A 72,089-nucleotide genomic window follows, 5' to 3' on the forward strand; every position below is an offset into this window, starting at 1 on the left:
AAGGCTCTTTTGTAGGGTATCACATCTTTTATGTGGTCGAGTTGATTCACCATGAATTTCAGCCATGTGTCACACATATAATGATCCATTAGGAAGATGGATAGTGCTTCAATGCCACGTGAATGGAGAGACATTTGAATTTGGTGTGGTGTACATGCATCATAGACTTGTTCAATGAGAACTCAATTGTGGAAAAAATTGAGAGCTTACCCTTGGCTTTCACTCAAATGCGTTTTTGTGTGGAGACTTCAACAACTCTCTTGAATATGATGATAATAGTAACCACAAATCGCATATGCTTATTTCTGAAATACCTCAATGGTATGCTACACTTCAATATATAGGAGCATGTGATTTGTAGAAACATTTGATGCCTCTACCACACAAGGGTATACTTTCCATCACAATGTTATTACTAACTATTGGGCTCATCTAGACAAATGGTACATGCTGAATACAAATAAATATGATACTTTCACATGCAAAATATTGATAGACTACTCGATGTGTCATTACCCATTGTGGATGATGTTGTATTTTGGCATGTAAATAATGGATGTTCCACACCCACAAAAGAGGCTATTGCTGATCTAAAACATAAACTTTTTGTTAAGTTGATGGGTCATGCAATGCAGGCCTTGAAGATGCATGTGTTTGTTGAAATTGACATGGCTTGGCACATATTTTCCACTCGCATGTGCAGGCTATTATTTTTTATTATAGTAAATGGTTCTTGGGAGAAGAAAGAGGTACAGTGAAGGATGCAAAACTCATGGCTCAACAACCCACTAAATGTATCGAAGAAGTCTTGATGATTCAGAGCAAGAGGCATTGATGTAAGCAAGCATTTGTCTTAACAGAAATGATGAAAGAAAGCTACAAAGAGGCAGATCAGGTCGAGACAAAAACCTCTAAAAGACACATGTTGCTTGTTTAAAGGATTTTTAAAAGGCTTGCATGCTTCTAGGACTTTGTAATGCATTCATAGAGTTAAGAATCAAGATGGTTGTTAGATTGATATTAGGCAGCCCCCAATGAAGTTTATGGCTACTTCAATGACCTTTTTGCAGCCCCCCCAATGAACCTACTCAACAAATTATTGATGCACTTCACCTGCTGCTTCACAATGTAAATAGAATTATGTCCCATTAGAGCAAGCATTTGATTTGGAGGTTGAATTCACCATGGAAGAACTACAACATGCACTACACAATTTTGGCAAATGGAAATCCCCAAGCTAGGACGGCTTGATGGTATAATTTTTTTGGCATTCTAGAATATGCTAAAATTTGAGGTGCTTTTTATGATTAATTGTTGTTGGCATTTGGGGGTACTCCCTTCTTGCTGGAAATAGGAATTGGTTTGCTTGTTTCCCAAAAACATCTTTGTGAAAAACTATTGGATTGGAGATCAATAACTCTTATGCCCATGGTTTACAAACTCGTTGCAAAAATGCTGGTTGAAGAACATCTTATATGAGGGTCTACACCATGCACAATATGGTTTTGTGCCCAGAAGGCAAATAATGGATAACATTGCCAATGCTTACATTGGCATTGAATATGTGAAATACACTCAATAGGATATGCTCATAGTGCAGATAGACATAGAAAAATCATTTGATACTGTGCAGTGGCAGTTTATTGCTAGTGTCATGGAAAATACGGGGTTTGAGCCTAAGATGAGAAATATTATTTACTGTCTCTATGAAGGAGGCACTTCTCGATGTATATTACATAAGGGTCTTTCAAATATTTGGTCTCTAGGCAAATTAGTGCGACAAGATTACCCCCTCAATGCATTACTCTATGCAATAGCCACTCATCCCATGCTCTTAGTGGAAATTGTTTGTTGCAAAGAACAAACTACATTGCATACACATTTCAAATGTAAACCACTTTGATAGCCAAGTGTATGCAGATGACTCATTTTCATACTCATCCCATGCTCTTAGTGGAAATTGTTTGCAAAGAACAAGCTACATTGCATACACATTTCAAATGTAAACCACTTTGATAGCCAAGTGGATGCAGATGACTCATTTTTTTGTTCTGGATCTGTATGATCTTGTGGGGCAAGCTTGAAAATTAATTTTGCTAAGTCCAAGCTTTTGCCGCTTAAGCATTGTGATTGGCACTCTATTCTTTGGCCAAGGTAGATAATCTCACCATAAGAGATGGTTAGACATCTTGGGTATCCTTTAGGTTGGAATGTCTCACTGAAGCAAGAAGGATAGTGGGTGTGTGGACAAGCTGAATTTCAAACTTCAATATTGGAAATTATCTACCTCGCCATTGCATGTTAGATTGAGAATAGTGCAATCCATTTTAATGGCTTATATTCAGTTTAACTTGCCTTTTGTTCCCTGGTCTTCGACAGATTTGGATAGTTTCATGTCTGCAGCATTACAATGTTTGTGGCGTACTAAGATGGATAGAAAACCAATTAGGCTACTCAAAAAGCATTTGGTCTGTACTCCAAGAATGCGTTTGGATAGTTCATGTCTATAGCATTAGCATGTTTGTGGTGTACTAAGGTGGCCGATCAGGCTACTCAAAAAGCATTTAGTTTGTACTCCAAGAATGCATGGTGGTCTCAATATACTAAATTTACACTTTCATGTTATTGCCATGAAATCTTCTCTTCTTTTGAGTTTCTTGGAGCAAAATGAGCCTTGGACATTAATGCTATCAAGTCTTGCCCCAGTAATGAAAACTCCAACCTTTGGGCATTGGATGATTACTCATGCTCAGGTTATATTTGGATGCTTAGAAGGGCACATTCCTGGATGCCCGTTTTTTCACGAAATTGATTCAAGACTGGCAGACTCTGATGGCTCAAATGAAATGGTATGGTTGACCTCTTGATCAAGGAAACTCCCTTCAAAGAGAGAGCATTCATTGGAGCCGTGCATTTCAACAGCTTCTTGCTCTTTTACAGTCGAGAAAGGCTTATTTCCTTTCTACCAAAGCAGTCAGATATGTTGAGGATGTGGTGAATGATAGAGGCTCTGCACTTTCTTTTCCACAAGCTATGACACTTTACAATCTAGGTCTACATCATAGATCGATATGACAAACTATAGCTTCTTTACTAAATGATTTTAAGCCTGTACCTCCTCTAGAATTGAGCCATAGCTTGAAAGATTGGATATTGGTGGGTCAAAATGCAAGCTACCATGTAGTCCACCTTGGATAGAGGCTCATGGAAATTCACTATGGTGCATTAACAACCTTCTGGCTGGTGGAGGGTATCTTTCTCGAAGATCCGGAAGAGTAAATTACCCTTTAAAACAGAAAGTCCTCTTTTGGAGATGCCTCATTGGTGCTTTACCAGTTGGCAGTTTTTGGTTGAAAGATGTATTGCTCCTGCATCTTGTAGATGGTGTTCACATCCACGCGAGACAGTTTGTCATCTTCTATGGTCTTGCCCCTATTCCCGTGCTCTTTTAGACAGATTGTCAGGACACCTTTGTATGAGATTTGTGGGTAGATCTTTTGGCAATTTTTTTTGGCTATTTGGTAGCATTTCCTCCACTTTGCTAGAATTTGATATTTACATTGCATAGACTAGATTTTGGGCCCTATGGTCCATTTATCATCCAAGGAATCACCTAATCTTTGCCAATAGAAGATATTCTTAGCTTTGCTTTCTTTAGGAGATCCCTTCTTTTATCTCTCCAGGATTCTTTTGACCTTGGAGATCTTCCCTTCTTGCACTAGCTACAAGTGTTCTTTAATTGCTTTTGAATGTTAGCTATCCCAAAGGTGGATAGCTGGGCTTGCAACTCACCACATGTTTTCTGTATTTTGATTGTGGGTTTTCTCCTCCACTTGGAGGTTTCCCACTAGTTATATAACGTATTACAAAAGAAAAAAGTGTGTGTGGAGAGAGTGTATGCGTATATGTGTGTGAGTTTCTATGCGTGGGAGAGTGTGTATACGAGACAGGTGTGAGAAGAGAGAGAGTGCATGTGTACGTGTATGTGTGTAAGAGAGGGTTGTGTTTGTGCACATGAGAGAGAGAGAGAGAGAGAATGCATGTGAGAAAGACACACATAGATATACATCTATGTGAGAAAGTCACACAGACACATGCACACGCAAACAAGACGCTTTTTGATTTATTTATTTTCCCCTTTCAAATTTTAGATATTCAAAAATTAGGTCTTTCTTGCCCTCGCCCACGTCGTAACTGTCGTTCTAGGCTATGTCGACAAAACCCCATCACTTAACTAGGGCTGTTTTCTACTCTGTAATCTCTGTCTGCAAGCCCTAGCACTCATCTGCCTCGCTAGCCATGGTGGACCTCAAGCTACCCGAGATCAAGGACCTCACCCGTATTGAGCGTATCGGTGCTCACTCGCACATCAGAGGCTTGGGCCTTGATGATGCCCTGGAAGCTCGCGATATCTCGCAGGGAATGGTGGGGCAGAAACCAGCAAGAAAGGCAGCAGGAATCATCCTGCAGATGATTAAAGATGGGAAGATAGCAGGCCGGGCGGTGCTTTTGGCAGGGCAGCCAGGTACAGGCAAAACCGCCATAGCCATGGGCATGGCCAAAGCCCTAGGTGAAGAAACCCCTTTCGCCATGATGGCAGGCAGCGAGATTTTCTCTCTGGAGATGAGCAAAACCGAAGCTCTCACGCAAGCCTTCCGATCGGCCATCGGTGTCAGAATTAAAGAAGAGACAGAGATTTTAGAAGGGGAGGTTGTGGAGATTCAGATTGACAGGCCGGCTACTGCAGGAGCTGCTTCCAAGACAGGGAAGCTAACCCTAAAAACCACAGACATGGAGACTGTATACGACCTGGGGACCAAGATGATCGAAGCCCTGGGGAAGGAGAAGGTGCAGAGTGGGGATATTATTGCCATTGATAAAGCCTCTGGTAAGATTACTAAGCTCGGGCGCTCCTTTGCTCGGTCCAGAGATTACGATGCCATGGGGCCGCAAACCCGGTTTGTTCAATGCCCTGATGGAGAGCTGCAGAAGCGAAAGGAGATTGTTCATGTCGTCACTCTGCATGAGATAGATGTCATCAACAGCAGGTCAGTTTTAAGCTTTGAAGAACATTATATGCTGTACTAATTCTTTCTATTTGCTACTTCCCCTAGTGCTAGGCTTCATTATGGCTGAGTTTGCCCTGCATCTCCGGAGGTTTGACAGAAAGTCAGTACAAAGGGCTTTGTGTGAATATATGCTCTTATATGTGTGTGTGTGTGTGTGTGGAGTGCGTGTGTGAGAGTATATCTTGATATAGAGTTCTGTACCCACTATTGGGCACTAATGACATTAGTGGGGATGTCGTCGTATCTAGTCCATACTATGCATAATGGAGTTGATAGTTATATAGTCTTGTGGGTTGACTACCATGAGTACATAACATGCACGTTCCTAAAAGGTGAATTTGGACATGTTCTTGGATTCATCTACGAATATAATTCAGCTGTATTAGCGGACATGCAGATTTCACATTGTGAAGTTTTCATCCGAGTTGCGGCCAATTGATATTGTGCTTATTCTTTCTATCTTTAGCGGTGTATTTGCCCTATCAACTACTTATTTGTTGTACTAATTCTTTCTATTTGCTACTTCCCTTAGTGCTAGGCTTCATTATGGCTGAGTCTACCCTGCATCTCCGGAGGTTTGACAGAAACTCAGACGAAGGGCTTTGTGTGAATATATGCTCTTATGTGTGTGTGTGTGTGTGTGTGTGGAGTGCGTGTGTGAGATCATATCTTGATACTACAGAGTTCTACACCCACTATTGGGCACTGATGACATTAGTGGGGATGTCGTAGTATCTAGTCCATACTATGCATAATGGAGTTGATAGTTATATAGTCGTGTGGGTTGACTACCACGAGTATATAACATGCACGTTCCTAAAAGGTGAATTTGGGCATGTTCCTGGATTCATCTAGGTATATATATATATTAAGATGCTTTTGAAAAAAACGTAGGTAAAATGGAATACCACAATTCTCTTCCTGAGCTTTCTTTTTTTGAAAATGTAATGCGTTTAAGCAATAGGCACCAGGGCTTCACAGTGGTTGCTGCCACACAGGGTTTGAACTTGGGCACCTGCCTATGATTCAAACCCCTTACCAGCTGGGCTAGACAGCCAAGGACAAGTCTGCCTCTAAAATTGTGAGATATGCTTATGAAATAGAGATAATATGGAGATCTCTTAGCTTCATATACTGCATATTTTGAAGGTTTCTTGCACACCTCTATGTGGGAATAATGTCTGCATAAGGCTCCCATTGTTCACACGACCGTTTCATCTGAGAAAGATGTCTGCTTAAAGTTCATAATATCAAAAGGCCATCATTGTAGAGAACATGGGAGAAGATCAACTGTGGCGCTTTTTAGACCTGCTCAGGCTGCCATAGAGGTAGCCTGGTGTCAAAATTGGCTAGACCTTGTTGAATAGGGTCCTGTCTTGTGTCTGGCATTACAGTGCTTAGTTTGTCTAGCTGTTGTCCTACAACTGGCAGGGGTACCTGAATGATGCTCTAATAAGCCTAAGACAATGGTTTTGTTTTTAAGCTTTTAGTTTTTAGCAATGTGTAAGCATGTATTCATGATCTTTGTCAAGCTAATCTATTTTTTAAGCTCCCATATACTTCCTTTTAGTGAGTGTGCATCAAACCACCAAACGAAGTTCTGAACCTCAGACAAATACAGCAAGCAACATTTTTAAGCACTGCATCAGGCTGAGACGCCTCGAATTCTTAACTATCTGAAATGAGACATCTGTATCCTAGTCTCTAGAAGAGTGCATGAGTGCTGACCTTTTTTTGGGGGTTTTACAATGCTGCAGAACTCAGGGATTTTTAGCTTTGTTCACTGGTGATACTGGTGAAATTCGCTCTGAAGTGAGGGAGCAGATTGATAGCAAGGTTGCAGAATGGAGGGAGGAGGGCAAAGCTGAGATCATACCTGGAGTACTCTTCATAGATGAGGTGCACATGCTAGACATCGAATGCTTCTCTTTTCTGAATCGTGCACTTGAGAATGAAATGGCCCCTATTTTGGTGGTTGCTACAAATAGGGGCATTACAAGGATTCGTGGCACAAACTACAAGTCCCCTCATGGTCTGCCTATTGATCTCCTTGATCGATTGTTAATTATTTCCACACAACCTTATACTGAGGATGAAATTAAGCAAATTTTGGAAATAAGATGTGAAGAAGAGGATGTTGAAATGTCGGAAGATGCAAAATTACTACTTACGAAGATAGGGCTTGAGACTTCATTGCGCTATGCCATTCACCTGATCACAGCCTCTGCATTAGCATGTCAGAAGCGGAAAGGCAAGGAGGTAGATATTCAAGATGTAGGCAGGGTCTATGAGCTTTTTATGGACGTGAAGCGGTCAACACAGTTTATGATGGATTACCAGGACCAATTTATGTTCAATGAAGTTCCAGATCTCAATGATGGCACTAACATTGCAGACTGAAGCTTGCTTTATGTTGAAAGCAAAGAGGAACAAGGCATGGATTGTATGTCTGTCTATGCAGATGTCGTTTAAGGTTTTGATGAAGGTGCAGTTGTACTAATCTACGGACTACTAAGATCACTTTATGGCCTACAGTAAAGTCATCTTCAAGTTTGCTTTGTGCAGGCAAAGGGGTCTATTGCCTACTTTTGCTGATGCTGTATATTTTTTTTTAATGAAGATGAAGTTTCTCTTGCTGAGGTCCTTTACTCAGTGGGCTAAGAAAAGATGTTGAGATTGTTTTTATTGGGACAATCTGATCTTTGTAAGTTCAGTGTGTTGCATGTTCTGTGCGCATTAGACAGTGGTGGTCCTTGATACTGGTATTTGTTGTGGTTGTAATGCTTGCATGAGATTTCAATTTTTTGGGTCTGAGTAGGACACAGAATCTGTGGCATAAATGTAGGTGCAGAATTCAATTGTTTTTGAGCTGTTTTTACAGTGTCATGTTTTAGATACATTGTGAATGGATCTTGGATAGATAAGAGCCCCATGTGACATGCCTTCACTGCCTTTCAGTTGGAAAATTGCCTGTCACTAGTTTTGTCGGACTGGCTTTGTGATATGGCACTTCCATCTACAATGAGTTCGATTGGAGTGAGATGGCTTTATAATTTTGTACCAGACTTGCAGTCCAGAGCTACGAGCACTCATGAATTGTGTGCACTCACAAGTAGTCCGGTGTATGAATCAGCGAACTAGCTATGCACACAAGCTTGAAAGTGGGATCTAGATGTAAGGATGCTGAAACCTTTGAAGCTGGTTTGCATGATGTGCAATGGGAGGGCTGCCGACTTTAATGACAGAGGTTAAGTACTCCACTGTTTGTGCTCTAGCCCAGTAATATTCCCTTCAATGTGTAATGGGAGGGCTGCCGACTTTAATGACAGAGGTTAAGTACTCCACTGTTTGTGCTCTAGCCCAGTAATGTTCCCTTCAATGCTTTCTGCTCCTCTTAAGATCACCAGCTCAGCACTTTGCAAAATGCCATGCAAATGTTGGAAGGACAATTTGGGTATCATGGTTTGGGATGGAGGTGTTAGAGTAACCAAGCAAATCTATGCTCAATTTGGGTATATGGTGGACTCATAAATTTAATCCCCCTTTGGTCCTACTTGATATCTCTATTGCAAAGATTCAACAATAAAGGCGTTAGGCATCTAGTTGATTGTTGGGATGGATCAGTTATCTTTGGAATATCAGTTAGCTAGGAAGGAAAGAGATCTGATGGCTTAGGTTTTGGAGTTGCTTCAAAGGGAGTTATGCTCTACTGCTATTGATACCTTACTTTGGATTAAGGGTTGGGCTTGGTTGAATGGTGTCAAACTAAAGAATGGCAAAACCAAAGATATATATTCATTAATGAGAAATGGGGATGTCAATGTGTTGTATTGCAATAAAATTTGGAATGTAAATTGGAGCCCTTCCAGTTGGAAAAAGAGATGGAATTTGCTTTGGGATTGCCAGATCCTTGAGAAGTTTTAAGTTTTTTTGTGGAAGGTTTGCATGTGGGCATTATCTATTGGCTCTAAACTCCAAAAGAAAAATATTTCTAGTGGCATCTGTCCTAGGTGTAGGTCTTCACTTGAAGATGGTAAACATGTGTTTCAGGAATGCCTAGCAATCAGGGGTACTTGGTCCAAAATGTCTAAATGGATAGAGAAGAGCTTGGGTATACAAACATATTGGGGAGACTGGATCTTGGGTAAATGGTTAGTTAGTAATGAATATATTGGTTTGATTTTTAATATCATCAGAGCTTGCATCTTGTTGGAAATCTGGACTAGCAGGAATGCAATTGTATTTATGAAGGTGGTATGTACAGGCGTGCAAGACTCAAACTTAATGCATAAGTGTGTTTACGTGTGTTGGTCTGTGTGTAATGTAAATAAAATAAGATGCTCTGAGATGGATTTGTTGATTCAGAGTTTGCTAAGGAACATGATCTGAATTCTGTCCCAGTGCTTGGTGAGCTTCAAACATACTAGGAATAAATCCCTAACTCTGGTTTGTATGGTGCAGGTGAGATGTTGGGAAGGGAAGAAAAGGCCTCCCAAGTTTGGACCAAAACTCTAAGGTGGTACCGCAAAGAAAAACAAGTTGATTATACTTTTGTTGCCTTTATAGAAAACCCGATTGGAACCAGACCCACTGTTGAAGTTTGGTTCAAGAAAGGGGGAATGCTAGAAAATCAGTCTTCTCGTGGATGCACTACAAAAGCTATGATGGAGGCTAGCATACTTTTGGGGTATCAAATATCTTAGGAACAGTCTAGTTTTCTGTTGGAAGAAGAGAGACGGGAATTTTTGTGTAAAATTCTGAATAAAGTTGAGGAGTAGTAAATATGGATATTGTAGCCCTGACTTGGTTGTATTGCAGCTTTTGAACAGTTTAAGTTAATATATATAATTATTATTGATCCAAAAAAAAGGAACTTCATTGTTTGTGGCAGATAAGTATAATTTCTGCCAACTAGAATTTGGGTCATCTTTAGAGGCTTAAATTGGTGTGGCGAAAGAAAAAGTTTGTCGACGATGATGTGGTTTTCTACATCTATTCTACAATTCTACAAGGGCACCATGATCTTCCCATAGCCGTAAGAGTGAGGTCTAGTCAGCATCCACCTCATGTCTATGATAGCCTCTTTTATAGTTTGGTCTAAACGGGTGTTCAACTGTTTTCACTCTTGAACTTGTTGTTTGGCACAAAGCTTTGTTGTGCTAGGAGCCACTTATACATCTGCCTATTGCACATTTTTTTAACTTGTTCCATCCATGTAGTTAAAAGTCGGGCTTTGCATCCACTAACTTCTACTCTATGTAGCTTGTATCCCCCAAGGCTTGCAGCTACTAGTAGAACATGTGCTCAGAACCTCAGTTAGTACATCTCCTTGTTGGCACATGCTCTGGACAATTTTGTATAATTCATAGAGGGGAAAGTCTGTTTCAGATATTATTAGTTTGTGTTAATAGCCAGCATCTACCCTTTTCGTGTATAATTTTTTTAAAGCACAATAGTGGCTTGCTTGAAGCTGATGACAAAAGCGTTTCTTTGTTTCTAAGTGCACACTTGTATTCATTGGCAGCCACCTAGAGAGCATGGAGAGAAAGGATGATGCCAGAAAAGGACAACGATGAGGGATTTTGGAAACATGCCATTAAAAGCAACATACATTAATGTAATTGCATCTAATTTCACATCCATTCCCAAGTTTTCTTTAATCTTTCATACTTTCCCAATTTGATTTGGAAAGTGTCACTTCGAAACCTCTCCATTTCATCCATAGAGACAATGGACGAGAAGTATCCTCATGGTGTTTCTAGTGGCGAATGGGTAACACGAAGAACCTTACTAGGGCTTTATGAAACATTTATTGTGACTGTGTGTGTAATTTCAAGGATGGTTCTATTAGCACGTACACTATTATAGCCCACAAGATGAATTGACAATATTGTGCTCAGGATTTTAACCCTTTAGAAGGAATTGAACATGTGGCACCGCACTTGGGATTTCAACCCCTTAGAAGAAATCAAGCCCATGATGTCACTTGGAATTTCAACTTTAACCAATTGGGTTCACTATAACAAGGACAACAACTTAGGTCTCTAAAGGGTACATGGTCTTGAGATGAATTTTAATGTAGACCAACCTATGCTAATTTTAATGTGCCATAGGTTTTAGTTAATGGAACAGATGAACAGAACCCATGATAATAGATTAGTGAAGGTAAGCTCACCTACTCTGCTAATCCTCAACCATCAATCACTTCGAGCGCTCCGTCGGGGCCGGGGTAGTCTGCATGGCCGCCGCGTCAGGCTTTCCTTGGCCTAACGCGTGGCATTTGCATGCGCTTTCTACGCCCTCGTTACTTCAGTTCAATGCGCCGACTCGTTCGGTCGACCTCATCGGTGCTACTCCTTCTCCTTCGTGCTTCCCGTCTCCTCCTCAGGCAGTTCTCGAAGCCTTCCATGGCCTGCCCAAGGAAGCTGCTCTCATGGCACATGGTGCTGTCTCTGGCCCAGCCCTGAATCTCCCTCCTTCGCTGGCGGATGCCCACGGTCCTTCGTCCTCTGATCGTCTCTGTAGCGGTGGCCTTGGTGCTGCTGGAGCAGGCACACAGGGGACGCACATGTTGGAGGTAAGCGCTCAGTCACTCTTCCTTCTTCTCAAATCCGAAGAATACAGCATGATCTGGAGAATAGGGCTCTTATCGGATTGCTGGCGGGTCCTAGACCCCCAGCAGAGTCTATCAGAAGCTGGATTCGACTCCAGTGGGGTGCGATTGGGGCTGAAGTGGAGACCATCCAGGCCCTCCCTAAAAACCACTATCTGTTTGTTTTCAAGCTCCCGCAAATGGCGTTTGATGTCCTCAACAGAGGCCAGTGGCTCATCCGTAATCCCCCCCTCAGCCTTTTTCGCTGGAACAAAGACTTCAATCCCGAAGACGCTGCCTTGGTTAACTACCATGTCTGGGTAGAGTTTCCTAATCTGCCCCTCCACTACCATAATCACCTAGGAGTCATTGGTTCTAAGCTGGGGAAAGTTCTGGGAGGAAAACCCCGCTCGGATTATGTGCCTTCATGGCACCCTCAAGTTCTCATAGAAATGGACATATCTTTGGATCTCCCCTCAGCTATTGATATCTTCACCAACGATGGTGAACACTTTGAGCAAGCCATAGTGTACAAATACCTCCCATCCGCCTGTTTTCACTATGGTGCCAATGGGCACTTCGTCAGAAACTGTCCTCGACTTACCTCGGTCAACGCCCCTTCCCCAGCTTCTCCAGATGCCACCCCTCTTCAGCAAGCCCCTAAAGCAGCTAGAGTCACCCTCCCTAAGAGAGCGACCAAAGATACCTGGCAGGATGCTTCTAAGACCAGGGGTAAATCCGTTAACAAGTTTGCCCTCCTAGCTTCATTGCCAGAGTGGGTTGACTCTGAGGTTGAAGAGTTTCTACTCTCGGGCTCTGATGAAGAAGCAGAGGTGGGTAAATCGTTGGAAGACCAGGTTAACGAAAATGATCAATCTGTAATGCGAGAACTGAATGTTAATGTTCTGGCGGGAGACACCTCTGCTTATAAAGGCAAGGAAGTACAGGTGGAGGGGGATGGGCTTTCCACTCCTATGGAGATCCACAAAGACCACAAAAGACCTATGCAAGCTGCTACACAAGCATCGCCCATCAAAGCTCAGACCAAGAAATCCAATAAGAAGTCCCATAAATGAGGATTGTTTCTTGGAACATCAAGGGGCGGTCAGACCCCATCAAGGCCAGGAAGCTGAAACATTGGTTCTGCATTAACAAATCGGAGATAATAGCTCTTCAGGAGGTCAAAACAACTGGAAACGATCTTTTTAGCCGTCTTAAGGAGGTCTCTGAGGATCATAGATGGTTCTCTTCGTCTCATTCTAGGGGCTCTGGAGGAGCTGTTCTTGGAGTTCCTGTTAAATGGGATGTCTCCCCTAACTCGGTTGTTGTTGGGGGCTTCGACTGGATTTCAACCAAGGTAGATAAGCCAGTCAAGATGCAGAATTGCTCCGTCTATGCAGGGGGTGCTGTTGCTGACAGAGCCAATCTGTGGAGTGAGCTCAAGGCGTTGGATGGCCCAGTAGTCATTGTAGGAGATTTCAACATGGTGGGGCGGATAGATACAAAGGCCTGGGCCAAGTAATCAAAGGCTTAGAGAAAGAGAGTTGGGTCCAAGTCAAAGAGCTCTTTTCTTTGTGGGATGTAGGAGAGGAAGCTGAGTTCACTTTGGCAGAACTACTCCTCTGGCGATAACGCCAGGAAGGCTAGATTAGACAGATGTTACATTTCTTCGGAATTAGCCAATATCTACTCCAGGGTCAAGTCAAAACCTAAATACTCCTCCTGCTTTGTCGGATCATTATCCTCTGGTAGTCACCTTGGATGACAAAGCCACCAAGGTTAGAAACTCTTGGTTTCACACTGACGCTTCCCTCTTTCAGCTTAAGGTGGTGCAAAAAGAACTCAAGAAGATCTGGTTGAATGCTTTCAGTAAAGCGCACTCCCCTGCCCCGCGGCCTGGTCTCAAGCTCTGAGGGAGTCCCAAAAAGCTCTCACTGGTTTTAGGAAAGAGGTTACTATCATAAGAAGGAAAAGGAGAGAAGCTACCTATCTCCAGCTTATGGAACTTGAAGCCAAGAACAATGCTGTAGCTGAGGACCAAGAAGAGATCACCAAGCTAAGGGCCCATATTAGATATGAGGAGGAGCTGGCCTTCAAGCATGCCACGGTTTTCTTCAGAGAGTGGTGGGCTGGCAGGATCGATCGCCCGTCTAAAGAAATGTTCAAGATCCTTAGGAAGAAACAAGTGAGGAATCTTGTCTGACCACCAGTGATGGCACGGCCAGGACTGAGGAGGAAAACTGTGTGCTGGTCCGCAATCACTTTCAAAAGCTGTTCAATACACCGGAGCAGTCCAGTGAGTTGAAGGCTAAGGCCCGCGATTCGGTCTGTGGGAGGCTAGATATAATGTCATCTCAGCAGAGCTGGCAAGTCAGCTGCATGTACCTATTTCAATCTCAGAAATTAAGATGGCCATTGAGAGCTTGAAACCAAACAAAATTCCCGGCTTGGATGGAATGCCGGGTGAGTTTTTCCTTGCCTTTAAAGATTGGATTGCCCCTTTCATCCAGCGGGTTTGGGAAGAATCGGTGAAGTACTCTGCTTTGCCCACCTTTATCAATACGGGAGTGATAAAACTTATCCACAAACGAGGGCCTAAGGATCTCCTAGAGAACTGGAGGCCTCTGACTATGCTGAATTCTGTATACAAAGTGCTCGCCAAAGTAATAGCCTGCAGTATCACTCCCAGCTTAATGAGACACATTTCAGCAGAGCAGAAAGGATTCATCCGTGGAAGAAGACTCATTGAAGCTGTTATTTCAATTTGGGAAGGAGTAGAGTATGCTCAGGAGAAAGGGATTGACTTTATCTTTGCCAAAGTTGATTTTGACAAAGCCTATGAGACAGGCTGGAGTGGAGCTTTGTATTACTCAGTTTGGAGAAGATGGGGTTTGGCCCGAGCTTGATCCAGTTTGTTAAAACCCTCTTCGGCAATGCTTCAGCTAGAGTGGCGCTAAATAACTCAATGTCAGATGCTTTCCCCCTGGCCAGGTCGGTCAGACAGGGTTGTCCTCTTGCTCCACTGTTGTTTATGTTATCTGTGGATAGTTTGAATTGTATGGTGCAAAGATCCCAGAGTTTGGGGCTAATTAAAGGTATTCCCTTGCCTAGCTCAAATGGTGTTCAGATTCTTTCTCAGTTTGCAGATGACACCAACGCTTTGCTCATCAATGACCAGAATTCTCTCCTGACCTTCTGGAAGGTGCTGGACACCTTTTGTTTAGCATCTGGCTCTAGAGTCAATCACACAAAAACGGGAGTATTCTCTGCTGAAGGAAATCTCCCCATCTGGCTGGTTCAGCAGGGATGTCAGAGTATTCGGGCTGGTGAAATATTTCGGCTGCTAGGCATTCCTATGGGTTTCGGAGTTACCCTGAAGCAAAGGTGGGACTGGGTAGTTGATAAGTTCAAGGGCAAGCTGAATAGATGGATGGGTATGCAGCTTTCGTTAGCGGGCAGAGTGCTGGTAATCAATCACTTTTTAGCTGCTTACGTCCTCTTCTTCCTCACCTATTGGAGACCCCTAGACACTCATCTAAAGGAAATTGAAAAATTATGTAGGAACTTCCTATGGTCAGGAGACCCTTTCAGGAGAGGAGCTGCCAAAGTTAGATGGGAATTCTGCTGCCTTCCCAGGGACAAAGGGGGATTGGGGGTAGTAGATATTCTCGCTTGGGCGGACCGTCTTGCTGTTAAAACCATTATTAGAGCTGTCTCTCACCCTGAGGAATGCTCTTCCCTTCTGCTATTCAGAAACTTTGACCAATTCTCCTTTGAAAACTTCTCAGGTTGGAAGGATCTGCCTTGGACTACTATTTTGATAGGACATGAAACTGTCAAGCCTAAAGGGTCTGAGCTTCTTCGTTCTTTATGGAAAGCTTGGAACAAATATCGTGACAAGGTAGGGGTTGTGTGGGAAAGCAGACACAGCTACTCTATCAGAGCTTCTGACTCTCTGTGGTTTCCTCTTAGTCCAGTTCCTCTGGTGCCCGGCATTTCAATGCGTACTACTCTACGTATTCACAAGAAGGGCATCAGAGTATGGGCAGATGTGTGGCAATCTCCCTCCCATAGGTGGATGACCAATGATGAACTGATGTTAAAATTCTCGCTCCTTCCTTGGGAAGTGAAGTTGGTGTGGGATCGTATCAACATCTTTCCTGAGAGTGAGGCATGGAAGATATCAGTCTCCGAGCCCTTTTCCCTCAAAGCCCTATGCTGGAGAGGAGGTACACCTTTCGTTCGCCCCCCTCGTGTGCAAGCAGTACCGTCTTCCCCTGTACATGTGGTTCTCAACAAGAGATGGTCAGTCCTATATGACAGACGCCAATGGAACTTCAAATTCCGCTCAATTTGGTCTAAAGAGATTCAGCCTAAGAAATCTGTTTTATTGTGGTTGATTATGCATAAAGCCATATGGACAGGTGACAAGTGCAGGAAATGTGGGCTCTCAGATGGGGTATGTGCTAGATGCAAACTTAGCATTGAAGATATTGGGCATTTGTTCAGAAACTGTCAGAGATCTGTCGACATATTGTCACCGGTTTGGTTTGCTCTGGGGTGCCTGCCCTCTGCTAAACAACTACTTCTAGGGGATACTGTTGGGGTGCTCTCTCGGTGTTCGGCCAGAGTCAAAGCTGAATTCCTTTGGTTGATTTGGAAAGATAGATGTGCGACTGCGTTTGAGGTTGCTTACCAGATTCCAAATCTGAGAAGTCTTTTTGTTGATTTTCATGTGCAGATTTATGACTACCACTTGGTGCAGACGAGACTATATACCACTCAAGCTGCAGTACTTCGAGAACCTCCAATTCAACCAAGCAATCCGGTCCAGATACAGTAGCATGCGCTCCAAATGAAGACGGAGGAGGCCAACCGTTTTGTGACTTTACTGCAATCCAGAATTAAAGCTATACGAAAAGGAATTTTGAGATTTGTAATTGTTATGATTGTGGTGCTGTATCCCAGCCAGATTTTGTAATGTTTGTCTCTCTTAATTAATTCTTACGCTTGTTGGTAAAAAAAAAATGTGCCATAAAACTCTCTTAACATATGTTTAAGTGGGTGAAAAGAAGGCTTTATTGTTTCATACACATGCAATACGCACATGACATGGCACATATGTGCATTTTACAAAATAAGCTATAAATTTGAGTAGCTCTACTTCGAGTTTCAACATCATCTTTGTTTGTAACAAGCACATAACATGGCACAAATGAGACTTCAACAAAATATGCTATTAGATTTAAGTAGCTCTACTTCAAGTTTCAACATTGTCTTTGCAATATTACTTATACATATGGGACATGTGTGAACATGGTAAATATGCAAACATCCTTGATAAAATTTCTAAGTTTCCTATCATGTCATGGGATGTCCACATTGTGAATAAAACTAGCATGTTATGTTTTAGAAATTGAGTAGGATTCTTGTTATTCTAATTTTGTGAGTACCATGAAACTCCCCATTCCACTTTCAAAAAGCAAAGAGACCCTATGATGATAGTGAGATTAGTGTTAGCCTTATGCTATATACTTACTCTCCTCCTCATTCTTATAAGCTAATTGTTTGAATTTTCCAAAAAAAAAACTCATATTAACATAACTATCAAGCCTCTCTCAAGCATACCCTAACCTAGTACTCTAGCCCTCATACAAAAATGTGATTGAGGAAGAAGATGAGATCCCAAGATAGTAAAACAAAACCTGGCATGGCATACTATGATCAACCATTATATTATATCAAGTCCTTTCAATGTGTACTTATTGGCCGCATCCTGAGAGAGAGAGAGAGAGAGAGAGAGAGAGAGAGAGAGAGAGAGAGAGAGAGAGAGATATGTGTTCCTTATTCAAGGCTTTTAATTTAAAAGAAGTGTTTACTTTTTTAGTTTATTTTTTATTAGCATAATTTTTTTACTTAGTAAAAGCATAAGGTTTAAGAATACTCTTTTTGCTAGATTGAACCAAGAACATGATGGTGCCACACATAATTATGATACTTAGGTTCATTGAAACAAAATTTGGGACCAATTTTCTTTATAAGAGGACCCGAAGAAGGTACTTAGCTGAAAATTATGCTAGGAGGATTGACCAACTCTCTAAGAAGTAGAACCTAGTAGAATTTCTAATGTATTTGTCTTGTGGAAATAGGGTATGCATCAAAAGTTGTTACCACCTTCTTGAAAAGTTGAAGAAAAATGTGGCCACACCAACACTTTATTGAGAAACATAAAGATTTCAAGGCTACTCAAGTGTAGCAAGTATACTATGGGGGCTCTCAAATCAAAGCAACATTTTTTTAGTAAAGAAATAGTTTCAAAGTTGTAGGGATGAAGACTTGTGTCATTACATCGAATAGATTCATATTCATTATAAGGTGAAAGCAAGTAACATCTAGATTAACCTAGATTTAGCCTAATTAGCCTTGAATCAACCTAGATTAAGATGATTAGCCTAGGTTTAGAGAGAGAAGAGAGAGTAAGAGACTTGTGTATTCATGATTATCAAAACGTCAAAAGATACAATACTCCTAGTGCACATGCCTTTTATAGTCCCAAGGCCCATGTGCCCTAATCCCACATGTAAATGACTCTAAGCCCATGTGCCTAGGCCCATCCCATGTGCATGTGCATCCTAAGAACACTTTGTTACAAACCATCCCCTCCTAGCATGATTTCGCCCTCTCGAAATCGAAGGGTGGTGATGCTCAAAGAAAAGACATATACAAGTGGCTATGTACAAAAGCCAAAAATCACATCCATGTCCATGTAGCAAAAGACCCATACATGAATCATATGATCCCAGGGTCAAATGGAAAGGATTCAGGGGTCTCGTTGATGATAAGGGTATCTATGCAACCTCCTAGATCGAAAAGAAATCTTAGGCATGCAACATCCAAGGCAGTGGTCCCACGATAATCTAGTGCATGTGGAGAGGATAAGGAACCACTGTCGATGACGAAGCTAGTCAAGTATCTCCAGGATTAAAAGGACATGTATGGTATACATCCCGAACCATCAAAGCTGAGATGGTAGTAGCTCTTGGATTAAAAGAAAATCTCGACTCCAAAGAAATAGTAGCTCTAGTGTTGAAAGGAAAACTCGTAAGCCCATCCTCATGACCACATTGTAAATCTGGCATGAAAGGTCTCCACCGAAAAAGCTTGAAACTCTTGGCGAGAATGTCAAATGGTCCTGGCACAAAAGAGTCATCGTGTAGGCCAAGACTAAGATATGTCGTAGATGCATCTGAATGTCGAGCCACATATCCAAAAACTATGCTCCTCAAGTGGCAAAGAATGCATTCAAAGGAAAATGTCATGGCTCCAAAGAACATAGGCTCGTGTCGACATCCCTAGGAGCCAAAAGAACATATCTCAAGGTCGGCGTCATGCGAGGGTAAGAGTGAACCAATGCTATCATCCCATGTAGCATCACTCAAAATGTCAAAAACATGATCCACTACATCAATAGGTACATGGACATGAGCCAAACCATGCACTACCTCCTCATGTGCAAAACCCTCTATGTGTGTATGATGATCTAAGATATCAATATACTCATCATCATCATCATAATCATCATTGAAAAATAAAGAGGTATCCTCAGATGAAAGATAAATGGTATCATCCCCTAAATCATCATCTTCGATATCTCCAAGGCCTCCAAGGTTATCCTCATAAACATGGTCTATCTCCATCACCTATGTGACCTATATCCCATGATAAACCTATCTCCAACAATATAGGATCTAAGGAGATGTCTAGATCAAATGCAAAGCTCTCTAGATCCATATGCATAATCTTCTCTCTCCTATGAAGCCTCACCTCAACAAAATCATCACTATGCTCATGTGCAATGGTTGGCTGCGCAAGTATACACACTAAACCCAAGTAAATGCTGCCATGTATGCTATGAGAGCTAGGAGTAGAGATAGAATCATAGATATCTCCGTGAATAGAGGATCTAAAAGAGTAACCTGACTCATCTAGCACTAGAAACTTAGGTCTATGCTTCTCATGCACTATCGTATGCTCATCAACATGTGAAGTATCATCATCCCAAATCTCACACACTACAATGGATGCATCACTAGTTAAGAGCTGATCCCCATGATAGTCTAATCTATCACTATCTCCTAATGCATCACTATGATCCGCTCGAAGGTAGGTAGACATACGCGTATCATCAATCACAATGCTCGGAATGCTCACTGCCATCCCTCTCATCAAGATCATGCCCACATGATCTCGGCAATGGAGCCTCAAGGATTGACAGCCAATGTGTTGAAGGATATATAGAGGCTTTGTGGTGCTCTACCAACTCTTAACAACGTGAAATAGATGATGAATGATCCAATGGTCAAAGTTTGGATGTCCCAAATGTATGCACAAAGTCGGCAAAAGTGATGTATAATCTGATCACGTCGGGTAACCCATGGTAGTGCGTACGAAGAATCCCAATTAAGAATCTAGCATCACACATGCATCCCCAATCATCTCGAGAGAGTCACGGGATCTAAATTTCTAGGGAGATAGAAATCAAATAAATTGCAAGAAATTGATTTAAATTCAACAATTCATCAAACATCACATGACCATGATTAAAATATTCAAAAACAAATGAAAATACTTAGCTCACAAAGATTCAGCTCCAAGATTGGGTGCAATCATCCCCCCTCGTGTATGTATGGCCTATTTTCCCCCACACATGAGTATTTATGAGATATTTTATTCCAATTTAGGCCATAGCCTCCAAAAATACAAAAAGGATGCTTTTCTTGCATGACACTCTCTTATCTTCAAAATTAGAGTGCCCATAAATTGAAGCTTGGGTTTAAAGCATATCACACTTTACCAAATATTAAAGATAAAGTCAATGCTTGATAAACTATAGCTTTTACAAAATAAATCAAAATGTGCACAAGCTAGCACATGTATTTACCAAGCTTGTTTACAAAAATGGTGTGCCAGGTAATAAATTGGTGCGACATCTCCTCAATCATCGGAATCCTCTTCACCTATAAGATAACCAATAATAAATTGGTGAAATAAATATTCTATAAGCATACAAACCATCATCACACACATGTTTGTCAGGCATAAGTAACCCGGGAATCACCCCTACATACGAACTAACCGAAACAAACATTGGAGACCCCAAGCATATGCCAATATTCACCAAACATATTAATATTTATAATGGTATCACCCATGATATTAACATAATTTGGCATGACGCAAAGATAATCCAAGAATCCCCAAATTATCTAAGAGGATAGAATAATATTTTTAAGAGGGCTTAAAATATATTTCTATAACATCTCCTCTTGCTCAATTGACCTCAATTACCAGTTTGTTAAAAAGAACGGAGGATCTCAGGGAAAGCACGAAAATATTTCTCAAGCACCTATCTTGCATCTTCAGGAGGATGATCTTTGAAAGTTATTAAATATTTGCTATATTGGTTTCCAGTGTGAGTTGGTGTGTAATTTGGTGGTCAATGATAGTATCTGGGAGTAAGATTTCTTGGTCTCCTCAATAAGAGGTGGTTCTTCATATACTAGATGAGTGGGAAGTTGTCCTTTGAAAGGTTTTAATAAGCTAACATGAAATGAATTGTGAATGTTCCAATAATGAGAAGTTAATTCAAGTTAGTATGCAACATCATTAATTTTGTGGATCACTTTAAAAGGTCCATAAAATCTTGGTGCAAGCTTAACAGCTGGGATTTTTTCAACACTTTTAAGTCAGCATTTTTTAATTTTTAAACGTACAGTCTCCAAGTTCAAAGGATATAGCTTTATGTTTACAATTTGCTTGCTTAACATACTTTTCTCGAGCATGAGCAATGGAATGTTTTACGTCATTCAGAATGGTCGTAAAATCAATAGTGAATTGATCAGCAGCTTTGATTTTGTGAGAAAGTCTAGTTGCCGGAATAGGCAAAGGTTTTCCATATACAATTTCGAAAGGTGCTCAACCAATAGCTGAATGAGAAGTATTATTGTAAGAAAATTGGAGAAGATGTGTGAGATCCCACTGCCCTCTCTGCGCACCAGATTCCCGGATGGTAGCAAGCGGAAGTAGCTTCCTCTTGCGCGGGGCAGGGTTTCTCACTTGGGGCCTCGCCCTCAAACGTCCGGGCACGAGACTAAGCTGGTGGTCATTCGAAAAACCAAAACCGGGAAAATTTCCCATGCCCGAAAAGCGGGGACGATTCTACCATTTTTATTTTCTTAACGAATTCTTTTAACGAGGTCAAGGTACTGAACTACCTTCATCTGAATAAACCAGATAGAAGGGAAACTATAACAAACTTAACTTGAAGGAATCAACGCTTTTTTCCTAATTGAATTAGGCACAGCCGTTGATCTATTCATTTGAGAAGTCTTCAGGTTATTATTTAACTATTTGAGTTCTAAGCGTAATCTTATTAACCAATTTTATTATTAAAACTCTACTGATTCCAGCCTAACCCCATCCAGCCCATGGGTATCACCCGGTCAGAACCCTCAACCAGGATCCATTTTACACCATACCCAGGCTGGTCAAGACCTGGGCAGGTTTTTGCCGCGTGAGCCGTCCTTTGAACACTCCCCGCCCCCAGCTGTTGCAACCGAACTTCCCTTAGAACACACATATATCAAATGCTCCCTCCAGCATTTTGGTGTAAGATAGTCTTTTAAGAAAACAGGGTTTCTATGCAAGTTTTCAGTTTTGATTTTCTTTTGAATACAATGAGTATATCTTAATTCCGTATCCCAAGACTTCTAGATCACAGGTCTGGATTCCCAAGCAGAATTCCTCGAATTCTAAATTCTTGATTCTCAGATCAAAATCAAAGGTCTCAACTTAGTTTCAGATTCGGTGGGTGATTTAAGTGTAGATTACTGAACTGGTCACATCGTCTATTCTTGAAACTGACGAAGGAGTTATGTCTTGGTCATAGTCTAATTCAGGGTCTGAGTCTAGAAAGGTTCTCCCTGAACTATCTTTCTTTTGAAGGTAATATTTCAATTACTACTTTACTAAATTCAAAACTAAACACGAATTCCTATGAGGAATAAATTAGTCATTTATCTAAATTCCAACTTTAATAGTTTTTCTGAATTTTCTCATTACCATCCTAGAGAATATAAAACAATATAATTTTACTTCACTGAGTATTTACTTATTCATTTTTCCAATATTCATGGGATTTAAACATAGGATTAAAGTGAACTCTTATTTTGATTAAAAAAATTCTTTTATGCATCATTTTATGCATAAAAATCAATATTGGTGAAAGCAACACTTTTGTAATAAAAAAATTCTTTTATGCATCATTTTATGCATAAAAATCCATTTGAATGAAAGTAACACTTTTATAATAAAAATATTCTTTTATGCATCTATCTATGCATAAAAATCCATTTTGATGAAAGTAACACTTTTATAATAATAAAATATTCTTTTATGCATCTATTTATGCATAAAATCCATTTTGATGAAAGTAACACTTTTATAATAAAAAAATTCTTTTATGCATCTATCTATGCATAAAAATCCATTTCGATGAAAGTAACACTTTTATAATAAAAAAATATTCTTTTATACATCTATTTATGCATAAAATCCATTTTGATGAAAATAACACTTTTATAATAAAAAAATTCTTTTATGCATCTATCTATGCATAAAAATCCATTTTGATGAAAGTAACACTTTTATGATAAAAATATATTCTTCTATGCATCTATTTATGCATATAATCCATTTTGATGAAAGTAACACTTATAATAAAAAAATATTCTTTTATGCATCTATTTATGCATAAAATCCATTTTGATGAAATTAACACTTTTATAATAAAAAAATAATCAATATGCATCTTTCTATACATAGAATTTAATTCTATTGAAAATCACTCTTTTAAAATTAAAAAAATAATCAATATGCATCTTTCTATGCATAGAATTTAATTCTATTAAAAATCACTCTTTTATAATAAAAAAATAATCAATATCCATCTTTCTATGCATAGAATTTAATTCTATTAAAAATCACTCTTTTATAATAAAAAAATAATCAATATGCATCTTTCTATGCATAGAATTTAATTCTATTAAAAATCACTCTTTTATAATTAAAAAATAATCAATATGCATCTTTCTATGCATAGAATTTAATTCTATTAAAAATCACTCTTTTATAATAAAAAATTAATCAATATGCATCTTTCTATGCATAGAATTTAATTCTATTAAAAATAACTCTTTTATAATAAAAAAATAATCAATATGCATCTTTCTATGCATAGAACTTAATTATATTGAAAATCACTCTATTATAATAAAAATAGTCAATATGCATCTTTCTATGCATGAATGAAAATGACACTTTTAGAATACACAAACGATGGGGATTACTCTTTTTGATTAATAAAAGATGAAATTTATTTCATAAATTTTTAGAAAATTTTGCCATAACCTCCTTTGTATGGCTGACCATTTTTCAATTTTTTAACCTTAATCTACTTAGAAATTATGATTTAAAGCATTCTAAAAATTTTCACTTTTAAGAGAGAAACAATATGAAAAGTTTAATTCCAAGAATTAGATCACTTAACAAGGATAAAGAAGGGTTGATTTTAAGAATGAGAGAGGGGGAAAGCTTTTCCAAGAAGGCATAGCATCTGTTTATCATTTTAAGATAACAACAATTTAGAAAACCATTAAAAGAATAAGAAAAAGTAAGATTTCTTACTTACATGAAATTTTGGGAGCTTTCCTTTGGCTTGATGGTTTGAGGGATCTACTCTTGTTTGCAACAAGAGTGGCCACCAATTCTTTAGAAGAGGGAATGGTCAAAAACTAGTGAATTATTAAGAAATTCACAGTTCTTGGCTCTTGGGAGGAGTAGAGTAACAGTGCATAAAACACTATTAAGCTTCAACAAAGGGGGAGGCTTCTACTTAAAGGAAAAAGTGAGCTTCTAACCACGCAAACTAATTCTAGAATTTTCCAGATCAGTTTGGTCAATTTTTAACCATTTTTAGGTCAGTTTAGCTTACTTTTTGGAACGACTTGAATTAGGAGAGAGGAGAGATAAAATATCTCAATTTTTTATAATTTTAAACTCCACCACACATGTGAAGTAGGCGCCTCCTTCATGAGGGGGAATTCCCATTGTGAGGTGTCAAAAATCCATTTTTTTAGTAATTTCTTTGGTCCTTAGTCCACTCTTCATCTTATGTGAGTATTTACTCATTTTTGGGGAGATTTTCTTTATTTCTTCTATTTATCTTCTCCACACATTTGGATGAATGTGATTGGCCCCTCAAAACCTTAATTTAATTTTTTTCGAAAATCTGGACCCCTAGGATAAGGCCTCTTGAACAGATTATACTTGATTTCTAATGCACCTTCTGAAAATCTTTTTGAACTTTTATTTTGGGGGAACTTATTTTAATAAGAAGAGATATTTTTCCATCCAAAAATATTCAAAATTTGAATAACCTCTCTCTAGAATATTTTCTCTCTCTAGGCCAAAACAGGTAGAAACAAGATCTTTTATATTTCTGAAGAGGGGATTGATTACAGGGGAAGATACTGGACATCTTGAGAGGCTGGGGAGGAATCTTACAAGATGAATGTACTTATCCCAGGAGTTAGGTTGTTGGGTAACATAAGCTCTGAGAGTAGATCTAAGATAGTGTTGTTAGTAACCTCAGTTTGTCCATTTGTTTCTGGATGAAAAGCTGTTGAGAAATCTACTTTAGTGCCTAAGTTGGAGAAGATACCGGATATCTTGAGAGGCTGGGGAGGAATCTTATAAGATGAATATACTTATCCCAGGAGTTAGGTTGTTGGGTAACATAAGCTCTGAGTAGATCTAAGATAGTGTTGTTAGTAACCTCAGTTTTTTCATTTTTTTCTGGATGAAAAGCTATTGAGAAATCTACTTTAGTGCCTAAGTTGGAGAATAATGTGATCCAAAAATTACTACAAAATCTTGAATCTATGTCAGAAACAATGACTTTGGGTAAGCCGTGATGTACAAAGATTTGTTTGATAAACATATTTGCAACTTGTTGAGAAGTCAAAGTTTTCTTACAAGGTAAGAAGTATGCTTACTTACTCAAACGGTCAATTATTATCCAAATCATATCGTTATGACTCGATGTAGTAGGCAAACCTGTGGATATTTGTTTCCCAACAAGTATCATTAAGAATTGGTAGGGGATAAGGAGTCCTTGGGTTTTTCCTTTGTAGCATTTAATCTTCTGACAAACAAAACATTCAGCCACAAGTTTTGCTATATCTTGTTTGAGATGAGGCCAAAAGAATTCCCTAAATACTAGTTGTAAGGTAGCTGAAACACCTCGATGACCCATGTATGGTGGTTGATGCATTTCCTCGAGTATGAATTGTCTGAAAGGTTGTGTAATACACAATCTTTTTTGGAAGAAAAGATAACCATCACGGCATGAGTAATCACCAGTAGGGTTCCAATTATTATTTCTAAGCTTAGTCCAAATTTTAAAAAAATTTGGGTCTATATCATAGGATTCTCTCATAGGACTAAATGGTTGACTTTGAATAACAGAAATGTTGTGAATATTGGGATGTCTACTTAAAGCATCGGCCACAACATTTTCTTTGCCTGGTTAATATTGAATCATGGGTTGGAAACTTTGGATAAATGAAGCCCATTTGATATGTCGATCAGAGATCAATGGTTGAGTCAATAAATGACGAATGCTTTATTGGTTTGTCTTAATTAAGAATGCTTTATTGGTCTATCTTAATTAAGAATTCTGATCCCATTAAATAATGTTTCTAAAGTCTTAAAGCATGGACAACTGCAGTTGATTCCTTGTCATATGTACTATAATTTGTTTCTGTTGGTTTAAGCTTACGACTTTCATAAGCAATTGGATGCCCATCTTGCATAAGAACAACATCAAAGCCTTGTCCACTAGCATTAGTAACTACAACAACTAGAATGGTCGTTGAAAATCTGGTAATGTAAGAACTGGTGCATGGGTCAATGCTTTCTTAAGTTCAGCAAAAGAATGATCACGTCGACTAGTCCAATTAAAATATCTAGCTTTCTTAAGAAGTTCAGTCAAAGGATATGCAATATATGCAAAATTTCTAACGAACTTTCTATAGTCACTACATAATCCAAGAAAAGATCGGAGTTCGTGAATATCACGAGGCCTAGGCCAATTAGTAATGCTTTTGATCTTTTTGGGATCTACTCGAATACCATCAGCAGAGACAATGTGTCCTAGATATTCAATTTCTTCTTGGAAGAATTTGCTCTTTTCAAGATTGACATAGAGTTGATTCTCTTGAAGAAGTGAGAATACTTTTTCTAGATGTTGTTCATGTTCTTGACGATTCTTACTGAAAACTAAGATATCATCGAAAAATACTACAACAAAGTTTTGATATTTCAAGAATATCCTATTCATGATTCTATTAAAAATAGTTGGAGCATCAGTCAAACCAAATGGCATAACTAAAAACTCATAATGGCTAGTTTAGGTCTTGAAGGTAGTTTTGTAGATATCTCCTTCGCCCATTCGAATTTGATGATAACCAGACTTTAGGTCGATCTTGCTAAAGACTCGGGATCCTTTAAGTTTGTCTAGCAAGTCATCTACTCGAGGTATTGGATATCGATTCTTAACAATAATTTTGTTTAGTGCACGATAATTGATACACAATCGATATGTACCATTCTTCTTTTTAACGAGAAGAACTGGAGCACCGAATGGAGAACTATTGGGTCAAATAAATTCCTTATCTAATAGTTCTTCGACTTGTCTTTGAATTTCCTTTTATTCTAACATGTTAACTCTGTAAGGAGCTTTACATGATGACGATGAGCTACCAGGAATTATTTCAATTTTATGGTCTTCTGGACGAGGCCTTGGTAAGCCAGGTGGTAAGTCGTCTATGAAGCAATTAGAGAATTTAGAGATGAAAGGGTCATGATACATATTTGATTTAGAGTCATCCTCGGTAGTAAGCTGGTTGACAAAAATAAAAAATGTCTTCTCCTTTTTCCGTACAGCTCTTTTTGCTTGAGTATAAGTAAAAAATGGGCCTAATTCACCTTTGTTTTGGCATTGAAGACAAATTTCTTGGTCATCTTTTACTAACCACATGGTATGGGTGTCATAGTCAATATGGGGGTTATGCTCATGTCTCAATGGCATACCTAAGATGACATCCACACCTTGTAAAGATGCCAATAGGAATGTTCTCTTTTCTTTTAGTGAACCCATTTGTAATTCTAAATCTCTAACCTCCCTAGTGCAATTGTACTTAGTACCTTGAAATGCAACCTTTACTTTGTAACTAGAGTACAATGCATCTAGGTTAAGTGCTTTTAATGCTTTTTCATAAATGAAATCATGCGAATCATGTAGGGCTTAAACTCCACCCAAATCAATTTCTCATGTAGACCATCTAGGAGGTATACTAAAATCTCCAAATGCAATGGCTAGCTCCTTGAAGTTCCAATTGTCCAACTCCTCTCTTCCTTGATGAATGTGTGAATGTTTTGTATTTACAAGAGTTCTTTGCACTCACAAATTGGTCAATGAGCCTTTTGTTTGCAATATGTTGTTATGATCATGTGCTTGTGGAGCTGTGTGGTAAGGACCAATGTAACACAACAACTCTTCTCTGTTCTGTTCTTCATCAATTGAATGCACAAGCATTGTGCATTCTTGTATGTTGAGCTCCACAAGTCTACGAAGCTTTGTCCTTTTACTCACTCGTCTTGTGCATGATGATGTTCTGCCAGAGCTAGAAACCCAAGGCTCTATGATGGCAAGATCCAAGCTGCAAACTGTTTGCCTTCTCAACCAAACTTTGCTCTATTACTTGGAGATCTTCACAATCAAGGAACCTTGTATGCAAGTTAGGAGAACCTTGTGGTGTATGGGGCACACCGACTCACACCAGTGGACTGGGTTCAATTCCAGTAGGCCATGCTTGCAAACACAGTGTTAGCCAATTAACTTTCTGGATTTTTGCACTTGAAATTGTAAAGTTGATGTCTAAATCTGTAATAGAACAACATGCTATACATCTTCTTGATGGAAATGTGCGAAAATGCTGTAGTCCAGGATGTGTGTTTATAAATAGTGTTTTCTCAACACTTTTCTTGCTTCCTTTACTTGTAATACATCAAGATTTATACTAATCTGTGTAGATTTATAATACTACAATAGATTTATAATCTTTGTCCAACTTCTTTGCAAGAAAGTGACAAAATTTGAAAGATTTGATCAAGAACCACTTAATGTTCTGTTCTGCATCAAGATTTGATTTCAACATAATAAACTTTGCATAATCTGTAAACTACTATATTCTGCACTGTAGATCTATAAGAAAATTATACTTTCCACTATAATCTTCAACTATGTTCTTGAATATGCACACTAAATTGTATTCTGCACACTCCTACACCAAACTTCTGCACACTTTCTTGAAAATGCACCAACTTGCACTGAGATTCTACACTTTCTTAAAAATCTGTACCAACTGCACACAAAATCTTGAAATTTGCAACAGTTTTGCACAACTCTGTAACCTTGATTCTCTGCATAACAATCTTCTTCTTGCAACCTTTCTCCAAGAATTCAAAGATTTGGCAATCTTGGGTTTGATCTTGAAGAAATAAGGGCTTAAAGGATTGATATTTGAAACTGTAGGCTCTCTAAGCAAGATAATGCAAGAAAATCCCTCAATATTGGTTACTAAAATCTCTACAAACCCTAATTTTAAAAATCAAGAAAATCAAGATCAAGAAGTTCAAGAAATCAAATAGTAAAGTGGATTAGGATTCTGAAAATAGTGATTAATATAAATTCAAGTGATTAACATAAATTTTATTACTAATCTTATCAAAACAAGAAATTAGAAAATCTGAAAACTGTGTAAAAATTAATTTAAAAAATGATTAACATTAATCAAGATCAAGATAATGCATTCTAAAAAACTAGATTAATAGTAATTCAAAAATGATTATCACTAATTAAGATCACGAAAATGCATTCTGAAAACTAGATTAAGCATAATTTAAAAATGATTATCACTAATCTCTACCTAAGCAAGGATCTAAACCAAGAGCTCTGATACCAATGAAAGAAAGTAGCATCTAGATTAACTTGGATTTAGCCTAATTAGCCTTGGATTAGTCTATATTAAGATTATTAGCCTAGGTTTAGAGAGAAAAGAGAGAGAAGAGAGAGTAAGAGACTTGTGTATTCATGATTATTAAAAGGTCAAAAGATACAATACTCCTAGAGCACATGCCTTTTATAGTCCCAAGACCCCTGTGCCCTAATCCCACATGTAAATGACCCTAAGCCCATCCCATGTGCATGTGCATTCTAAGAACACTTTGTTACATAAGGTGAGTATAGTAGTCTTTTAGGATTGTAGCAACCAAATGATCTTTATTATATTAGGTACAATTCCTTTTTATGTAGGATTGTAGGATAAACTATACACAACATGGTAGAAGCAAATCTTATTCAAATTCTACTTCAAAAAGATCGAAACATACAAAAGGCTTTATGGTTGATTAATAATTGAAATCAGCACAATACCATAACTCTATTCCACTAAATGGTTGATTAATAATTGAAATCAGCATAATACCATAACTCTATTCGACTAAATGGTTGATTAATAATTGAAATGAGAATAATACCGTAACTCTATTCCATTACAAATATCTCACTAAATGAGAACGTAAACTCTCATATATCTCACTAAATGAGAGCTTCCATGTAAAGCCTCATATATCTCAATAGTATTAATTGTATACACATGCTTCTCCTTACAATTACACACTTTCCATAGGTAACCCAAAGGACTATCCATACCCAAAGTGTGATTAGCTCTTGTATCTTTTTTATATTAGGTACATTTCCTTTTTTATGTAGGATAAACTACTACACAACATGGGTAGAAGCAAATCTTATTTAAATTCTACTTCAAAAAGATTAAAACACACAAAAGGCTTCATGGTTGATTAATAATTGAAATGAGCATAACACCGTAGCTATATTCCATTACAAATCTCTCACTAAATGGTTGATTAACAATTGAAATGGGCATAATACCGTAACTCTATTCCATTACAAATTTGTCACTAAATGAGAACATAAAGCCTCATACATCTCACTAAATGACAGCTTCCATGTAAAGCCTCATATATATCTCAATAGCAGTATTCATATACACATACTTCTCCTTGCAATTACACACTCTCCATAGGTAATCCAAAGGACTATTTGTACCCAAAGTTTGATTAGCTCCTGTGACTCCATGACATTATTAATGCCCTATGGAGTCTCCATTGTGTTTTACCTTTTCGCAGCTACTTACATTCATTAATATCTATCACTTTTAAGCAAGTAGAACTACAAATGCTTACACATTTGGGAAAGCCTTGCCTCCCCTTAATCAAAAGAATTGGGAAGACCAACAATGCACCTTCTTTCATTCACATAATATCAATGTAAAACCAATATTTCAACACCTACCCTTTGGGGATGGTCCATAAACTCCACTATCTCTTATACCTTATGTGCCAATGGTTAAGATAGTTAATTATTGGGTCATAGGCACCACATCCAAACCCTTGTAGATGATGTTGTTTAGCCTCTCCCTGATGTAGAGATTTATCTTTTGTTTCTTTTATTTTTATAAGTTTTCTTGTGAGTTAGTGCACACACTTCCATCTCATGAAAAACCATTACATCCATTTTTGGCTCATGGTTCAAACAAGGGATCCATAAAATTTACCAACTTCTTGATACTAAGAATATAAAAAAACCTTTGTGTCCAGACTTATTCGGGCTACTACATGTTCCTTATGCTATGGGATACGTCTTCGCAAGTGAAAAGGGACTTTGATCCGTTGAGCCAGAGCCCTTCCACATGGTATTGAGTATAAGAAATTTTAAGTTTTTACTAGTGAAAAGTTGTTGATGAAGCTCGAGTTGAGGTAGATGATGCATGTTTTTGACTTGTTGGATGAGCCCGATATAATCATTGGTAAAGATACTAGTACATGTGTGCTACTCTCGTAATGATGTTGCTAAATAATAATGGGCCGTTTTCGCCCTGCTATGAATGAATAGGCCTTTGCATTATTCAATGATGGGCCATACTCTTCATGCACAAGTCCATGGAATGGAGACGGCAACTTGCTGTAGCTATAATGAAAGGATTCTAGCTAGCTATGTAGATGCGGATAGAACATTGAATTGTTCATAGAGAGTTTTGTTACCATCTTATATTACCATTTATGAGTTATGATTTAAAGGATCCTTGAGGAATGGCAAACTTTTGTTGTTTTGGACAAAGAAAATCTATTAGTCAACAAGAATCTTCATTTTGGACATCTTTGTCTCGAAGGTGCCATGCCCAAATCGTTGTGGTATCGATAATGTCATCATGTCTTATAAAAGCACCCGGATACCCAAAGCAAGCAACTCTTTGTTGTTTCCCTATCTTATAAAAGCACCAATACCCAAAGAAAGCAACTCTTTGTTGTTTCCCTAGCTTTTCACGAATACCTGCCATTTAATCTACTTACCATTTTTCTCATTTTTTGTATATGGCTTTTGTTTGCCCCCCCACCTCAAGGGTGAGGCTATTCTCGTTTTTTGTATACGGCTTTTTTTTGCCCCCACCACCTCAAGGGCGACGAGCCTATTCAAAAGCTCTAGTAGATTAATTCTCATGAGGCCAATACTATCAAATCTTTATGTTTGTAGTCAGTGCCTCTCAACAACCAAATAAAATGAAACTTTCCTAACATGAGTAGGAGCGAAAGAAGGTGAGAAAGAGCTTTGCACTTCATCCCAGTATCTATCTAAAAAAATATGTATCTGATAAAGTGTAGCAATCAAGGTCATGTGGTAACAAATATATTGAAGCTTTTTTCACACCATGGTGAACACACCACGGTTAAGCAAAGAATGATATGGAGCAGGCAAGGGCCCCTTCTTCCCTTCTCTTTATTCAAGAAAGGTTTAACCCAAAAGATTTTTCAAAAAATGGTTCCTGAAATTTTACAAAAGTGCTAGTACTTTCACAACCTTCAAAATGTTTTATGAATGGAATACATAGCACTTTCACAACCTTCAAAATGTTTTGTATATAGACATAAAGAAAACATAATTTCCTATTTTTAGGCCAATCTCTTCTTCCCTTCAACACTCTGCTAGAAGAGAAAGACTCTCTCTCTCTCTCTCTCTCTCTCTTTCTCTCTCTCTCTCTCTCTCTCTCTCTCTCTCTCTCTCTCTCTCTCTCTCTCTCTCTCTCTCATATTTATCACTAACCCTATGAAAGAGGAGAAAAAAGAGGAGATAACTAATCCTACTTCTTCTAAGATTATCATGAGTTTGATATTGTGCCAAAAATCTAGCTAGTGGGGATCAAAATACACTAAAGTCTTCATGGTTGATTAAGAAGAGTAATTAAAACTTATTGATGTCAAAACAGACTAAAGGCTTCATGGTTGATTAAGAAGAATAATTAACACTTATTGACATAAAGACACAATGATAAGAATAAAAGCAAGCCTTTTTTCCATTGCGAATATCTCACTAGATGAGAGTTCATAAGTACACCCTTATATAGCTCAATGGGCATTGATTGTACTCACATGCTTCTCCTTGAGATTTACACGTGTTTCCCAAAGCATATCCATGTGACTATTCTATGTAAATTTAGGTAAATACATGACTATTATATGTAGAGAAGAAACCTAATCCTACCTATTCTAAGATTATCATTAAAATGATTAATCCCAAGAATTTCACCACATACTTTTAATGATTATTGGTAAAAAAACCAATATTGTCATTAAAAAGGTTAATACCAAGGACATCGCCACATACTTTTCCAAAGCAATTGGACAAAGAAAATAGTCATTTCACTTTTAGAAAAGGAGATAAATAATCAAATTTAACAAGAAGTTTAATTTTCTACATGGGTATTTGAAACAAAATACAAATCATCTATAAGAAACACATTTTTCTCATGAGATTTTGGATTAAAAGCAATTGTACCTATGGACTAGTAATAATATTGACACAGGAAGTAAGACAAATTATCACATAGGATGCAATATGTCTTTGGCATTAGAAGAAAAGAGTTTTCCAAGATAACAAACAAGAGAATTGATTTACAAAAGAAGTTAGAAATTGTGAGAATCATAGATCTAAATTTTTTGGACTAGGTGATATTTTTCACCTAGGAAAACTAAGGCTAAGGTGGAGTCATTTTAGAATAATAAAGATAGACTATAGGGACAAAAATTTTCAGCTACATAAAACAAACTCTCCCAAGTTATTCATTCATATAAAAACCATAATGTCTACATTTACTAATGAACTTTGAATCCAACATGGTGGTCATACTAAGGAAAGAAGAGAATATAACCTTAAATAGAAATGCTATTAGATTTTAACTTCGTAAATATTATTAAAACAACTTGGGTCAAATTACTAAACTTTAAAAAATGAGCTATTTTGGGCACACATACCAATCATGGAGCATTTATTTATAGCATTCTCTTTTTCTTACTCAACTTTGTTTGTGCAAGCATATTGATATGAGTAACTTTCTTGCACAACAATGTAATTGAAGATTTTTGGTTTCCTATATACCAATAGGGTACAACAATAAGTCTAATGTAATTGAAGATTTTTGGTTTCCTATGTACCAATAGGGTACATAAGTCTAATGTAATTGAAGATTTTTGGTTTCCTATGTACCAATAAGTCTAATGTAATTGAAGATTTTTGGTTTCCTATGTACCAATAGGGTACTTGATCCTTTAGAATATTAAGTAAGGCCCTTTTTAGAACAACGCAACAAGTGTGGACTCCTATGATGGAGATGTGTCATTCACAGTCTTCATGTGTTGAGCATGCGTGCTTCTCATTGAGATATACACACTCTCCATGTGTTAAGAACATTCCATGTGACCCAAAGCACTATCTATACAACTACCACATATACAATACTCCATGTCACCCAACGCTTTGGGTCACAACCCTATCCATACGACTACCATACAACATGTGACTAGCAGCTGATGTGACTTCGTGACATATGGAATCTTTACTTTTTCTCACCAATATCTAATCCTTTGAGCAAAGAGACCATTTAAATGCATTGATATTTGTGAGTACTCTTGCCTCCCCTTAATCAACAAATTTGGGAAGAACAACCTATCTCTCCTCACTCACATATTATAGATGTAGACTCAATATTTCAACAGAGCCTTTGATGGACAATAAAATTGACACATACTTTGCCAAAGCAATTGAACAAACAAAATAGTAATCTATATTTTAAAAGAAGGGGTGACAAATATTAAAAGCTCGACTAGAAGTTTATTCTTTTCTATGGGCATCAATAACAACATATCAAATTACAAGAAACAATATACATATAAACTCTTTATAGGGATTCATTTGGATTAAAAGTTGTTGTAGATATGGATAGTATTAATGTTGACACGGAGAATAAGGGAAATGATAACCAAACACATTTGGATTGAAAGTAGTTGTACATATGAATAGTATTAATGTTTACACAAAGAATAAGGAAATAAAAACCTCATAAAAACAAACACATAGGATGCATTATGTCTTAGCATGAGAAGAAGAGTGTTTTCCAAGATAATGGACAAAAGCATCGATTCACAAAAGAAATTGGAATAATGAAAGTATAGGTCTAAATTTCTTGAAGTAGGTGATATAATGCTACTTTTTCACCTAGGAAAACTAAGGTTGAATAATGTATTATATCCTTTGGAACAGCCTTTCCAAACCTTTTCACTCAAGAAGCGATGATTACTTGATGGAGAGTTGTTCAATGTAGGCCATTAGCAAGTTTGTATAATATTGTACTTGATCCTTTAGAGGGGCCTTTCTAAACCTGTTCAAGTGAGGATATCTTGAACATGTGGGCCATTAGCAAGTGTGATGCGAGAAAAGATATCTCTCATTTCCTACTGGGTCCCCTCCCTCTACCAAGCTTTGCTTCTATGCACAATGGTAATATGGTTTTATGATCGGCTTAGTGGTGGCATCTCATTTGGCTACCCACGAGGAGAAGTAAGATGTCCATGAGGTGGTAGCCACATCTGACCATGATTCACCTCCTCTGTTAGATGTGTGTAAATCAATGCCATTGGGGACAATCCAACGGCTCAAAATTAATCACCCTATACATAGTGATCCCATTGAGCACGATCCAACGACTCAAAATTGATCATTGTAATGCTCCCTTTTGCCTCTAGCACTGGGAAGTGTGGCTTAGCCCAAGGGTATCTTTAGACTTGGGGATGAATACACAATTGAAGGTGCAAATGTAAGTTTACCTAGCTTTCCCATGCCCTAGTTTAGCAAGATTAAAGGGGGACATCTATGTTTGTGGAAACCTAGGCACTTGAAAATGCATCTATGTTTGTGGAAACCTAGCCACTCTGAAATGCAACTTTGTTGCAAAATTTGACAGAGTTACAAGTTTCTTTCAAAATTTGGCCATACTCTACAGAAAACCCCACGAGAACGTAGACTCTTTCAAGCATTAAATACCTCCACGAGAACGTAGACTCTGTCAAGCATTAAATACCATATAATTTACCCCATGAGAACTCTTTCAAGCATTAAATACCCTGTAATTTACGCTACTAGAATGTAGACTCTTTAAAGCATTAAATAGCCTCTTTCAAGCATTAAATACCCTATAATTTTGATGGCACAGTAAAACTGCACCGTGGGAAAAGGCTCTTAATAGTAGGGACTTGTTTCACAAGTCATTCATTGGTCGAGATTTCAACGAAACTGACAACAAATCCGGGGACGGCGCCCACGATTTGAACGGAGCTGGCCATAATTTTCAGCTTACTATCAAAAAGTCATCAAGCTTTTCTGCTCGCGAGACTCGTAGGCATGGCTCCTCCTGTTGGTCCTCTGGAAGATGTAACTGCTCAGTCAGCTTCAAAACCCATTTCCACCATTTTATTCATCGTCGGTAAGTGCTCTTTTCCGATTGAAAAAACAAAACAGAAAATCACGATCTCGTCTGAAAGGGGGACTGTGTGTGTGTGTGTGTGTGTGTGTGTGTGTGTGTGTTTTGGGGGAGAAGGTGTGGATGGCCTCTTATCAATTCACCACAAATCTAGGCTTATAATCGAGATCGAGATCGAGAGAGAGAGAGAGAGAGAGAGAGAGAGAGAGAGAGAGAGAGAGAGAGAGAGAGAGAGAGAGAGGTATATTGAAGATCATAAACATGGATACAAAAAATACCAAAAGAGAGAGTATCTTCTGAGGTTGAAGACAATCTATGAGACTTAATCATGCAAGTGGATGTCCATACAAATACAAACCAAGGAAAATTCTTATAGTCTTTGTGTGGATGCCTAGCAAGCACAACACGCATAATACCATGAGTGGGATAAACTTGGGATGTCTTTTGGTGAGATGGGAGAAGGTCCAAATGACTATAGCTGCCCCTCCCTGCAAGCAGGAGTATTTGCTTGTATTTCGTTGGAGAACTTTGTACAATGATGTGAATGATAACTATGGACTACCAAATGCAAAGACAAGGAAGACCGAACGCAAGCTGAACCATATGCTGACCCAATAGCAATGTAGAAGACTCTATGAAGCCACTTATGCAAGCCCAGACCTACTGAAGGGTTACACATATGCTGGCTGAAGGTGAGGGGATTTTCTATGCTGCCTTGGACTGAAGCACGGGGTGCTTGAGGCTGATTTGTATGCTCCAAGAACCCCAGGGATCTTAAGCACACATGTTCTCTTGAATGCTTGGCTAAACACTTGTGGAATGAGATGATTTTTGCAATGATCTATGGGGCACCTTATATATGAGATAGATGTTGTTGGTCGTTGATGATATGCTGCTGTTGGCCTCCTTTTTATGCCCATGACTTGCCGAGTATAGGCATTAAATGCTGGCTGATTGTTATATATGCTGGAAAATGACTGTTATCAGCCCTAAAAAGGCTGCCAACTATATATGTGTGGGATCTATGATGCTATGCATCAAGACAAGGCAAAGCTCATGTAATGTGCTGCCTTATGGGCTTGCAAATGGGCTGGTCCATGTCCATGTGCATACCTAGATGCTCTTTACATGCTTCTATACGCTTGTGTAATGCATCTATGGACTGACTTAGACATGCCTTGAGATGACTCTACATGCTTGTTCTCCAAGTGGGTTAAGGGACTTACCGTGACACAGTGCAAGGTTCATGTGATAAGTGACGACCCAAGTGCGTGGGGTCGAAGGATCTCGCAAGTGAGTGGGGTGTATATTCTATGACCTGTATGGTCCCTTGGACCCTGTGTGGATGGTACTCTTTGGCATGTGAATACAATCTGAAGAATGTCTGAGAGGCATCTTGTTGGCTCTGGCTCCCTAGAGAGCATGGTCTCCTGGTGGCGGCAAAGCTCCAGCAGGTATAGACCCAAACACCTCTGGTCCTCATAATGCATAACCCGTGAGAGAGAGAGAGAGAGAGAGAGAGAGAGAGAGAGAGGGCGGGGGCGGGGGCGGGGGCGGGGGGGGGGGGGGGAGGAGGGATTTGTTTGGTACTTATGTTTCCTTTGAACTTTTCCAGCAATGCAAGCAGAAGCTCTTCCCCTTGTAGAATCATTGAAGCTCCAGCAAGATGATGGTTCCTTGTAAGATTTCTGCCTTTATTTTCAATCACTGCTGTAATACATTTAGGACTATGTTCTTTCAATTCTTATTGATCATTTGTTCGGTTTTTTGTTTATGTTATTAATTGGAGCTGAAGTTTAGAGGAATTTTTGTTCAGCACTTGGTTACATGGGTGTCACTATGGATTGGAAGCATGGGTTACATGGGTGTTACTGTATGGATTTGGAAATATGGGTTACATGGGTGTCACTATGGATTGGAAGCATGGGGTATGTTGTTGCACGGATTGGAAGTTGCGAGGGCTTCCGCCGTGAACAAGAAAAGGTATGGAGCTAGTGAGCAGCCTTGATAGATGGAGTGAGATATGGAGAAACTCTTGTTCAACTTGTATAAGCATGTGGCTATGTGTCACTGAGTAGAGGGTGAAAATTGTGAGGATATCCTCAGCATATACCTTCTGAGAATTGGGGAGAAGGACAGCTAGGTTCTACCACCATCTAAAAGGATGAACATTGTGTACAAGATGCTTCTATGCTGGACAAAGCCTGCCAGAGTGCTATAAAGGAGGCCCACAGAAATGCTAGAGGAGGAAGACTGACGTTTTTGGTGTAACATGACTACTATGTGGAGCATAATTAATGATGATTGAATGCTAAGCAAGAGAGATTGATGCTAATCACATGTGCAATGATGATAGAGGGAAGTAGAGAGAAGAAGAAGAGAGAGACTCTTTACCTAACCTACTCCTAATGTATATTACTAAATGAATCGGTAATTACAATGATTGGCAAAGATCCAAATCAGACCTGAGCCTTGAATGATGTGCATGAATTGATGTTATGCATGAATAAATGCTTATTGCCTCCTTTGTGCGTTACTGGAAAATGCTGATATGGATGTCATGTCATAGATGCCATGGACATCTTCAGGGCTAAATCCAGAAGAGGCAGCCAAATAAAGAGTAGAACCAGGATGATAGAGCACAGAGCACCTTTGGCAGTGTAGACTGGAGACAGGTGTGGAGAGCAAAACTGAAGACCAGATAGCTGTCGGCTGCCAGAAAAGACTGTCGGCTGACGTCAGCAGTGTGTCAGCAGCAGGCGCCTCAAGAACAAGGAGTAGATCTAGTCGGGCTGCGTTAAAAGGACATTAATGAATTTATGACTGGCCGACCAGCAGTCGGCCAGTTCCCCATGGATTTCAAGGGCTATAAATAGGCCCAAGTGCTCATTGTGTTAGCCATTCATTCCATTAGGGAATGGGTCATTAGGAGTCCCATAGGGGGACAGATTTTTGGTGCGTTACCACCTTTTATGTGAGGCAGCCCATGGCTGCAGACTTAGGTACCTTTTTGTACCATAGAATATACTGAATTTCCAGCACTTCTCTCTCTCTCTACTCTCTCTCTATATCTGCATTTTGCATCAGCTGTTTTCCAAGAGTGTTTAGGGCTGAAAGAAGACTCTCAGAGCTTCCGCACGTTACAATGGAACTGTGTTCTGTTGCTCCAAATGTTGTGGTTGCATGTTCTTAGTCTTGGCTCTCTTGCCCTTAGTCTTGGCTTTGCATCCCATGTCTCTCAATGCTCATGAATGACCCTTGACTTGCCGTTATATGGTGCATGTCCTGCGCACCTATAGGGTTGTCAAAACTGCTCCAAATTCCCCATATTTGACCTCTAACTTTTTCCCTCTAGGCGGCTGCAAGGAATTATCATGTCTACATGGCATTAGATTAAGGTGTGCATGCGACATTTGGACATGATTTTTTATGTTGTGCCAAGTAGGTCAATGGGCTTCCAGTGTCAAATATTCTCATGATTTTTGCCTTTGGGCTTAACTGAACGAGTCCCTTGGAAAGACTCTTTCACATGCCACCATTGAAGTCATTCCAGACATCACCCCCATAGAGGTCTAAATACTAAAAAGACTAATAGGGTGTTCTCCCTGGGTTCAACGGGAAGAGCTTGGTGTGACCCACTTGCAAGTACAAGGTGGATAGCAACCGAGCCTCGTGTGCGCAGCAGCATGGGCAGCCCCCACAGGGCAGTTTTGGACCAGTTTTTGGCAGCCTAGGCAGTGCAGACCAGCTTGGCGAAGGGGCCAAGGGTTGGGCGCCCTTTTACCCCAATGTGAACATGTTAAGTGACTTTTGTGACACTTCTTTGGGCCTTGCAAAAGGCTGGCGGGAGATGGGGCATGAATTGGTCTAAATAGGCACCCCAGTCCCTCCATATTGCTCATCAAATATTGTTCATCTCAAGGAGCTTCCTGTCAGACTGCACAACGGAAATGAAGACAACTGCTGTAGAGAGCAATACACAAATGAAAGAGAGAGAGAAGCTTGTGTAACACTGCTATATACACCAATAAATCCCAGAAATACACAAGACAGGAGTGTGGGGGCAAGGGACCATTTTATATGGCCCCTAGCTACTGGTGGACCAGCCCAGATGTCATGTGTGTACATGTACATGCTTCTCACAGAGGCTAACCCTAAGGAAGCAACAAGATAAAGAAGAGAAGATCAGAACAGAACCAAATTTTTGGAGCATTTTCTGTGGAGTATCTTGTGGAGGGACACATCGTTATGTGAATTATTTGTCCAGGAGCTGGCTGACCAGCAGTCGGCCAGTCCATGGGATATTCTCCAGCCTATAAAAGGCAAGTTTGCATTGTTTTAGTCATTCAGCCCCTTGTTGGCTGGGTCATAGAACTAGGAGTTTGTTTAGGTATTTTACTACCTTTTCAAGGCAGCCCATGGCTGCAAGGATTTATGTACCTTTTTGTACCATATGAAATACTTAATTTCCAGCTATCTCTCTCTCTCTACTCTCCCTTCTGTCTGCATTTTTGCATCAACATGTTCTAAGTGGTGTTTAGGGCTGAAAGAAGCATCTCAGAGCTTCCGCATGTAACATTGGTATCAGAGCATCAGGCTCAGCAAGGCTAAACACCGATTTAGTCCCATATGAAGGTTCCAAGGGAGGATGATCCTCCAAGGGGTGGAGTGAGAGTGCAAGACTCATTTCTCAGGAATGAAGACCAAGACGGTGTTCAGAGATAGGGTAGGAACGGATCGGGGACTGGATGGAACACATGCATAGATCTTATTCAGAGTTAGAGTGGATTTGGGACCGGGCCGGGCATTCAATGAAAAGGTTGCCAGAGTAGGAAGGATGATAGAGGGACTCCGGGAAGAGAATGGGATGATGACAGTCATCCAAGAAGCAGATTGGAATCCCGTCATCAAGTTTAGCAGAGGGGGATGTCATGTGCACACATGTACATGCTTCTCACAGAGGCTAACCCTAAGGAGGCAACAAGATAAAGAAGAGAAGATCAGAACATAACCAGATTTTTGGAGCATTTTTTGTGGAGTATCTTGTGGAGGGACACATCATTATGTGAACTATTTGTCTAGGAGCTGGCCAATCAGCAGTCGGCCAGTCCATGGGATATTCTCCAGCCTATAAAAGGCAAGTTTGCTCATTGTTTTAGTCATTCAGCCCCTTGTTGGCTGGGTCATAGAACTAGGAGTTTGCTTAGGTATTTTACTACCTTTTCAAGGCAGCCCATGGTTGCAAGGATTTATGTACCTTTTTGTACCATATGAAATACTTAATTTCCAGCTCTCTCTCTCAGAGATACACATGGCAGTATGGAACTGTAATGGTTCACTATGGGTGCAGCCTGGACGACTGGAGCATGTTATGGTGGGGAGAGACATCATACTTCTGACAGAGACACATCAGAGCCCAGAGAGAGGGCTACCTCGAGTAGAGGGATTCCAGTGGGAGTCAGCATACAGGAGGACCACACGCCAGGGTACCTCGAGAGGGTCGGGGGGAGTAGCAGTCCTATTCAGACGGGAGCTACAGGGGAGACTGAGAGTGGTAGCACAGGATCCAGAGGCTAGATACATGTGGATCAGCTTACAGCTCTCACAGGACAGGGTTATATACATAGCTTTATGTTACTTTTCTCCATTAGGATCCTCCTATGTCATTACAGAGGACATGCCACAAGAGGAGGAGACAGGAGCCTCGCCATACACTTGTCTGTCAGAGGAGATTATGCATTATTCTACACTAGGGGAAGTATTTCTTACGGGCGACTTCAATGCCCACACACAGAGCAGACAGTGTGAGGTGTATGACTATGATGACATGGAGATCCTCCACCCTGTGGATCCAGAGGAGATAGGGGCTAGTCGGGCATCAGAGGACACTGGACTAGACAGAGGACATTATGGGGACCACGTACTAGAGTTGGGAGCCAAGCATCGTCTCGTTATTTATAACGGGATGCTACAGTGGCCGGGATCAGGAGGGCTGACATGCTTCCCACATGGGGGTCATACACGGACCGGAGGCACGGTGGTAGACTACATTATGGGGTCTTTGGAGGCATCACAGCTTGTCACCTCATTCTCCATTCCACCTCGTCCTATTGGGGCAGATCATACATACTTGGCATTTTCACTAGCCGGATCACCAGTATCACCAGCCCCCCACATACCGACGCCACACACTACCATCTACTTCACACATGACATGGCAGACATACACTGGCAGAGTAGAGGATGGGCTTCTACTCATGGATCCCCTAGCACCTATGGATACCATTACAGCCCAGCTCGCATCACTCCTACACACGGCTGCATTACAGAGCTTCCCACATCGTGTACACTCAGGAGAGCCTGCGAGACCTGGGACTATGCCCTAGAACAGATGGTATGATGACGAGTGCAGAGCCCTATACTCACGGCTCCGCATACAGAGAGCCTTGGGAGCCATCACAGAGCAGGAGTCGAGGAGAGAGATGAGGAGACTTACTCGCCGCAAAAGGCGGGCCTTCGCAGAGATACAGGAGCTAGAGATCTTTCATTTCTTCATGAGTAGAGATAGCCCTGTCTCATGGCGGCACTTTAGAGAGCCCCGGACCCCGACACCTATTGCAGACCCACAGACATGGCACACATATGCAGAGGGACTATACCATGCCCCACAGCAGCCACCTATACCTCAGCCACAGGAGCCTCGACCTACCACAGCTAGCTTCTTTACCCACTCGATGGTACAGGAAGCTATCCGCCGCCTACAGCATGGACGGGCCGCCGACCATATGGGCCTGCAGGGTGAGCATCTCATATATGCAGTAGATTCTTTAGCTCCTTTTCTTGCACACCTGTTTAACAAGGCACTAGCAGAGGGTTTGCCTGCAGAGTGGACGATGCACACCATTGTGCCGATTCACAAAACAGGGGATATGCTCGATCCGAGCAACTACAGGACGGTTATGGTTGGCCACGTGCTGGCCAAACTCTATGGTGCAGTGCTGGAGCAGGAGCTTAGCTTATATGCTGAGCGAGCAGGTTTACGCTCATCAGGGCAGGCAGGCTTCAGGAGAGCTTTCTCTACCACCGACCATGTATTCACTTTGAGATGTATGATTGATCAGGCCAGAGTGAGGAAGAGAAAGCTCTATTGCTACTTCGTGGATTTCCGCAAGGCATTTGACACAGTACCACGAGAGAGGCTCTTTCAGCGCCTGTAGTCTCTTGGCATACCAGCAGATATGACATGGGGCATCTATGCATTATATGAGCAGGTTTTTGGGCGAGTCAGATGTCCAGGAGGTATGTCCGAGACTATTGCTAGCACCATTGGTGTGAAGCAGGGATGCCCACTTTCCCCCACGCTATTTGGGTTATACATTGATGAGGTGGCTGACTTCATTACACGGGGAGGCGGAGATGGAGTTGATTTAGCAGGTACCTCAGTACATATTATGCTCTATGCTGATGATATTGTATTAGTGTCTGAGTCTCCAGGTGGTCTACAGCAGCATTTACATGCACTCCATGATTTCTGCACACAGAGGGGTCTTACTGTGAACCTTGGGAAAACCAAGGTTATGGTCTTTCATACATCGAGACAGGGCAGGAGAGTCAGCTGACATTTACTCTCGCAGGATGCCAGGTGGAGGTGGTGACATCATACGTGTACCTAGGGGTTACCTTCTCTGCAGCAGCCACACGCTTCACCATGGTTTCAGCAGCCAGAGCTAGATTGACACGGGGATATGCAGCATTGGCTATGCTAGAGAGACAGTGCCACCAGGCGCATTTTCAGGAGCCCCGGACGAAGGGGTGGCTATTTGACACATTAGTCACACCGGCATTGATGTATGGAGCAGCGGTATGGGCGCCAGGCCTTGCTACCCATTGGTGGACACAGATAGAGAGACCACAGGCCCTCATGATGGCACGCATGATACGCAGCAAACCGTCAGTACCTCATGACATTATCCGAGCAGAGTTTGCTGCGCCTCCTATGATGGTAGAGGCCATATTTCAGACTATATGCCTGCTAGACAGATTCAGAGAGATGCCACAGGACAGATTGTCATACATAGCTTTTGAGGCATCTAGACAGCTGGCTGAGGCAGGAGACAGAGGATCATGGTATGCACAGGTCACACATTGGTTCTCACAGCATGGCCTAGACATGGATCATCTACCACCATTCCAGTATGATAGGGATGCACCACATATCCGTCTCTCTCATAGTGAGAGGAATAGAGTATTGAGACAGGATCTATGGCAGCTCTATACACGAGAGACATGGATATCGCCTACACAGCCTCTTCCACCGAAGATGCTATACTACAGAGATCACTTCATGAGTATCACTGATGATGGATTTATAGAGAGGCCTAGATACATGGAGGGCTTTTTACCACACGGCTCCCGAGTGGCTATTGGTCAACTCAGAGTTTCATCACACCGATTGGAGATTGAGACTGGCAGAGCAGCACGGATCCCCCAAGAGGAGAGGGTATGCAGATTGTGCAGAGAGGAGGTGGAGAGTGAGGAGCATTATGTATGCAGATGCAGAGCACATACAGCCATCAGAGAGAGATATCCCATTCTATTCAGAGAGCCACGTTCCCTACGCCAGATCTTTGAGGCAGCAGACCAGCGCATACTGGGGAGATACATTCTAGACATACAGCGCCACAGAGAGACATTATTACAGGCTCAGACAGCTCCAGAGGGGGGGAGACAGACACAGATTACTGCATTTTTTCAGAGATCCATCCCCCTCCCAGCCCCTACACGGCAGGGAATTACTCTCCAGAGAGCAGAGACACTTAGAGCCCGCAAGAGATAGAGGACACCTGGCTTTCGGACACCACGCCTATACCAGAGAGAGATGACAGAGATCAGAGCTCAGTTTCACACAGAGGGTGCGGAGCGACTGGCTCGCTTCAGAGCACACCCAGGCATGTTCTTCAGGGAGCTGTGGACACCCCCTTCACTGATGTATACCATTTTATACCCCCAATATGGTACAGGATGGAGCTAGCTAGGTTGCATATCATGATTGTATACTCCATGCATATAGCTTTGCATTTCTCCTAGTAGTAGAGCTCCATCCCCTGCACACCCAGATTCAGCTTTTTTTTTTGTTTGTTCAGTACTTTTTCATTTTGTTCGGATGACAGAGGATACCCCATACAGGTACTCCGATTTGTCTCATAGGCCGAGTTCGGTCTTTTGGAAGACGTTAATAAAATCTTTCTTTCTCTCTCTCTCTCTCTCTCTCTCTCTCTCTCTCTCTCTCTTCTGTCCGCGTTTTTGCATCAGCATATTCTAAGTGGTGTTTAGGGCTGAAAGAAGCATCTCAGAGCTTCTGCATGTAACACCAGAGTCAGCCAACAGCTGCCCTGGTGCCCACGACCTATAAAATACCCAGTCGGCCAGCACTCAGGTAGTCGGCCAGTAGTATAGTACAGTCGGGTAGCACCAGATCACACAGGCAGCACAAACACAGTCAGCCAGACATCTGGGGGCAGCTGACAGTCCACACACAGCTCCAGAAAAAATAAGAAAAAATACAGAGAGTTAGGAAAAATGGGAAGACACCAAATACGGGCGGGCACACCCACAACAGAGGCCCTGACATGGTGTAGAGACAGGATGTAGAATGCTAAGTAGAGATACTCACTGGTAGCATTGCTCTGAGTTCTCAATGATGATTGACTAATCAACGAATGAATATGACCAGGGCCTAGACTCCTATTTATAGTAGTCTAATGTTGGTGACTCTACCAACGCTAATAATAATGTCCAACTAAGTGTGTTCACATAATAACCCAATAACTCTATCCACACGGGATTGTCCATTGGCTGCTTGGACAATATTACAACAATAGCCCATACAAACACATGAATCCTACCATGTACTCGACCGTTCAGCTGCCCAATGGGTAGAAGAATGTCTAGGTCACACTCAAGAGAGCTTGCATATGACAGTGGGACCAGTGGGTGGTTGTGGGATCCGAGATGTGTCACATAAAAGCATGAAACCCTGTGTGTGTGAGAGAGAGAGAGAGAGAGAGAGAAAGAAAGTTGCATTCATCATGTCCATGGAATACATCATCATGGTACTGAAAGTAAAACTTAAAGAAAATATGTGTGAAAAAAAACAAAGAGCCTCAAGCTTTCACATCAGCCAAGAATATCTTGCATAGGGCGTTGCAACATGGTACCCAATGTAGTGAGGCTGACACGGCGGGAGAAAGTCTTGCGGTGGTGGGAAATGATGACTCTGATCCTCTTGAGGTGACGTGAGCATGGGTGGCGGTATGTCGAGGGCGTTGGGCTCTTCGTAGCTCGGTGACTCTGTCTGATGTCACTCCTCTCAGCATAGAGAGAGAGAGAGAGAGAGAGGGAGAGATTAACGTCTTCAAAAGACCCCAAAAGACTTTGAGACCAAAAAAGTAGTACAAAGACAAAGAAAGAAAGAAAGACCATATTAACATGTACTAGAGACCCAACGGGTCTATGAGACCAAAAAGATGTTAATCCATGTGTAACTTGGATGACAAAACAACATGAAAAGAAAAAGAGTCTGGTCTACATACTACGAGGCCCCTGTGTATACAATATAAGTAACAACTACATAGGTCCCTACTAGAGACCCAAAGGGTTTATTTAGTAGAGAGAGAGAGAGAAATGAAATGAAATGATATATTAACGTCTTCAGAAGGCCAAAATGACCTATGAGACCAAAAAGGTTACAACAATTGGTGGATCTGATACAATGTCTCTGTAACAAAAGCTAAAAACAACTAAACAACTAACTGAAACTGAAACAACTATGAGGAAAAGTACGGTACTAGGAGCTCCTAATGGATAACATCTGGGAGAGAGAGAGAGAGAGAGAGAGAGAGAGAGAGAGAGAGATTAACGTCTTCAAAAGACCCAAAGGTTTATGAGACCAAAAAATGCATGCTTCTTCCAATGGATAACATCTGGGGGAGAGAGAGAGAGAGAGAGAGAGAGAGAGAGAGAGAGAGATTAACGTCTTCAAAAGACCCAGAGGTTTATGAGACCAAAAAATGCATGCTTCTTCCAATGGCGGGTGAGGCGACAGAAATATCTCTACATTAAACGTGCAGAGATCTGTCTAGTCTCCTTTTCCCCACCCATTTTGAGGCTGTCAGCCAACTGGGGGTTTCGCAGTGGAGCAAAGGGCGAATTCATGTAGAATAGATGTGTATTTGTGTGCGTGAGAGAGAGAGAGAGAGAGAGAGAGAGAGAGAGAGAGAGAGGTTAAAATCCAATTTCTTTTTGCAGATTTCCTCCAGGTGTGCCTTGGGTAAGGTACCATGGGAGTTATGAGGGCTTGAACATAAGCATAGTTGTGCCAGGGAAGTGTTTGATTTTTGGTGAGTGAAGCATTCATGTCTTTGAGTTTTGGAAAGTGCACAAGATGCATAATGTAATTATACTTCTTAAGTGACTATTCTACCATGAGGTCTGGATGAAATGTGATCTTATCCTATGGATGATGAACGTTCTTGGCTTCAATGGACAGCATGCAGCTGACGTTTTTGTGTTATTTTTTCTTTTCATGCAGGTGTGGACAATGTTGGAACTGTACCATCCGCTTTGTTGACATATGCTGCTGTACAAGCACTTCACCCAGATTTGATCATTAATATGGGCACTGCTGGTGGCTTTAAGGTAGTAACTTGCTGAATTTTCTTTGAGCTCTATAATCATCTATGTAGCTAGATCTGTACATCACATGCATGAGCACGTCACAACATGTAACCATCTATGTATCAAGTACCATTTTGCTCGGGCGAAGGCACCCAAGTGCTTTCTGGACACTCACATGCCCGGGAGAAGGAACCAACCCATGAAAAGCTGCTCAATCCAGTGTGTGAACCTTGATCACCGGTCTTCTGGATGCTTTCATGAGCGAGGTTGTGGTGGAGAGGAATGGGTGGGGCTGGGGCTGGGGCTGCATGAATTCCATCAATTGGATCTTGGTATCAGAGTGGTCAATTGGTTGTGGAATCCACCTTGCCTTGTCATTGTAGCATATGAGACATCTTGGAAGTCCTTAGATCTGTAACAGAGGGCCCTCTCATGACTTGTCTAAGTAGTGGGAAGATGTCAACCGCATCTACACTATCTCTTGGTTGAATGCTGTCCATCCATGTGGCCCTTGTCATGGGTTTTCCCCTAGCCTCTTGGGAGGTGGCTCCAACCCTTAAGAATGGGTGGCATTTCTGAAATAAGCTTGCCTCGGACTTGGTGTTGTGACACCATAATGCTTCTTAACAAGGGATAAAGATCCTACGGGCTACTAGCTAGCTGCTAGGCATGTACAGAGCCAAACTCTTATGTTTTTGTGTTGCTCTCTCTTTCTCTGTTCTGTGCTTTTGTCGTTAGCACTCTTTTGTTCATTAATCAAGCATGTTCGTTCCGTTATTTACATTATGTTCTTATACTCCCCCCCCCCCGGTGCGCGGATAGGCCAAGGGTGCAAGGTTAGGAGATGCCTTTATAGCAACGGAGGCAGCTAATCATGATCGGCGAATACCCATACCAGTACGTATAATCTTGTCACCCCTCTTTATACCAACATTCTAGCTTCATTGCAAAAATCTATTTTTGTTTCTAACAGGAATTAAACTGCTGCAGATTTTTGATAAATATGCCATTGGTGCCAATGCAGCCACTCCAACTCCGAATCTAGTGCAGACTTTGCAATTAAAGGTCATAACTGGATCATTGCAACCTTTAAGACAAACTTATCTTTTCATGTGGACATTATTGATCTTTGAAACTTTTAAGAAGTCTTTTCATGTGGACATCATTAACATGATTCCTATTCATGTGGACATCATTAAGAAAAGTCTTTTCATGTGGACATCATTAACCTGATCCCTTTCAGGAAGGCAAGTTGTCCACCGGAAATTCGCTAGATATGACACCTCAGGATGAAGAACTAATCAAGGCAAATGATGCTTCTGTCAAGGATATGGAGGTATGCACGACTGATGCACAATTAACTATTAACAACCAAATTTTTTAGTTTAGAAGAGGGCCTGCAGTGTAGTAGTCCAAGCACAAAACACAGCTAGATGATAAGTCAAGCAAGTGCCTAGATTGAGTATCAAGTGGCCTATCTCTTCAGCAGGCCAGATATCCAGCGATTAGAATTATGGATTAGACTAATATTCATCTTCGTGTAAATGTAAATGATACACATGTCCATGAGTGTGCATGCACACTCACAATAACGCCCACATGCATACACCATCTTCTCTATATAACTCGCATATTAGAAACTACTACATACAAGCTGCTCACTCTTTGCCTCTCCTTAACATGCATGCATGCATGCACATGCTGCACGCACGTGTGCACAGACACAGTACGTGCACAAAAACACACACACACAACTATACAAGAAATATATATTTCGACTTTTCATATTGAATCCATCACAATTCTTTTGCAAGTTGAAAAAGTTAGAAATGAAGGTTGCTTCATGTCATGTATCTAATATCTTATGGCTAAGGTCTCACAGCAAAGTATGCATGAAGCACATATGCATGTGTTATACATTTGCAAACATAGACTGTATCTCTGACACTAAAGGCTAATTTATGACTTAAAAGTTTTACCAATGTTTTCTCAGGGTGCATCAGTGCTCTACGTGGCACGCCTTCTGTCTATACCAGTGATTCTATTAAAGGTGGTCACTGACATTGTGGATGGTGATAGACCCACTTCGGAAGAGTTTTTAGAGAACTTATCAACTGCATCTCTTGTGCTACTTAAAACATCAACACAAATTTTGCACTTCATCAAAGGAAAGGGTCTAAGTGATTTGTAAAATCTCATCACATCACATCACATCACATCAATGTGGTTGCTCCTTACCTGGCAGGAAACCTGGCCTTGTTGGGCTATTTGCCTTACCTTAAAACATCTGGATGCTTTGTATGAGATATCAGCAGAGTGTCCTTGTAAGAAGTGGGTATATGAAGATAGGAAGCCGCCTCAAGTACCGAAGTGCTCATATCATGGGCATCACTTTGATATACTCAAGATAATACTACACATTGTTAATGTTTTTAAAATTTGGTGAATTGCACCAAAAACCAATATTAGAAAACCTGCTGCATGCAAGACAGTTTGGCAAATTGCACATGCTCTTGGATTTGGCAAAATCATAAAGTTGGGTGTTCTGATTCACTCACTTTTTATGCACAAGTTTGATAACATCTTTTTTGGCACATAACACAAATCTTGCAGCTGGATGTCCTGATTCACTCACATGTTATATGCAAATTTGATGACATCTTTTTTCAGTCTATGGATGCAAGAGTTTGGGGGTGGGATGGTACTTCAAGGTAGTTGTAGAGCTATGTGTACATATCCATTTGATTTTCAAGCCCTCGGTTTTCCCCATTTTCAAGTACAAATGTGAAAAAGGTGCCATTATATACATGTAAACACGCGGTGTCGAATGGGAATGAGTATATGCTTTGATTATTGCCATTTTTAAGTATTCAAAGAACAGTCTCAATAGCAATGGAGTCAATGATAGGGCTACTATCACTCAATGAGCAGGTGTAGTCTAGGTGCCTCATTAGACTAAAGTAGCCAGGTTAAGAAAGTGATAACCCATGCTACTTCATTTAACTACTCTTACCAAAATGTACAGCCGAATTCACTTCTTGATATAGGTAGGCCCTTGACTACAAGCAACAAAACATAGGACTACAACAGAATGTTAGCAATCCATAGGAATATCTCGGACTAGGAATCTCTGCCTTTTCTTGTAGGATGGGTGGGAGATGACTTGAACTTACAAACCTTGGCAATAGCATTATACTGGGCTCGAGTGGTAATGCCATTGGCTTGTGCATGTAAAAGATCTTGAGTTAAAACCTTGGCACTGACATAGTATAATATACATGGTGATCATAGTCAATTCAATCACTTTAGGATATCTTTATTTTTTCCAATACACTCTACCTTTGTTCAAGATGTAGTGTATAAAGAGTATTCTACACACAAATAAATGAAGGGCAAGAAGCAAATATTCAAAATGAAAGTGATACGGTAGTAGAAAATTGCATGGAAATGATGTGTGTTCAAAATACACACTGATGTTTGTTCAAATATCACCTTGACACAAAGTGTACCATTTGTTCAAATGATGTTTGTTCTTGATACACAAAGTGCATCATTTGAAGCTATTTATTTTTACCAAGCACAATGTAGATTTGTAGAGTTTTAGTCTCTTGAGAATCTTCAAAGACTTTCTCAGCAAAGAAATGCAAATTTCTTCACTATTTTAATGCTACATTGTTTTCATGAAGTTGTATAAAATCATTATTATCAAATTGCAAAGTGCAAGATGTTGCATTATAAGCATTAGAAAATATTCATTAGAATCACAAAATATAAAAGTCAAAGATGTCATAAAAAATATAAATATTGTAAACACTTTACAATCAAAGATAGATTAGCAAGGATTGTTCTGGTCAAATTGAGAGGAGATGATGGAATAATGTCTTAGGATAATGGGATATGATGCCCCTAAGTGATTTGCTCTACCCTTAGTGTGATTTTGTTGCCATCGATAGAGGGGTATGGGTCTCACAATTGGTATTAGGGAAAAGCTAGGTCTAGACGTGAGCTTACGATGTTAGATATGTTTTTTTAAGTGTAATGCACAACTTGAAACCGAAACTTACAGTATTTTTAGTGGTTTCTCTTTTAGGCGGAGTCACATATAGTAAGACCTCATCTATAAGGAGTCCTTCAATTATCTTTGGAAGATAACATGATAGATTTCGCCTTTCAACACCTTCTTTCCTTAGCTCATTATGTAGATTGGGTCTCTTTGGCTAGACACGTTGAGAGCCTCTACTTTTCGAATGTTACTAATCAAAGGTATAGGTGGTACTCGAGACAGTGGCACCCTGTCGAGATGAGAGGTTGGCTGAGAACATTGTCCTTATGATGATTCTTATTGCTGATTATTTGACAATGTACTTCCCTTAGATGAGACCATGTCCCTAATAAGCTAAGTGATTAGGAATCAGTGAGGCTTGTTTGTTTGATTTATATTCATTTGTTGTACTTGATTTAATGACGTGCAGACCGGTGAGGAATCTCAGGTACCTATGATCTTGTATTTGGAGAAAACTCCTTTCAAAATAAAATCCTTAAGGATGAGAGCACGGTTGCCCTTCTTTCCAGCCCCTAGTGTAGTGCCTAGTATTAAAGCATGCATGTGGTTTTAAGTGGATAAAATGTTTACCTTTATTTTAAGTGTTTGATTGCATTAATAATCATGACTCATGTGTGAACCCCGAGACTTGTTACATTGCACAAATTTACCTTTACATTTAAGGAAAATGATCATGATCGTGGAATTTGTAAGGCTATTAGTGTGGTTAAGCCAAAGGATTAAGAGTACAGTTGCTTGCCATCTAGTCTACATAGATTTTGAAAAAAGCTTTCTCGCAAATCTGTAGCTTGTGCAAGTTATGCACAAACTTGGTTTGAGCACCATTCGACTACTTGCTTGTGAAAGAGGACTGGCTATGAGAGAAATTCAAATTTGGAGGACCTTTTTGTATTCAAGGACAACGAAGACTCCACTCCGACCAACGTAAAAAGCTAAGAATATTTTGAGCTTTGCAAGATTTGTTATTTTTGCATTGTTGCATTGGATTGAGTGTGTTTTTTGAGGGAGCTTGGTGGAGGGGCTTTTACTAGAAACTCTTCTCTTAAAAATGTGGACATTCTCTCTCCAGTCTCTCCACCACTACCTCCAGCCAGCCCACCAATATCTCCTTCAACCACTTTCTCCTCTCTAGCCCAACTTAGCTCCTCTTCTCTCTCTCTCTCTCTCTCTCTCTCTCTCTCTCTCTCTCTCTCTCTCTCTCTAGATGTTCAAGCTTTGTTCCCAATGAAAAAGACACGACCGCTCATGACCCTTCCAATATATTATGTGGTCCATTGTTATAGACTGTCCTTACTGCCCTCCAGCTAGCTCCAGCCTCATCAACCAGAAAAATCTAGTTTGGAAAAGCATTTGTGTACCATAACATTGTTAATCATGTCCCAAAATAGAACTTGTGCCACTGTGTCTTCCTCTTTCATTTTGTAAGAAGCAATCATCATAAGCTCTTGCAATCTACATACCATCATATAACAATTATAAAATAGTTGAAAACAAGTTCAAAATTTTTAGGAATTTCACAAGACCAAACTGTACCTTGGATCATATACATGTGCAACCATTGTTGTCCATCCCTGTACACACACCTGACGTGATTAAAAATAACCTAAGCCCTTCTTAAATCACCATCTCCTGTTTTGGCGTATACGGTTCACTAGGTCTAAACCCGATGCGGGCTTTGTGGTTGAGATTTTAAACATGTAACACCACTCTACACTCTACATCTTGCACTGGACCGTTGATTCTAGAAGCACATACCATTCTCTTAAAACTACAAGAGAATTGGACAACTTAACAAACTATGTAAAATTAAGTTGATAAGAACAATAAAAATAAAATAAAATCAATATGGAGTTAACATTACCTTTGATATTGAATAAAGAATGCATGTGTTCTAATAATAGTGATAACTCCATGTTACTAATATTTGGTCCATTCTTCGTATGCTTCCTAACAACTACATCCAATATAAGTTGTTTGGTGATATCTTCCTCTTATACACAAGTTCTCTAATCTTTTGCAATGATTGCCTTGATGTGCCCCATTGCACCTCATGCAAATGTTTCCCTTGATGTATCATCAATCTGGTCATATGTGGGTCATTAGAGGCATACAATAGTACAATGTAGCACCACACATGCTTTTGCATACAAGTTTGTTCTTGCAATAAAAACAAGCCAAAGAGCCATATCCATCCGATGTTAAGCCCAACGAGGGAAGCTTTTGTGTGAGCTTGCCTATTATGTTAAAAAATATAAAGTCCCAATAAATACTCTTATTAATCACAGTTTACTTGAATTGAGCTAATAAGCTTACCAAGTGCACTCAAACAAGCCTCTACTAGAACTCTTTCGGACTACTCCAAAAAACTTTATGTGACTCTCCGCTGCAAGTTTCACCCAACAATAGCCATCATATGCTTGCTACATTCGTTGCATTGGAGAGGCTGAAGGATCACGTACATGATAACTCAAAAGCCACACTACCATTGTAAATTTGAGGAATCTCTTCCACCTTCTCAATATACGTGCTTGCTAATATTATTCTACAAAGAACACCTACATGAGATTCCTCAGATAATAAGTATTTTACCGCACACTTCTGATAGGGTGTGCCTATAAGAGAATCTTCTATTGTAAGATCAATAATGACTTGCTTTGGTGTGCTTGCTGTAGTGTTGCTTGACTCTCATATTATTAGAACAACAAGGTATAAGGTTGTTATATCTTTATCAAAGATATAACATGATTCCTCTCCAGTGGGTCTAGCTGATTGAACAGTAAAAACTTTCAATCCAGAATGAGTACATAACATTCCAATATAATCATCAGGTTTAGTAATACAAAACATCCCTACACAGTCCTAACAATTGGATCACTCTCTAAACCTCCTACAAAAATGTGAAAAGTTGTGTTCTTCATGTCAATAAACAATAACACAGACTAAAAGAAGATAGAAGAGAAAGAGATCTCTATTTGCAAAGTACTATATCACACAAAAACAACTCACAAACGCACAACAAACTAATGAAAACGAATTTAAATTTTAAACACTAAATCTACACATAAAATAAAATTTTAAAAAATTATTTATTTTTAAAAATATATTACTTATTACAATCATAAAAACATTCTTCAATCATTATCAATAGTGTCATTAATATATAAAATCTAAATTTTATTTTTAATAAAAATATTTAATAATAAATGCTTACATAACTAACTTCCATAAATAATTATTTGTTTAGCTATCTTGAATTTTCATGACTACATGTAGTTTGTACATAGCGACCACACTATTGTAATTAAATTCATAATTCTTGGACATAGATAGCCCATTATTCTACTTATTACTTGAAATTTTTAGTGATGGCATCTCTTTTACGGTCACTCTTGATGGATGTTATGCGAGGCCTAGCATAAGAGTTTGATTTTTCTTGTTAGACCTTGAATTTACATACAACTATCCTCTAAATGCATTAACTTAGTGTAAAAATCACACTTACTAATTAGGAAGTCATGTAATAAGTGTCCACTCTTTACTATTACATGGTTCTACTTGACCCACAATCGTGTAGATTATCTTCACTCTTTAAGTAGGCCAATTCAGATGATTAGAGTTTTGATAGTCTTGATCAACTAGTGTACATATTTCTTTAGTACATCTTTCATTGATGATACATCATTGTTAAATTAAGCATCTTGGTTCATGTAAGGCTATGCTAATTTATACCCACCATTATGGTTGGGTTTATGGCATTGGTGCCATTGTGGGTTGGCTTTCTAGCTGTATACAACATGATTGTTGAGAAATTAAGACGTAAACAAAGGGGTGAATCGAGTCTCCCTTAGTGAGAGGGGTCAACCCCCCTCACTAAGGGCGACCCGGCCCCTCTCACTAAGGGCAACCCCCCTTAGTGAAGGGACCGCCTGCAAGCCTAAACCTCTCTCTCTCTCTCTCTCTCTCTCTCTCTCTCTCTCTCTCGCCCGCCTCGCAACCCTAAATCCTCTCCCTTGCTCTCTTGCCTCTCTCTCTCTCTCTCTCTCTCTCTCTCTCTCTCTCTCTCTCTCTCTCTCTCTCTCTCTTTGTATGCCTCCCCTCTCTCTCTCTCTCTCCTTCACCTCTCTCTCTCTCTCTCTCTCTCTCTCTCTCTCAAATATGCCTCTCTCTCTCTCTCTCTCTCTCTCTCTCTCTCTCTCTCTCTCGTCGGCTCCCCTCTTCCCCCCTTTTCTCTCCCACCTCTCTCTCTCTCTCTCTCTCTCTCTCTCTCTCTCTCTCTCTCTCTCTCTCTATGCCTCCCCTCTCTCAAACGCCTCATCTCCTCTTCCTCTTTCTCTCTTTCTCTCTTCTTTTTTTCTTGTTTTTTTTTAAAAATTATTCTCTTTCTTTCCTTTTCCTCTCTTCTCTTTTCTATTTCTTATATCTTTCTCTCTCCTTTTTCATAAAAAATCCTAAAGTTTATTTTGCTTGTCTATTTTTATCTATTTACCTTAAAATTTTGTTTTGTTTCTCTATTTATATCTCTTTCTTTTTTCTTTTTTCTTATCTTCTCTTTCTTTTTTTGATCTCTCTATTATTTTTTACTTTGTTTTCTTGTTCTCTTTCTTTTCTCTTCCAATCTCCTTCCTTTTTATTTTATTTAGCAATCTCTTACTTTTCTCTCTCTTCTCTTGCTTGTCTATTAACTTTTCTCTCTTGTTTCTCTTCTCTTTGTCTTTTTTCTTTTCTACATGGCACCTCCTCAACTCAAAAAAGGGACACGAGGGTTCTTAAAACGGTCAATGATATGAAAGTAGCTATTCGCACCATGTTGCATGTAAACGCCATTGGCAACACCGTCCATGGAATTCCTTTACTGCCTAGGTATGTTGGTGTGTTGATTGAAGAAATCGAAGGAGAGAAGTACCCCTTGAAGATGGTGATATCTTTACATTAAATCAAAGCAAAGGTTACAACATTGTATGGCCAGGAAGAGATTGCATAAGTATTTTTATATGTATTGTTACCTTTGCAATTATGTTTTTTTTTAAATTTTACTGAGATTAATTTTTCTTGTGTATGTCATATTTAAATTGATCCAAATTCAATGAAAACCCAACATATAATTAAATCTCCAAAGCGTGCACAACGCTTAAAGAGCACTGCTACCAGATATGCAAGCCAAGAAATAACAAGCACGAAGAAGAGGAAAACAATGCAAGAAGAAGATGATGACGATTGGGTACCTCCACAAAGAAATCCAAGTCGATCTTCTAAGTCTACAAAAAAGGTGCTTCTTCAAAATCCATGAAAGAAACAAGGGAAGTAGAAGAGGTGGAAGAGGGAACTGAAAAAGAAGACGAGAATGAAGACCACTACATGGTCACACATGCAACTCCTTTATGACTCCTACAAGACAGTCTAAACAGAGTAAAAGTAATTGTTATCCACTTTTTAAGTAATCTTGCATAAGGTGTTTTTATGAGTGGCAAGTACAACCTCTGTGTATACATTGTAGGTGAATAAATCCACTCCTTTGCCACCTATTTTCTTGTGCAGACTTGTACCTAACCCCTCTATACGAAGAGTGCAGTTTAGGTACAAGAAGGTGGTGCCAAGAAAATTCTACACAAATGGCTATGTTGCCGATAGATGTAGGTTTATTTGCTCTATCTCCTCATCCCATAATCATGTTAGAGATGTATCGCATGATGATGCTAGTACATGGGATGACATATGGTGAATGAAAAACGAGGAGTTCAAGAGTGTGATCAAAGACATGGAGTGGGCATTTATGTCCAACAAGATGTTTTATGTGTGGGATGACAATCATCGTGTTGTGACATGGATGGAGATTAGTAAATGTGAGTCATCTTAAATTGCTAACTTTTTGAATGTGGTGTTAAGTTTTTTAAAATAGCAATGGAGTAATTAGGTTCGCACTAATTGTAGCATTCAAGAATGTTGAATCAAGACATCTATGTGTTGACACTATCTTTATTGAATTCAATGAGGATAGCAAGGGAGAGGTCCTCATAGTCATAGCTCGCTTAAACACATAAGGGAACATACATATTACAAGAATATATATCTTAAATCTCTTTGACTTAGGATGATCTAAGTGTAGTATGTTTTATCTTTCTTCATAACTTATAATTTGTTTGCCATAGGATGAATGAAGTGGTCTATGTTTCGTCGTCTTTTGTGGATAAAGTGTACCTCATTAGAGTGCTCGGATTAGCAAATAAAAAATAATTATGAAGCATATAAGATCAATGAAAAAAGGCATGGATAGAGAAGCATGCCTCGATGTAGAAAAAAAGGCTCGTCCACTGTGAGCTTTCAGAACTATTCCAAATAGTATTCCAGGTATACAACCTTCTATCTTCTAACATTTGCAATATATGATTAACATTTATATATTATCAAACTAATGTAGTAACCTGTGAATAATAGGATGAGTACCTCGTATAGCCACCTGAGAGATTAACCCCCTAGTAGATACATTGCTTGCAAATGAGTTCGAAGACAAATGAAGAACTGCATTTTATAAAGATGAGAGAAAGTGGAGGCATGCTACTAGACTGCTGGTCGTGATTGCAAACCCTACACAAGGAGAAGGCTTCTTTGGAGTAAGAAAGCATACACTCTTTCCACTTTATCTTTTTGGTAAGCAACGATATAATGTTATGGTTTGATTTTGGTGTTGTGTGCTACAGTCGACTAGTGTAAGTAAATTGGGATGAGAAACCAGATTGTTTGACGAAGGATATGTTATATAGCTTAGCATATAGCTCATTGCCAAATGACTAGAATGCAATGATTTAGATGTTTTGATTGATGGAAATTCGCAAAGGCTTGAGGACTTACAAATCCCAAAGAGTAAGTAATAATTATTTTTCCTATTTTCTTGATATATACAAAGCATTATATTTTGTATTAATAACAGTTTCAATGGAAACACAACAAATGCAAGTTTATTCAAAGATTGGCTATGAAGAGAAGTCATATGGTACGAGATTAGAGCACAAGGTGTGGTAGTCCTTGCAAAAATAACAAATAAGTACAAATATATTTTTCAGATATATTTCAAGAGGACCTTGTTGATCTCAAGAGATTATATTTTGGGAAGCTGTTTGAGGAAACGATGGGGTCTCTGAAGAAACAAGGCATGGTAGTTGCAAATCCTACTGTCATAAAAGCTACTAAACATACTATGTTTAGGTGTGTAATATTCTAGAAAGACTACTTACTATTTTATTGTGCTCTAATATTCATAATTTGAACGAAAACAATTATATGTAGATGGATTTGTAAGTTTCATGCTGAGAAGTATATTGGATCTGTGCTTGCCGTTATAAATGAGTGGTGCGATCCACGACATGAGAGCACAATGTATACACAGCAGTAACTTCAAGAACTTTGGGATGCAGGGATATATAAGAGATACCCATTATTCCTTGACTTTACAAATGGAAAATTTTCCAAGAGTGAGAAGGAGATGTACACTCGGACTTGTAAATCAAAACAATCCAAGATGATATGTACTATATAATTAAATATTTTACATCATTTTTAATACTGTATCTTATATCTTTTCGAATAGTGATTTATATTATGAAGACTCGAATTCTACGTGACTAATCACATCTTCACAAGACAAGGTCAAAGGGCTTATGGAAGGTCAAGGGGACTGATGAAGATAAAGAGAATGATGATGAAGGGACAAAAATGCCAAAGAAGGATGACACAAATAGGAAGAGAAATAAGAAGAGGCACGAGGAGAAGAAGATGACTCTGATGTCTATGCATCATAGTATGATGAAAGTGGTTCCGAGGATAACACTCGAAGGATCGAGGCAACCCCAAAAGTTCACGAAGTGGATCATGCACAGCAACACAGGCAAGGCACTCTTTTACTTGTGATTGGTTAGTTTTATTATTAAATAGTTTGGATACTAACGTACATGATTTAGTCATGGATCCATAGATACTTGGAAAGAGGTGAGGGGTTTGATTATTACATAGTTGAAATACTAACATAGATGAATACGTTATGAATCTAGATAAGCTTGGCAAGAGGTGAAGCGCCAAATGCACCATTACGACATAATAATCCACCTAACCTAGGTGTTTTGACACCAATCCAAATGAATTTGCTAGGTATGCTTTTACTAAATACTAATAATAATGTAATGTATATGTGTAGTGCATGAACTTACAAAATGTATGCTTTGTAGGAGTGTCTCATCATATGCCCTCTACAATAGTCCTCGGTGTTCCGAGCCTGTTTTGCAACATCAAAGTGCTAGTTTCTCTACTGTTATAAAATCCTCGACGCGACATGTGTACTAATCAATTGTGAATACATATGTAAGGACTGTAAATGTGTGTCTTTTATATTATGTAATGACAATTACTATGTAACTCTTCTCAACATGGTGTAGCAGGACATGATTTTCCAAAGGTGAGAGCATTTGTTGGGAGATACTTTCAAGATAGGCCGTGCAATTTGAAACCAAGAGTTTCCAAAGAAGCTAGTATATCTTTTTGATAGGTTACAAATCGTGTGAAAGAGGCAAACCAGACCTTTAATATTAAAGGTGTCAATACAAGCACATTGGCTCTCTTATTGTTATTGGTACTATGTTTCAACTGAACCATGATAGCATGGGCCGAGCAATGTGGCTATGTATTGAACACCCTCTTGAATGTGCAGTGTACAACACAGATTGGAAAGGCGTTTGGACAAGAGGTAAGCAACACTAACCATAGAGGTGCTTATGATTCTTATAGAAGGTTGCCATTGAACATCACTTTCTATTACAATAAATCATCTCATACTCTTGTGTAAATATATACCCTCGTCGCTCTACCTTCATAAGCATAGTTAGAATAAACCATGCACAACCTTTCTCACCTCATTATATTATTGATCCTTGCACCACGATGCACTGGGGAAGACATCCATATGGGACAGCATGGCGAGGTATGATATAAACATATAAGTTCTCCAAATTATGTGTTGCATATTATATAAAATTTAGAGAAATGTTTCCTTTGCAGGTGGATGTTGATGTGGATATGACTTTTGGGATGGCATGTTGAAGCATCATCCAAAGGAAGAACAAATGATAGTAGATCTTTATGCAGGATGTGGAGATTGTGCTGTAGTAGCACACAAATTGGGCATAAATATTGTTTATATTGATCCCGAACTGTCTTGAGTACGGTGTCATTGTAGTGCAATAAACATATTTGTTTACGAATATTCAAGTGATTCGGCTTAACAATTGTTTATGATTATGTCATGACTTTACATATGAAAAGGGAGACAAAGGACGAGAGAAATGCATGTTGAGGTTTTTCAATAAGATATGATTGACAATTTCAAAAATGTTTATGCTCAACAATGTTTCTGTATTGTGTGGATAAATAAGGTAGTGTTAAGTTTGTAGACTCGAAGGATCTGGACGTAAAAAATGAGTTAAGTATATTGTGTTGAGAAATGAATGATAAGAAGGATTAGAAAAAATGAGTTGGGAAGGGAGAGACAATGAGGCTATAATGAAATAGACGAGGAAAGAGGATTAAGGGTCATAGAGACAAGGAGGAGGGAGGAAACAGAGAGTGAGCAATGAGAAGATAAAGAGAGAGAGGGGGATGATAGAAAGAGTGAGCAAAGATAAGGAGAGAGAGGGGGATGATAGAAAGAGTCAGCAAAGATAAGGAGAGAGAGAGAGAGAGAGAGAGAGAGAGAGAGAGCAAAGATAGAGAGAGAGAGAGAGAGAGAGAGAGAGAGGGTAGATAGAGAGAGTGAGCAAGGAGAAAGATATATATGTGTGTGTGTGTGTGTGTGTATGTATATGTATGTGTATATGTATATGTACACACACACACACACATATAAATATATATGTAGAGAGAGAGAGAGAGAGAGAGAGAGAGAGAGTAAGATGAGAGAGGAGAGACAAGGGAGAGAGAGAAGCAACAGAGAAATGTGAGATGGTTGGAGAGAGAGGAGAGACAAGGGAGAGAGAGGGAGAGAGAAGCAACGACGAAATGTGAGATGGTTGGAGAGAGAGAGAAGAGGAAGAGAAGATGGTAATAGATAGAGAGAGAAAGAGAGGAGCAAGGTTGGTGGTGGAAGTTGGGCTGGTGTGGGGTGGAGATGGTGATGGGAATAGTTAGAGAGAGTGTTCGAGAGAGAGAGGGTAGCCAAGAAAATCTCCCTCCAAAGCTTCGTCCACCGAGCTCCATCGGTGACCATCCCCCATTGGGGTTTGTGGATAACTTACTCTTTTATCTTTGTAATATTTGCTATGTTTGCAAGATTGTTACAAACATAACAAATATTACAAAGATTTTAGAGAGAGAGGGTAATCAAGAAAAGATCCCTCCAAAGCTCCCTTCACCGAGCTCCCTCGGTGACCATCACCCATTGGGTTTTGTGGATAACTTACTCTTGTATCTTTGTAATATTTGTTATGTTTGTGGATATCTTACTCTCCTATCTTTGTAATATTTGTTATGTTTGCAAGATTGTTGCATTGGTTTTGTGGATACCTTACTCTTCTATCTTTGCAAGGAGAAAGTGTTATGTTTTCTTGAATGTGTTTCAAGAAAGCATTAATGATTTAAAAGCCTCGTATGATGGCTTCTATATAGTTTTCTCATGATGGATATATTACATTGGATCATCCAAGGGAAATATATATATATATATACATGGTATCCATGATCTTATCTATGGCAAGGTGGCCCTGTGGCTTATCGGGTATATTGTTGGAGATCTAGAACATGGTAGGATAATGGATAGAAACCTTGGGCATGTGTATGGAGCATATGGGTGGGACTCATGTCTCTAGACTCTAGGCAGGAGATCTAGAACATGGTTGGATTATTGATACAAATCATGGGCATGCGTATGGAGGATATAGGTGGAACTCACGTGTGAGTCAAAAGGAATGAAAAGTTATCTTGAGCATGCATATGGAGCATGTAGGTGGGACGCATATGTGCAACCAAAGACATGGCTGGATCTCGAGAAGAGCCCGGTGGAGATCCTTGGGTGAGGCTTGTGGATCTTTTTGTGGTACTTCGGTGAGGATTCCCAAAGGAGTTGATATTTATGTACTTCGGTGAGGAGTGGATTTTTTTGTACTTTGATGAGGATTTCGAAGGAGTCGATATTAAATGTAGGAGAAGCGTCGGATGTGGAAACGATCATTATATGATACTTTTTTTTACCACACACATGTACACATGGTGTTTGTGAGGATTCTAGGCCATGTGCACAATTATTAGAGACACATTTGCATTTATATTTTTTCTCATTGGTTGGAAATTGGCTCTTGTGCCGTAACTAATTTATGGTTTATTGATATAAATGAGTAAATAGCAAAGAACGAAGATTTCTATGGATTTTCTTTATGCATGTATGGATTCTTGTTTCTTATGAATCTCCTTCTGGAGAGAGATTCTCCATTGGCTAGTTTCAACATGACCATTATGTTGTTTATTATGGATTGACATTATGGAATTCTAGATTTATTTTGAAGGGGGGATGGCTCTATTTTTTGGAGATACGATTTTGTTTTGGTCACTCACAATGTGATCAATCCTCTATCCAATGTTTTGTGGAAGTTGAGGACTTTTGCACTCTGTAAGACTTGATAGTCTTGGATTTCTCCATTGTACAAAAGTTGGACTATATGACTCCTCTTACAACTGAGAATAATTGTTTCAAAGAGAGAGGTGGTGATGTCACCATTTCCAAAATTTACCAAATACAAGCATTTATTAGCATTTTACACTTATAAAAAATTAAGGGCTTTTTAAAAGTGTGGGCGTCCAAGAAGTGATGGACCCAATCCATGTAATACTAGGGGAAACATTATTATTGAAGCCTTGATGCACACAAAGTGTGAAAGCAAATTATTAAAATATTACAAGTAGCATTTAAAGTAAAAATAAGTGGATAAGGCCATTTTTCACACACACACACACACACACACACACAAGGAAGTAAACCCTCTCTCTCTCTCTCTCTCTCTCTCTCTCTCTCTCTCTCACATAGTACGACCATGAGTAACATGAGCATCAACACTGTATAGACTGCCACATCATCATTCCACGGATGTGTTCAGAATGTATGGACATGTTGTATGGATTGTGAAAAAAACCCTCAAATTGCTTTCTAGAGGCTATATCCCCCAAAAATCAACAAAAGAGGTTGCAAATCAGTTTTATGGCTAAAACCATTTATCCATCCTATCCATGCAAATAAAAATAATCTCAACCCCGCCAACTTCACATTTTCTCTCTCTAGAAAAAAGTAAAGGAAATAGCCAAACGCTAGGAGAGAAGCCAATCGATTAGAGATAACTAAATTAGACTAAATTAGGAGTGGAGCTATTCTATCATAAAAATAGAGAGAGCTAAAGGAGAAATAGGATTAAGGTCTAGCAAGACTTTGGTGAGACTCAATATGGTTCTCAAGTTTCAAGGAACATAGGCGAATAAGTTCTTAGACAAGTGAAGACTTAAATAGAAATTAGAGCAAGTTATTTAAAGACAAAGAGACCATCCGAAAGTTCATATAAAAAAACAAGACTATTAGTCTAATATGCATAGAGGTGCACCAAATTAAGGCCATCAGACTCTTAGAGACCGTAAACATTAAGATGATGTAATTCAAATAAGAGAAATGGTGTAGTTGGCCTTAGAAAGCCCATTGTATTTGAAAGACTACCTTAAAGCTGTGATGAATGAGCATTTGACTAAGGAGTCATAATGTCCTAAGGAAATTTGGGTATGACCCCTAGAAGTTAGAAAAAACCATAATACCTTGCAAGGATATGTATGTGATTGGAGAAAACTCAACTTACTCTAAGTATCGTTTGGAGAGCTGTGATGTCTCATCGAGCTTGTGATGGTTTACCCTGTTTACCCTGCTTCAGATGTGAGTATGATGCATGTTGCTCGAATCCATATCTTGAAATTATTGTTCAACTTGAAATTATTGTTTGGACACTATATTCATGTGATGCATATGTGTGGTTTGTTTGTAAAAGCATGCTTGGCAATACGTGCTATCTTGCTAAGAATCACAATCATTGTGCAAAGGAGATATGTGTTGATGACATGACACTAATTTGTTATCTTGTGTTATGTGATTCAACATACAAATTCATGTATGTTCTGTGAAAAGATTTATGTGATGATATGTTTTTATAAAAGGAATGTTTTCAGAGGAGAGTGTATGTGAACTCCAATAAGTGGTGTGCGTGAGTTAACATACAATTTCAACTATGGGTGTGTGAGTTCACACCGGCTTAATAGGTCTGGTGGTCAGGTGGAAGGCTAAACCGCTGGGATTAGACAGGGCTAGGCCAAGCCTATGAAACTGAGTAGAAAAAGGATCAAATACTCGACAATGGGTGGTAAGGTGGACTCAAGATTGCACGTACTTTCCAAAATGAGACCAAATTGTAATTTAGAACGAGAAACTTGGGATAAGTAGTCTAAGATCGATAGTCAAGAAAAAGGTAATAGAAGTTGCCTTAATAATTAAGGAGCTAGAACATCTTGTTGAGCTTATGAAGTGAAAGCACTTGGAGGAATAGTTGACATTTTCTTACGTAGGATTGTTCAAATCATATTGAAGAGAGCAGCTAATGGAATAGCCAAGCGTCAAAATATTGTGATATGAGGCTGTAAGTGATTTGCTCTACCCTTCATGTGATTTTCTCTGCCAGATTATTAAGTACATAGAGGGGTAGGGGTCTCACAATCAAGATTTAGGATAACCAACATTAAGGGGATGAGCTAATCCATGGTTAGGGTTAGGGCCTAGCCGAGCGTGGCTCATTGCATTTCAGTTCTCTCATTGTATCTGATCCTTACGTTAGAATGTAACTCCTCTAGGATATTGTGATATGAGGCCCCAAGTGAGTTGCTCTACCCTTAGTGTGATTTTCGCTACCAAATTATTGAGTAGATAGGGAATTCAGCACACATTCCTAGACGACCTAAACCATATCATTCAAATGATAGGCAAAAAATACTAATTACAAAATTTAGTCTCTCTCCATGGATAGGAATCAGCCTACCATGGCATTACACAACAAATGTCACATCTAAAAATCACCACCTATGGCAATGACCATACACGAGCAACAATCTAGCCATTGTTTCATCGAAATTGTAGATATCGTCCTTGTACTTAAACTCCCCCAGCCCCCCGCCCCCCCACGCGCGGTTCTGTTCAAGACATGTTGAATACTGTTAAGAACCCAAATTGCAAGCAACTGAATATGTCGTTAGCAGCTCTGGCATTTGGAGGGGGGCCCTAAACCGCCCTGGGGCTTACCTCTTGAGCTCTAGGAAACCCCCCACCGCCTATGCTCCTGGAACTACAGTGACTATCTTATTGCTTACTTGGAATCATAGTGAACCAGCTCAAATGACTGTGTTGGCCTTGGTAGCCTAAGCCTTCTCCCACAGCCATTGAAAGTGGGTAGCTCACCTGGCAAGAAAATGTTTAATATCACCTGATTGCAAAATGAAAATGGTATTTTAATGGGTCTACTAACAGTGTTTACAGTTACACAGGATGTATTTTTCATTAGCCAAATGTACTAAACTTATAGAACAAGTGTGTGTTATTACCTGAGATGATATTTCCATTCACAAAAACTCGTAAATTAGGCCTATTTTTATTACCGTTTGCACACATGTGATATGGTGAAAGACCTTGCAGTGAAGTGAAATTGCAGAGGCTGTCAATGCGCAATTATTTATTTAAGTAATTAGTTTTCTAGAAAATTTTCTTAGGAAATAAATAAATACATATATATAAATATATGTGTCTGTGTGTGTATAAATATGTGTGTATATATATTATTTTTGAAGTTCAATCCACAACAGATGGACAGAAGCAAAATACTTACTTGCCCTCAATCTTCCACACCTTGGACTCTTCCATGGGAAGAGCATATAGGAAGGTATTGGAGAGTAATTCAGCCCTTTTGCCAAGGCTATGTTCAGAAACATCAAGCATCACATCTGCAGAAACCAAAACACGGAATTATCTAAATCCGTAACATTGCTGAAAAAAGTGCAAGGCTCATTATGGGATTACCTTATAGCTGCATGTGGCGGAAAACAGCCATCACACCCCTAATAAATAAAAAGCCAGCTTGGTAGCAGATAAGCAGTGGATGGCCTTCTTTTATAGGAATCTGATTGACGGACTCAGCTGGAGACCCCTTCACCTGTGTGGCCAGCCATCCGTATAGATGCTGATGAGTCAAGATGCTCAGCAATGATGTAGCCATGGTATCTAGGAGCTTAACCAGAGAGGTGGTCTCATAGGACAGCGTGATGCACTAAGCATCATCAGCACCAAAGCACTCCCAAGACAAGTGTTTGCACCCCCTGTGGCGAAAGTGGTGGCACAAGAAGCTTGTGAATGTCACCATCCATCCTTGAATGCTATTTGATCTATATTTGATAGATTTATGTATGGAGCAATGGTTTCTGGATCCTGAGCACTGGTAGCATATCCACGTCACTCATCAACCCAGTTTCTGCAGGCACAAAGCAAGCTTGTCCATGATATAATAGTAGGCTTACATGGCATCTTGTTGATCAAGTATGCTGCATGCTCCAATAAACCAGCCCGGCACAATAGGTCAATCATGCAGTCATAATGCTCCGCAGTTGGTGTCACCGAATGTTCTTGCTGCATGGAGACAAAGTAGTGATGGCCTTCATCCAAAAGACCACCATGGCTACATGCTGCAAGGATGCTGACGAAAGTGATGTCATCTGCGATAACACCTTGATGAATCATCTTTCCAAACAGTTGAACTGCCTGTTTCCCATTGCCGTGTTGCGCATAAGCTGCAATCAATGCATTCCATGAGCTCGTCTTGTAGCCATGTAGTTTGTCAAACACCTTTTGTGCATCCTTGACACTACCACACTTTCCATACATGCTGATAAGGGTATTTACAACAACATCATCCATTTCAAATCCACTGTGCATGACATAGCTGTGCATTATCTTGCCTTTTGCTAGGGTGACCTGGCTAGCACATGCAGAAAAGACTTCTATGAAAGTGAGTTTGTTGGGAATCAATCCTTCACCTTGCATCTGATTGAAGAGTTGAAGGGCTTCCCTCCCATGGCCATACTGAGCATATGCTGCAATCATTGCATTCCATGATACCTCGTTCCGGTTCGGCATCTTATCAAATAAAACTCGTGCATCATGAAGGTTTCCACATTTCCCATACGCATTAACAAGGGAAGTTACCAAAACAACATCAAATGCAAGATTACTGTGAAGTATCATGAGATATAGCCTCTTCCCTTGAGCTAAATCTGTTTGGTCAGCACATGCATCTAGAAGGCTAATGAAGGTAACATTGTCTGGCATCACCCCTTCTAGTTGCATCTGATTAAAGATGTGAAAGGCTTCATCAGGATGCCCTTGCTGGGCATACAGTGTGATCATAGCATTCCATGAGACTACCTTCCTCCCATCCATTCTGTTGAACATCGTCCTTGCATCATTCAAGTAACCACACTTACCATACATGTAGACCAGAGCTGTTACCATGACATTATCAGATATAAAATCACCACAAACGGATTGAGCATGCACCTTCTTGCACTCACCTACACATGCCTGCTGACTAGCGTATGCAGTGAAAACATTGAGAAAAGTGATCTTGTCAGGTGGCACTCCTTCCTGCTGCATTTGATTGAAGAGGTATGAGGCCCTTGAGCCCTGCCCATTTTGAGCAAATGCTGAGAGCATTGCATTCCATGACACAACATTGCGCAGCACAATGTTGTTGAACACTGCCTGTGCATTGTCAAGGCTTCGGTGTCGACCAAACATGGTGACAAGGGCAGTACCCACGATCGTATCAGACTCAAAGCCCCTCACTCTGATGCTGGCGTACACCAACATGCCCTTGTCTAAGGTTGTGCAAGCTGAAAGCACATGGATGTATGTGACTTTATCAGCGGCAATGCCATCGCGCTGCATGTGTTCGAAATGTTGGAGCGCTGCAAGGCATTGACCGTGTTGTGCACATGCTCCGATGATGAGGTTCCATGAGAGGACATCCCTTTCATGCATTTTGCCAAACCAATGTATGGCATCCTTAAAAGCACCACATTTCAAGTATAATTGGAGAATGAGGGTACCTGCTAATGATGTGTTGTCATGCCCGGATCTGATGATATGATCATGGACAAACTGGCCAGAAACCAGAGATTTGGTACTCGTGCAGCAACGCAAGAGCGAAAAACAAGCTGCAAGGTCAGGCTCAGCAAAGGATGATTGTGGGTGTTTGCTTATGAGAACTTGAACACTCCTGGCAGAACTATGCGACAAGCATTTCACGTGAGCTTGAGTTTCTGCTAATAAGCTGTTTCTGCCTCGCATCACATGCGCAGGTTGAAGCACCTGCGGAGCGCCCGGTCAAGCAGACGCAGGCATGCAGAAGGGGCCGTCCGGCACAGCCTTGCCAGGAGTTGCAAGAGCTCTCAGACATGCCGCCCGTCGTGTGAATACGCCGTCTCTTAATTAATTTAAGAAGGGGGGGAAAAATCGTCGCTTTTATTTAAAAAATGGCAAGAAACATCGGTTTTATATACACTACTCACACACCCAACCCCGGTTACATGGGGCACTCTTTAAAAAAGGGTGGCAACACTCAAAAAGCGAGTTAGAGGCTTTTGTGGCACTCAAAAACAACACCAGAGCACAATTTCTACACCACATGCTGTAATGCATTTTTTATTTTTCTCATTTCTGGTTTGCCCAATTGTTTTTTTAAATTACTGCTCATTTCAATCAATATTGTACAATGCATGCTACATTGACGTGGTAATTATTGATTAAAAGTCCATATTAATCAATATGTATGAGTTAATGTGGATTAAAATGGTTATAAAGCTTATACTTGGCAATGTGAATGCATCATGCCGCCAGGAAGGTTTCTTTGCAAAACTATTGAACATTTGATCAATGTGATCATATTTGTTACCAACCAAGAGAAATCGAGTTTTGACCTTTGCAAACACACCTTTATCCACCAACATAATCATATATGTAAGGACTAGGTTTGATTCTTATTCTCTCTTGTTGTGTTGTGAAATTACAAATATAAATCCAAAGTTCCCTCCCATGATGTAATGACTTGATGTATGATAATGACTGACAAGTTTGGATCATTATGTATGTTTGGACACATGTCCCAATAAATATATCCATCCACGATAAATGTGGACACTATCTAAAATGGAATAAATGGCATGCATCATCGTATGCTCTTTGGCATTACACGTCACGTCTTTATGGATGGTGAAAATCACAAACCATGTGTAGTTGCCTATCAAATGCAGCATGCCTCCACATTGAATACTAAAGTAGGTTTCCATTCTAGATGTTGTCGCCATTGCAGTAGGTCCAAGATGACTATGGCTTACTGTATTATGTGCAAAGCATTCCCCCTACTACAATGTTGCCAATGTTGTAGTAGGTTCAAGGTGAGTATAATTTACTGTATGGCAAAGCATACCCCCCTCTACTTTGTGCTTCAAACGAGCCAATTTGCTATAATCCAAACTTAAACCATGCTTACATGATATGCAACACACCATTAAAAAATACTCAATAATCCCTTGAAGTGTTGGAATGTGAAATATGCATGCTCTTGACTATTAAGACTGTTAATCCTAGCATACTACCTTGCATACAAGTGAGAGGGAGAGAAGACGAGAAACAACATGCAAGGGTCAAGTTCGGAGATGTGTACTTACCCAACCCTAATGAGGGTTAACTCCTCGATGTGAAGCCGAAAGGGGCTCAATCCAACATGCAAGGGTCGAGTTCGGAGATGTGTACTTACCCAACCCTAATGAGGGTTATCTCCTCGATGTGAAGCCGAAAGGGGCTCAATCCACCTCTACTTGTGTCACCCAAGTAGAGATTCAAGAGCTAGGTAGAGAGCAAGAAGGAGGGAGCTATGGAAAGCTCAACCTTCACTCCATGCCACATGCATGCAAGAGGGACTTTGGTAGAGAGCAAAGAGAGGGGAGAGGAGAGGAGAAGCTAGATCATCACCATCCCTACAAGCACACACAACCACAAACAAGCATGCAAGCAACAACAAAGCAAGCATGCATCCACAAGCTCATGAGAGAGAGAGAGAGAGAGAGAGATGTAAAAATCAAACGAGACTAATGGGATTGTCCCTTTTCATATTTCATAAAATGTCTTATATACAAGAGCTCTTAGTTTACAATGGCCGGCTGGCCATTTACAATTGGGGACCCAAAACTAGTCTTCCTAGCTCTATGTACAACTGTTTCCTATGACCAGCATTACACAAGCCGTAAGCTCGGTCATCCCATGTCTCTTTTATTATTAAGCGCTTAGTGCGGTTACAAAAAGATAAGTTACAATGAGCGTAGCCACGCTTGGAAATAATGTTAACTAGAGTGGTAACATGCCTTCATGGTAGTGATCCCAGTCAGGGAATGCCTCCAGCAGTGTGATGATCAAGTTGAAGAATCTGATCGTTGCTATTCACGGCTGGGTCGGGGACCTGATC

General features: G+C 39.8%; 3 protein-coding genes across 4 annotated transcripts; 2 read left to right on the plus strand and 1 right to left on the minus strand.

Moving 5' to 3' along the window:
* Nucleotides 1-4,148: 4,148 nt before the first annotated feature.
* Nucleotides 4,149-7,735, plus strand: LOC147617719 (uncharacterized). The gene is made up of 2 exons (XM_086775973.1): nt 4,149-5,048; nt 6,827-7,735. Exons 1-2 carry the CDS (start codon nt 4,300-4,302, stop codon nt 7,467-7,469), a joined length of 1,392 nt encoding a protein of 463 aa, XP_086632099.1. The 5' UTR covers nt 4,149-4,299; the 3' UTR covers nt 7,470-7,735.
* A 28,802-nt stretch (nt 7,736-36,537) lies between these two features.
* LOC147617720 (5'-methylthioadenosine/S-adenosylhomocysteine nucleosidase-like) lies at nt 36,538-51,079 on the plus strand. The gene is made up of 8 exons (XM_086775974.1): nt 36,538-36,737; nt 38,350-38,413; nt 48,042-48,133; nt 48,325-48,431; nt 49,233-49,307; nt 49,401-49,475; nt 49,654-49,746; nt 50,404-51,079. The coding sequence occupies exons 1-8, from the start codon at nt 36,656-36,658 to the stop codon at nt 50,599-50,601; spliced, it is 786 nt and encodes a 261-aa protein (XP_086632100.1). The 5' UTR covers nt 36,538-36,655; the 3' UTR covers nt 50,602-51,079.
* A 15,395-nt stretch (nt 51,080-66,474) lies between these two features.
* On the minus strand, nt 66,475-70,048 carry LOC147617721 (pentatricopeptide repeat-containing protein DOT4, chloroplastic-like). 2 transcript variants are annotated; one of them, XM_086775970.1, is made up of 3 exons: nt 67,595-70,048; nt 67,404-67,518; nt 66,475-67,004 (listed from the first exon to the last, which is right to left on the minus strand). In XM_086775970.1, the coding sequence occupies exon 1, from the start codon at nt 69,914-69,916 to the stop codon at nt 68,024-68,026; it is 1,893 nt and encodes a 630-aa protein (XP_086632096.1). In that variant the 5' UTR covers nt 69,917-70,048; the 3' UTR covers nt 66,475-67,004; nt 67,404-67,518; nt 67,595-68,023. The 2 variants fall into 2 exon arrangements, with proteins under 2 accessions (XP_086632096.1, XP_086632097.1); XM_086775971.1 differs by having other exon boundaries at nt 66,475-66,979; nt 67,595-70,042.
* Between the last annotated feature and the right edge of the window lie 2,041 nt (nt 70,049-72,089).

This window comes from Cibotium barometz, chromosome 36 (genome assembly GCF_041138505.1).
Source record: "Cibotium barometz isolate CiBa-2024 chromosome 36, ASM4113850v1, whole genome shotgun sequence".
In the NCBI taxonomy this organism is placed as follows: domain Eukaryota; kingdom Viridiplantae; phylum Streptophyta; class Polypodiopsida; order Cyatheales; family Cibotiaceae; genus Cibotium; species Cibotium barometz.

What these genes read in the sequence shown, in the direction of transcription:
- LOC147617719 (XM_086775973.1), top strand. Translation starts at nt 4,300, where the DNA reads ATGGTGGACCTCAAGCTACCCGAGATCAAGGACCTCACCCGTATTGAG. An exon ending in ATAGATGTCATCAACAGCAG is followed by an intron (nt 5,049 to 6,826) that starts GTCAGTTTTAAG and finishes ACAATGCTGCAG; the next exon opens with AACTCAGGGATTTTTAGCTT.
- LOC147617720 (XM_086775974.1), top strand. Translation starts at nt 36,656, where the DNA reads ATGGCTCCTCCTGTTGGTCCTCTGGAAGATGTAACTGCTCAGTCAGCT. An exon ending in CAGCAAGATGATGGTTCCTT is followed by an intron (nt 38,414 to 48,041) that starts GTAAGATTTCTG and finishes TTCTTTTTGCAG; the next exon opens with ATTTCCTCCAGGTGTGCCTT. An exon ending in CTTCTGTCAAGGATATGGAG is followed by an intron (nt 49,747 to 50,403) that starts GTATGCACGACT and finishes ATGTTTTCTCAG; the next exon opens with GGTGCATCAGTGCTCTACGT.
- LOC147617721 (XM_086775970.1), bottom strand. Translation starts at nt 69,916, where the DNA reads ATGCGAGGCAGAAACAGCTTATTAGCAGAAACTCAAGCTCACGTGAAA.